General features: G+C 30.9%; 3 protein-coding genes across 4 annotated transcripts in view; all 3 read right to left on the bottom strand.

Annotated features, from left to right (window-relative positions):
- Window positions 1–13,153, bottom strand: part of LOC126839861 (uncharacterized) — a 14,746-nt gene extending 1,593 nt beyond the window's left edge. Inside the window, exons 1-2 of the mRNA XM_050575281.1 lie at window positions 12,828–13,153; window positions 743–1,225 (exon numbers count right to left, since the gene is read on the bottom strand). Coding sequence (XP_050431238.1) covers window positions 743–1,225; window positions 12,828–12,857 — 513 coding nt within the window. The 5' untranslated portion in view covers window positions 12,858–13,153. The remainder of the gene's footprint in view (window positions 1–742; window positions 1,226–12,827) is intronic.
- Window positions 13,154–15,269: 2,116 nt separating this feature from the next.
- Window positions 15,270–19,685, bottom strand: LOC126839859 (uncharacterized). Of its 2 annotated transcripts, none has more exons than XM_050575277.1 (2): window positions 19,593–19,685; window positions 15,270–16,690 (listed from the first exon to the last, which is right to left on the bottom strand). In XM_050575277.1, the coding sequence occupies exon 2, from the start codon at window positions 16,687–16,689 to the stop codon at window positions 15,415–15,417; it is 1,275 nt and encodes a 424-aa protein (XP_050431234.1). In that variant the 5' UTR covers window position 16,690; window positions 19,593–19,685; the 3' UTR covers window positions 15,270–15,414. The 2 variants fall into 2 exon arrangements, with proteins under 2 accessions (XP_050431234.1, XP_050431235.1); XM_050575278.1 differs by lacking the exon at window positions 19,593–19,685 and adding an exon at window positions 18,191–18,283.
- Window positions 19,686–24,877: 5,192 nt separating this feature from the next.
- Window positions 24,878–55,137, bottom strand: LOC126839862 (uncharacterized). The gene is made up of 3 exons (XM_050575282.1): window positions 54,979–55,137; window positions 54,730–54,873; window positions 24,878–25,360 (listed from the first exon to the last, which is right to left on the bottom strand). Exons 2-3 carry the CDS (start codon window positions 54,868–54,870, stop codon window positions 25,181–25,183), a joined length of 321 nt encoding a protein of 106 aa, XP_050431239.1. The 5' UTR covers window positions 54,871–54,873; window positions 54,979–55,137; the 3' UTR covers window positions 24,878–25,180.
- Between the last annotated feature and the right edge of the window lie 16,952 nt (window positions 55,138–72,089).

Genomic DNA, 72,089 nt, shown 5'->3' on the forward strand with positions numbered 1-72,089 from the left:
CTCGGCTTGTAGACGACAAAAAAATGACCAACGAGAACGAAATTTTTATCGAACCCGAACTGTTTAACTTTATTATGTAAAAAAAAAAAAAGAAACGGTACAACTGGTTATAATACAACATCTACACGTTGATATCGCAGTAGCATAGCCTTAACTTATGTAGGGGGGGGGCTTTTTCTTCTTTATTATTAAGTTGATATTTATATATAAAATTTAGTTCAGGTATCTATTTGACTACAGTTTAAAAAACACGTAAGAATATTACAATTTATTATTTAATATTAATTAATTAATTTTACTACAATTTTGATGTTTTTTTTTTTTTTTGTCAAAAATATCGAATACTTATTAGTTATAAAGTGCCAAATGTCACGCGGTATCCCAAGTGTATTAAGTCGGAAAATTTGGATTAATTAAATTTATGACTCAGATAATTTAAAAAGATAATTTTTTAAAAAAACATTACCCGCTAATGGATAATACCACTTTAATTTTAATATTAATAATTTTTAAGTGTCGAGGGATTATATATTTTGATATCAAGGATACTGAAATTGTTGAACCAATTTGTATTCAAGACTTCGATCTTCGAATGTTCTTATTTTTAGTACCTGACAGTTATAATAAACTGTAAGTTATAGACCATAGATTCAAATATTTTTTCAGGTGGTCCAAGCCTCTATTTGCGTCACTAGAAACGGATACTTATTTCTTAGACATTATTATACATTTGTTATCATACCTGTGTCTTGTATCTGATGAAGTACACTTCGGGTTTGGATGGTTGCGTCGGTGCCGGCGTGGGAATGTGGATTTCTGGCGCTTCGTCGGGTTTCTTCACTAGAACGTAGATAAGCGTTTTCTGTTCGGCAGGTGGCGCGATGGCGGGTATTTCTGGCGCGGTCGGGGGTGGCGGCGTTGGCGCCTTTATGAACACTATCTTGTAGTGTTTTTGGGGCGGTGGTGGTGGTTGCACAGGCCTCTTGGGCGCGTAGTACGTGGGCTCTGGGGGCGGAACGTGCACGTACACGTGCTTGTGTATGACGGGCGCCTGCTGAGGCGGCCCGTACTGCGGTGGTGGGCCTCCGCTTGGGTAAGACCCGCCGCTACCGCCGCCGCTTATGGGCGCCGCATAGCTGTCCAGTTGCAGGCCTCCTCCGCCGCCGCCGAACCCGGTCACGGGTGGTTCGGGCCTGCCCAGGCCTCTTCCGACTGCCAGTAACACCTAGAAAATTAACCATAACCGCCGTTAGATAGTGCCATAATTAACAACGGGTTACACGATGGCCTAATTCAACAAATTTTCTAAGTTCAAAATTACCAACTTTCAATAACAATTTTTCAAATATCTAATTAATAAAAGAGGGAGTGTGATGTACCTTTTTATGTACCTAGTTTAGGGGCAGCTTATAACTATCCTTTTGGTAATAATTAAAGATATTGAATAAATATATCTTAAAGTTGAATTATAATTTTTTATTTACAGAAAGTCGAAAGTGGATTTCCAAAAAAAAAAAACAAGACATGTTTTACTTTTACATAAATTAATACACTTTGACAACCGACAAAATTGTATATTAATAATAATATTTGTTTATTTCTTGGTGTCTTGTTCAAATGGTTACCTATGTTAACCTAAAACCAATTTTATCATTTCGGGTAAAAATGCTGTAAGTACATGTTTCCATAATATTCATATTTAAAGTATTTGAAACATTTTCCCACTCTTATTGGTCTTAAAATTAAAATTCTTCGAAATATAACAATATTTGTGTAACGTTTTTAAAAATATTGTATGAATTTAACAAAATCAACTTTGGTTGAGTTATTATTTATTTTCAATTTTCAACTTGACTGGTCTACTATAATTAATTTCTCATTAACTTTTAACCGTTTGGTAACTCGGTAATACATGTTGGTTAACTTTATTTTTAACTTGCCCGGTCTTATTTACCACATATACATCTTTCCAATAAGTTCATACAGTTATCTCATTTTCGTTAAAACTTGCATGCAACACGTTTTAATTAAGTCATCGATATGAGACTTTTTAAGGTGTTAAAACAATCTACCGATAAGACGATATTTTAACGTGACCGACAACTGATGAACATCTCATGAAATCCGACAAAAAGGATGTAGCTCTATGGATAATGCAATCCGGAAAACAAATACTTAATTACGTTATGTAATCAAGTTTGAGAGCTAATTATTTTAAGATACATGCGTTACACACATGTCACAAGAACGCAGACAACGGCATTGGCTTAAACTATTCTATATCTATAGTGCGTTAACGCATGTTTGAAAATCAAGAAGATATATATATTTTAATATACGATGCCGATATCGTTTTTAATACGGATTCATATACAGCAGCTGTTAATCCGTCTATAGTGGATTATTCTTTTGAGCTGTCCCGACCGTTCTGCGGTTAGGATAGGCATGAAAATGTTCAAATTTTATACTGTCATTGTCGCTTATATATATATATATTTTTTTTTTTTGTTGTAAATTGTTAATTCTAGAGAATCGCCGCAAACAGATAACCATTGCGGTACAATAAAATTATTCATTGTTCACTTTCTAGAACGCACGCACAGCCGTTATACAACAATCACGATTATTACGTTATAATATATTATTGTTCACGAAAATTTATAGTGTGGAACTCCGCCACCGCTTATAAAATTGTTCCACGAATAATTACGTGCAATTATTAAACTGGCTTCTTTTTTTTTTTTTTAATTGACGTTTCTTTTCTAGTTTTTTTTTATTTTTTTTTTACACACTCTGTGAGGTCCGGCACATCAGACAATCCGTGTAACGGCAATTGTTGTTAGCGCATCGACATGAGTCAAATGCGCAATTTCCATGGTTTTTTTTTCAAACAATATCAGACTACACTTATTGGTAATCGCCGCAAAGCGAAAGTTGTAGGTGCTCACGCTGTCTTATGAATATCATTATTTCTACAACAGCATAGGAAGCCCCGGCTGTATATACAGGATCGTTGGCCGTATTTTCTAAGGTCGGCGCTCCTTACCAGGTTTCAACTGTTGCAATTATTATTATTACTACCATATTATAACATCACCATAAAATTCAGGTGTACTGTAAATTTGGACACGTTTTAAACTAGAACTAACAGTACAGGCGAAGGTGGCGAATGTCGCGTGCAATGTCCAAATATTTGCACGTAGTATGTTTGTAATTACATACTAAGTACAGAGGTGGGTTTATATATCGTCGCTAAACGGGTGTGGTGTTTTGTTCGGTTGTTTGTTAACAACTCTGTCGGTAGCTTTTTTCGTGTTTGTGTGTTTTTTAGTATAGAATTTCCGCCCACGCGTTTGATCAAAATAGTATACAAACAGTGGAAATTGAGAGTTCCCGTTGTTGGTGGGATATTCGTGCGATCCGACGGACCGATGCCGGCTAAAGCTGATTGCCAGCAACGACATATTGTTTTCCATACCTACACGCCAAATTCCATTTGAAAATCGTACGGTAAGGCCGGTGGATTGTCTCCTCATTCACGGTGCAAGGTTTTTCCGGTCCATTGCGCAATCCTTGTTTTTTTTTTTTTTTTATATATATGTATAATATGCAGCCACTCTATATACTAAACAATCCCGTGCAAATTCTACAGAGTGTATACCTACACCGAAACAATATATTATTGTGGCCACAGTTGTGCACAATAATAGCGACAATAGCGAATAATTCTTGGCTTTTGTCGTTGTAACGTCCGCATATCCATCAAGCCGCCGGTAGACCACTCGTTAAAAAGCCACACGCTATTTCATCATAACACGTATACAGTTTTATATTATAAATGAAGACACGGTAAAGAGAAAGAAAAACAAATACAGATAGCAAATTCTTTTCGGCGAGGAAACTCTTGAACAATTGTACACATAATTAATAACACTAGAACGTTGAACATTACAACTCATTACAGTGTCCTCCCTCGTAATCGCATCTATCATAAATTCATAAGTACCGTGTAACATGCGTGATGCGAGTAATGTAATGTACCTATTGTTGTGTTTAATTAGTTTGAAAACCGGTTTTCGTAAACTTATTGAAGTACACGGTGTAAATGAAAAACAATATTTTAGATAAAAACTACACTTTCTTCGACTTGCGCAGTAACTCGATGACAACCGGTCATTATATTTTAAATGTTCACAATTTTTTACTCAAATAAATAGATAACAATTATTTTCATTAAGCTTGTCATGCGTTTATCTAAGTTTCTCGGATTCGAATCGAAACTACACTATTCTACACAACAGTAGTGAAGGTGCAAGTAATAAAGTTTGTAGTTTTAGCATTTATCCGAATAGTTCAAACAACGCGTCGCTGCCTTGAATGTGCAATTTCGGTTAGGTTATGATTTTACAATGGCTCGTTTTTTATTGTTGGCGGTTTAGAAACAAATGCCATGTTGAAAACTAATGTTTTCAACGCCAAGAACGGTTAAAAAAATAGTGCGCTGTACAATAATGAACCCAATACATTAGAATAATATTATAATGACAGTATTTCTCTCGTAGATTGTGTGTAGTATAATTGAGTTTGAAAAGAGCAATGCAAGGGCGGTAGACAACGACTGTATAAATTTGAATGTATATGCACTTATACAATAGAAAATATCGAAAAAAAAAAATCATAATTATCTCGGTTGTAATTACACTTAACCGACCGCCGTAGTTTTGCGGCGCCGGAAAACTTCTCGTTTGTGTCGCCTCAGAAAAATATAGTGCAGTTTTCCAAAAATAAAAACTTAAAATAATAATCATAATAAATAAATATAAAGTCATCAAATGCGGTTAAAACGAATTCCCGGGCGAGCTAATAAAACCGTTTCAAATTATGTTAATACCGCGACACCGGTAAACAAAGGAGACGCATAATCAAATACAAGTCATAAAACAAATCTGTGAAAACAATTATTGATCATCCGACGAATACTATTTCGATCCGCTTTTGTATGTTGGTAGATTTGAATGTTTCTATTTTGGATGAAAAATATTGGTAAAATTCACAATGAATTTGGAAAACGCATAAATTGTTTTAAAACGTTTCAATTTTTAAAGAAAGGCGGATCCGGTCATTGTAGATATACTTATTTAATAAATGAAAACGAATTACTCCCATCGAAAATGTCAATATTATAATAATATGAGTTATGGCTAGTTAAAAACAATGTATTTTGCAATACTGATTAAGATTTAAATTAGTATACCGGTTGATTACATTGCCGAATGATTATTTTTTAACCGTTCTAGGTCTTTTTATTAACTACACAAAAAACGTATTATGTGGCAATATGGCGTTTATAAATAATGTAATCATCATTACTAACTGGGCAATTACTAACTGAAAAATTGAAATGTGTTTTTTCATATATATTTAAATTATTCATATTAGGTTATTTTATTTAAATACGTTTGACTTTAATATAATGTTTTGAACCATGTCAATGCGTTATAAAGTTGTATACTGATTATTGGTTATTTCTGCAACACATATGTTTACCAGTAAAAAACCCAGAAGCGGTGCTGTAAACATTTTTCATTAAATTAGTAATACAATAAAATAATTTATTTCTCAAATTTATTAGAGTTGTGAAGCACTACTGAGGGGCAACATCAAATTTGTATGAAGAAAATTTTCTCCCGTGTTGAATTTCGTCACTTTTATAGCGTAATATATGCTATGTAATAAATACTTGTGATGATAAAAGTAAAATGTTCAAAAATAAATCTCCAGTGTTCCATTTGTAAGGAATAAGCTTGCAAATCACCGTGTATCGCTTTGGGTGCGTTTGAAGAAAATGTGTATTGTTCTTCTTGCGTATGCATAAGGGTCTTTATTGCAGCACATATAAAAACGTTAAGATTCGACCCTTTTTCAGGCAAATATAGCGCGTCCGGTGCTTTATGGGCTACTATGAGGCAACAAGGACTCTCTTCTATCTTTTGCAGCATCCAATAAAAACCGAGACATCGGGACGCCTGTTCAATAATTGCCAGTGTCTATTCTGATACGGTATTAAGGCGGCCCGTGCGCTGACGGTCATTGTTGCTGTTGTGAGCGCCAGTTCTTCATTAAAAACAATTTATAACAATATACAATAATATATAAATCCCGGCGTATCCGTCGGAGGCTAAGCTATTAAAAAAAAAAAAAAAAAAGACAATTGAACGCGGTTCTGAGTAAGATCCTAATAAGATTTAAAATCTTATTATCATTTCCCGGACGGTTTTCTAATCTTAAACATTTTCATGTCCGACCTTCGGCTGACATTACTTAGGCGTTTCTGTTAACCGACTAAGAATTTTGTGGAAAATTACAACGCGTTCTAGAGCAAAGACATCCTTCCCCTAGAAACGTTAAATCTATTCCCCTGTAGCTGTAATAAAATTACAATAAACATATTCTTATTATGTATTTAAATAGATTGCTCGGGGATACTTTTTCATATTAATTTTCCAAACCGATAATAATTTGAAAATAGTTGGTTGATTAATTTTCATTTTTTTATTTTGATAAATTATAGGTTGAAATTGTATTACGGTGGTAATACATTGGATACTTTATAAATTATAATACATTTAACTTAATCTGGGTTTTAAAATGACCGACAAAAATCTAAAAACCATTCCACCATAATTAGCTATCTAGTCAGATAGAAAGGTCTCTGAAAACGTTAACCTCCCCTCAGGCTTTTTAAACATAAGCTCACACGATTTTGAGTGCCGTAAAATAAAAAGCGTACCACGATATAATATTCGCCCTATAACGTGTCTGTATAATGTTCAATTATGCTGTTGGCTATTTTGTTTCTAAAACGAAAATCCGTACACCTATACTGGCATATTAAAAAAACATATTCATTGACCCACTGTGTCAATACATGATACAGAGTAAAATATTTTACATAACCTTTAGTGTGTTTTATCATCACTGGTTTTTCTTTTAACGCTTGTTAAGCTCGCTAGTAGCAAATAATTAAGTATTATCATTTTTCCGGATGCCAAAGAATAAGTTACAGACAATATTAATAAATTCTTACAATTTATTACATAAACATATACATATTTAAAAATATGAAATTATTAGCAATTTTTAAAAAAGTAATAAAATAATTGTTAATAAATATTAACGAGTAAGAATTCAAATAAGTTTTATTACCAATTAGAAGAAACTTATAATTAACCATATGTAGACACATTTTGCAATTAATAAACTAATTATTTAATAAAATATTTTCTTTAGCATCGTGAAAATGTAAATTATCATATAATTTGTTTGTATTCAATTATTAAATTTATTAAAATTACCAAGGTATATTTAAAAAAAATCATTTTTTTTTTTAAAACAAAAGTAAAATTTACTCATAAAAGGTTCATGTTTGTAGAAGCGTATATTTTGTATGGATAAAAATTGTAGTCTTAACATTATAAAAAAGTTACGTTTCAAAAGGTTTCAGGAAAATCCGTTGGGTTTTGCCGGACGTTTAACAACGCATCAACGTTAATTTATGTATTCTGAGAATTTCGCTTGTTACACGTTTAACGTGGGCAGACGGCGACAACTATTGTTCGGAAATCCTTTCACGTGAAATTTTCTTTTAAAATAGAAAATTCTATAATCGTTTCGACAAGAAATTCGGGCACAATTCTGGCTACAAAGTAGTTGTTTTCCAGTTTGGCTTGTCTACATGAAGAGCGTTGGGCGCCGCTGCGTGTTCGATTGTTTTTTATGTGTTTGTTTTTTTGTTCCAATTATATATTATGCGTATAAAGTTCATACCGGGCGAGGCTACAGTCACGTGTACAAGAATATTACAACGGTGTCGTCGAGTGCTTCCGACGATATTTGTATGCAGCAACTTGTCCGTGGTTTCCGGACACTCGGGTGGCGACCATTTGACTCACTCAAGTCTCAACACGACGTTAACCTACTTAAACAAAATGTACAACATTGTACACACGAGGTCGTCTATCGGTCAGGTCGGGGCGTGACGACGATGTCCCCTGACGGAAATCGGATCGACCGGATTATGCAATTGAAAGCAAAAGTAAAGAAAAAAAAAAAAAATAACAAATCACCAAACCAAAAATTGCGGCCCATTAGACGTGTTTTTGTTTTCCATTTTCCATACTATTCTACGAATATTCTCCGGTCCGTGACCAATCCATTGGTTTCGGGATCACGAACAACAATCCGGCTTTTCCGGCGTGTGTAATTGACCCGTCATTTCTTTGGCGTGCACACAAATTAGACGAACGAACAAAGGCGGCGGCAGAGTGAAACAAAAGACAAAAAAAAAAAAAAAAACCAAGCACAAAGACAAAAAAAAAATAAACTGTTTGCGATTCTACCGTCCACGGACCCGACGACAGTCGTCCTACGTATTATTCCGTCCGCATCTCGCTTGGAAATTTCTTTTGTTTTGGAATGTGAACATAATATGTGTATTGTACCTACGTAGGAAATCGAATTAGAACTTAAAAAAAAAAAAACTACAATTAGAAACTAGACGACCGTCTGGCAAAGCGCGGTCAAATGTTGTTATATACATATTAACCTTTGAACCTGGACCGTGTTTGTAACGCCTTTGGAAAAAGCTAGATTGAAAAATATAAAGTCTGTCTGTCTGTATTTTTTTTTGTTAATTTTCCATCCCCCCCATACCTCATTAGTAGTCGTTGCCAAACAGTGGACAACGTATACATATGTACAGTATATTTGTATTATACGTCTAATTACAACGCGAACCGCTGTCGTTCGATATGGTTTTAGCCTTGTCAAAAAAAAAAACCCAAACAAAAATTAAATCGGTAATTGGCCTAACGGTTGTTTAAAGTGTTACACATGCCAATTTGGTTATTATTATTTTTTTTCTACTTTAATTTTTTATTAGTTTTTTTTTTTTTTTTGCGCGTCCGACTGATTGAACAAAGCTTAGTCACGCCTACGCGGTTTGTAAAATTGCCTTTTACGTTTTGACACGTCCGCCGTCGGTTTGATTGAAAATTCCAAAAATATCGCTAATAACGTTTCGGACGCCTGCAGTCCGTGAAAATTATAAAGAGATTAAAATGTCTGCGCCGGCAATCCTCTGGTAGTGGGACTGGTAGGCATTTTTTTTTCTTTTTCTACATAACATTATATTAAAGGGTACGGTCGAGTGCGATATATTTTAACGCGAGTGCATAATATAAGATTAGAACAAAAGAGTCCATAAGGAACCTTTAGCTTTTAACCGACGTGGGTGTTTGTTTGTAAACGCACAATGTAAATAAATGTAACGCCATTGCTCGGTTGGCCTCTTATAATCGAATTCCAATGCTTTTAGACCGACCGAAAACGGTTGTATTCAAATCGCTGTGTTATAGTGTTGTTTTTATTAGCTGTGACGTTACTTCAGCCCATTCCCCTTTTGGCAAACATCCAAATGTCTCTGGTGCGACAAGGTGCAGTTATTATTGTCGAGGTTCGACATGTGTTTTTATTCAAAAGTAATAGAATATGTTGAAATAAAAATAACGGCGTTGTTGATTTACGCACTAACGCTGTGTTTTCTTTGTGAAAGTTCCGTCTCGAAGTACCGATGAAAAACGATGAGCGTTTGTTGTTTAAAAAGCTTTTTGCCGAATCCGCTTTAGCAAATCGCCCGGACACATCCGACACTGTCGGTTCATAACTACCGCCTTAACCGTCGTTGCTCAAGTCCTGTACATTATTTATTCGCACATCTTTCCCCGCGGGGATTCGTTCCCTCCGTTGAGCTTGGGTTTTCTTTTTTTTTTTTTAAAGCCACCCCCGCAAGTCATTAGCACAGTGGTCTTAAAATAAAAAACCTATTGCCATAAATGTGTCCACAGTATATACACTCGTGTACCGAAAATAAAAAATGACGCTTTGCCGATTATTAGGAGACATTACACAACGCAACAAACTATTCCGAAAGCTTAACGCATAATATACTAATGTATTATAACATGTCGTTTCCTTTTTCTGTTTTTTTTTTTTTTATACATGTACATATCACATTTTTCTTCGCGGAATTATTTGTTGCTCTGCTGACTTTTCCCTTGTTGTTTCTTATGCCAAAACTGTCGCATTTGCTATTCGCGTTGTTTACTATTATACGAGTATATTATAAATTGTATATATTCTTTTGTGTGTTGCCGTTACATTTGTTCCACACGTATATGCATGATAAATAAGTGGAAAGTTCAAAGGGCGTAAGCAATATTCGCCAAACATATAATTGCTAACGGTGTAATGTCATGTTAAACGATCCCATTTCGTTTAAAGGCGAAGTGGGCGAAACATAATAAATAGCAAGTAAGTAGGTAAAGCTTCGACGAGTTCAAGTTAAAATAGTAGTTTAAAATTGTTAAACCTACTATTTACTTCAGCGAGTTACAGCGGGCTCGTTTTTTTTTTAAGATACGACGGCGTTTCGTGTAGGCAATTCTGGTACACCGGTGAAAGTTTTCAATACCGTTGTATGTTCCATACGAGTTATGAGGCCACCATACCAATTCCTTTTAATTATAGTTGAATAGTCCTGAAAACCTAATAATTGATTTGAGCAGCTTGTAAGTGACCGAAAGTAACGGTGGCTGTAGCAATATTTATAATATGGTGTTCCATATCATTCTTAGCAATCAATAAGGTAAACAATTTTTTATAGGAATCAACGTTCTTATGGCAACCACGAGACAAGTCAAGAAAACAAAATGCGAGTCTATATTTTATACCGCGAATTATTTAAAAATATGTACATAAATTAAGTGACGAGCTCTGCAAAATATGTAAGCCATGTAAAGACTATAAAATATAGAGAAAATAACAAAGAAACGATAATACATGTTGGTATTGTATTAATAATCAATTTAAGACTCGATTGACGTTTTTCGAAGGATATCAATATAATTTTATGATAGAGAATATATTAAACATTAGCCATTTATTCTTAGCGTACCAATGTATCTTTATCGAATGGTTTTGTAAATTGTATTAAGATTAAGAACTGAAGCCATCATCTCACAATGTTTACGCCCAAAAGCACATCTGACTTACTACCGCTGTTGGATTTCCATTAGTATACTATATTGAATTATAATGATAATAAAATGATAATACGAGTACACAATGAATGTGTCACATCGTGTACCCTCGTACTAAATTTATGCATTCTACTCGCTACGATGGTTTTGTAACAAAATGCAAAGATAAAATCGTATACTTAATAATATTTGATTTTATCTTCTATTCTTTTGGTTTGGCACAAATGCAAAGTATTTTTAATTAAAAACTAAGATAATGCGTATTATATATAAACCTCGAGTTCAATTTGTCGTGAAGAAATTGTGTGTAGATATTTTTAGTTTATACATTTTATATTGAAATCAGCGAGAGAAAACATTGTAGGTCAAACTTACCTATGTGTACACTAAAGTTTTTAATTCAGAACACTGCTCACGTATGAATGTATAAGCCAATTAAAAGTGTGAAACGAATTTAAAAAAGAAGAAAACAAGATTCTCCCATGAAAATTTGCATTTTAATTTCCATTTATATTCAATTTAAAAATGTTACTTCGAACTCAATTAAATTGTGTACATCTTGTTAGACAATAAAACTTTATATTCTAAAAAATATAAGTCGTATAAAATCTTTTTCTATTGTTGTAAACGCTATAAATGATAATTAAAAAAATTGTAATTATATTTATACCTAATTTATAGTTACTCCTTTCGAATTTTTGATTAATCATAAAATTTCAAATACAAATTATATTACATAGCTTTTTCAAAATTAAATTGAACAATTATTTAAATAAGAAATTTATAATTAGTTCATAGTTATAATAGATAATATTTATTTTATTTTAGGTTGTCAATTAAATGTTGATAAAAAATATATTTTGTATTATGTGTAACTGTAGATATGCCATAACAGAAATTTAAATAAAAATATTTTTTTAGAGATAAAAAAACTTTAATTTATATACTTTTAAAAACTATTGAAATAAAAACTATACATGCGTTTAATATCTTTTGCTTTCGTAGAATATTGTCAAAAAATGTTTTTTTTTTCTGTTACCAAGTTTGCCAATTATTCGAAAATAAAATGAACTCGTATTTTTGTATAAACGGAAATACGAAGAAAAAAAACAAACAACTACAATAATTTTATTTTGTATAATTAATTTTAATGTAAAATCGTTTGAAATAAGTAAAAAGTATATATGTACTATGTATATATATATATTTTTTTTTAACTTTAGTTTAAAAATAGTCTCTTTTAACTTTTAATCGTTGTGTTGTTGCGGTTTATCGTACGCAGTATAAAAACAAAAATGTTCTTAGATTTTTGGCATCAGTTTTCATGTAGGGGATTTAGTGAATTGATTTTTTTCTCATTGCGAAGGAAAAAATAATTATCCGTTGTATTATTTTTCACGAGTATGTTCCCCTACAAATACAGTATACTATATTATATTGCGAGAAAATATTTCTACTTAAAACTTCCGACCGTTTACTTAATGCCAAAAGTATTTTATATCTGAACACACTTACACAACAAAGGTCGCAGTGGAAATTCGATACTTGGTTACCCAATCTTTACACTTAAAACGCCTAAAACGGTATTGGGTGTCTTTCGGGGAAAATATAATTGTTTTTTTTTTTTTTGTGTTATTCCATACCGCCAAAACGGTTTACTCGGATTTTATATTAATATATAAATATAACATTATTGTTTTTTTTTTCGGGGGGTTTTCTTTTACTTACCATTACCGCGGAATACCACGTGGCCGCCATCGTCGAATGCCGGTTGGATACTTTTGTTTTATTATTGCCCAAAACGTTACGACACTATATTATGTATTAATGTGCACGAGTACGAAATCAAAACGGATGTTACAAAAAAAAAAAAATCAAAATCGTATTGACGGTACTTAGACTTAACAGTGCTTCGGCGGTAAATAGAAAAATTTAATAAATCTCTTTACCGGCGACGTAGGCAGAGGTAGGTGTGTTTCAACGAAAATCGCCAGAAACCGTAACGCGACACATAGCTCGGTGTGCAATTGAATATCAACTCGGTCCACGATCCGCTTTCACAGCACTTTTTATATAATTGCTCCTACTTTTTTTTTTACCTTTACCACCACCAACCGCTGATATTTCTTGTACGCCGCCACGAGATGGTTATAATATGATAATATTTTCTTGGCGATTTCGACGGCCGTCCAAGGACGTCGCTGACCCGGAAAGATGAACCCGTCCGATGTGTGCGGATTTTTTTTTTTTTTTAATTTGTTCGCTGTTGCTGTTCTAGTCGTAATTAGTAACGAAAACAAAATAAAATATCACACTGGCGAATGGTCAGTTTTCACTCTTATTTCCGTTGCCCGTCCGCGCATTTGTTTGGAAATTTTATCGGTCTATATCGCGTCGTTTCGATCCCGGCTACGTCTCATACTCGTCCGTGTACTTACTGTACACTTATACGTCGCACTTGAGCGGTTTAACTGTACCGTAACGATAATAATTATAATAACTGCAGTTACCAGATATAAATAATTATTATTAATGTATGCGGTTTACCCGAAATCGCTAAAAAAGAATTATGCATCTAAAAGGGTTATACATAATAGACTGGCGCCTGTAGGCTGTAATTATTAATCTTGGACAATCTTTATTCAACTATCTCGATTGATAGTGTGCAAACAATGATGCTTTTTGAAATTTATTTGAAGTTACTGTATAAATAAACAATAATACATTATTTCAAACGATTTATTGTTATTTCAATTCAAAGCATTTTTGTTGATACATTTTTATAATAATATATAATTAAATAAGTCGAATAAAATATGTCCAAAAAACGTTACATATTTTAATACGTTCTAGATGAATATACTTATAACTTACGTTTGATTTTATATTGATAATTAAACATTTATCTAAATAATTTGTTGACTTCAATTGTTATTTTAATTTTTGTTTAATGACAAAATTATTTGAGTTTAAAATGAAGTATGTGTTGAAAAATACATTAGTTCTATTTAAAATTATAATATTGTTTGTGTCTTTAAAACCTTCTCATGATAATAGCGTTGGGCCTCAAAGCATCCTAAGCTAAGTAATAATGATGATAATTTTAATCTTTAGCCAAATATAAGTATTATATTTTAATATAATACCTATTATTTAAATATAAGTATTTATTATACAGTTTTTTATTCAAATAAGTTTTTAAAAAATTATTATTTTTATAAGTATGTACATCTGAAGATCAAGACACGTTAACTTTGATAACGCAATGGGTTACATAAGAATATTTTCAATTTGAAACACATTCACTTAGTGTTGTTTAAATTTATTTTATTGTAATCTTAATTAAAACTTCAACAATTACGTTTTAGTTAAGTCGGTTAATAAATGAAACAATTAACGTATGCAACAAAAAACAATCTTGTGAATTTTTTAATCATAATAAACATAATTTGTTATGGTTATCACTTCTTTAATAAACCTTTTACTAAGTTACTTGTAGAATATTTATAAATAATTAACAGAAAAAAGATTTCAACTAATTTATTGCTATACACAATCAAATTATATGATATTCTTTAAAATATGAAAGTGCTATAGTATATAGAAATTTATTTTATTCATAATTTATACATTTTTACATAGTTATTATCAAATGATTGTAGCATTTGTTTTATATCCTGTTACTACAGCACTGAAACGTATCATAAAGGTTTTTTCATTCACTAGATTATTATATAATAATGCGCTTATTATTTTCATTTGTAGGCATGTAATTAATTTAAGATAACTAAAGCTGAATGTGAACGTGATAATTGAATTACATTTTATAAAATTTCCATTTGAAGCACGCTTTTATTAAGGTTTGCAAAATACCCTTTTGTATATACATTATTGCTTTAGTAGTGTTACTCTAGTAGTTATATCAAACAAACTATGTCTCTCTGTGCATCGAACACTGTGTAATATAATACGATAAGAGTTTAAGTTCTACTATACAACTTTTATTTTTACAAGATGACAAAATAAAACAATTAAGCACGCATTACAGTTTAAAAGATAATATCGCTAAATTAGTCTATATTATTATGTACATAAATGATTATTGACATGACACTATTTACCGGAATACACTGTCCGTCAGTATCACATGATTATTGTTGTTGACTTGTACTTAACCCGTTAATTCGGCATACGTTATGGTAGTAATTACGAAATTATTTTTATAAGTTATAATTATTCTAACATTGTTATGGCTTTGAGACAAAATCGTCAATACCTAAAAAATACACAAGTGATTTTAAGTGTATTTCTAATGTTATTTCGATGAGTTGGCGTTGGCTTCGGCGGTTGTGATTTCTACAATTTCGGCTACCGGTATTGCGTTGTCTGCGGGCCTCTTTTGCAGCGGTGTCCTTATGTCGACGTTGAAATCGGTCTCCTCTTGACTGGGTTGATTTCCTAACCAACTAAACGGGTTCAAGTCAGTACGTTTGTTCAGTCTGTCTTCTTCTTGGTTTGATATTTCCGCGCTCTCTCCTTGCAGCGACGACGCTTTCTTGAGGTCCTCGCTAGCGTACAAACCCAAAGGTCGGGATACGTCGTTCTTAGATCCCGAAGCGGATTCTTCCAAAGGTATGTCACCCCTGAACGGCTTACTCGAATCGCTTTCCCCTTTGTATTGAGTCCACACGTCATCCAGCTCAGGGTTCGGCGGGACAGGGGCTTTTGTGTCTTGGCCATAAGGGTACGCCTCGAGACCCTTCAAAGGTGCGGCGTTGGCGTCACACGGCACCTTAACCGGAAGTGGAGACCTTTCACCGGCGGACAGCAGAGAGTTTAAATAGAGATTCGGTCGGATTTCCGAGTTAACGCCGGTCTGGTAGCGGATATTAGGATACCATCTGGTGTGTACGGCCGGACCGTAGTTAGGCCACGGCTGTTGTTGCGGTACCGGATAGTAGTACATGTTTTGGAACGGTACTACTCGCGCTGGAATTTGGTATTGAACGAATGCTTGGTCTTGGATTCCCGGGTAAGACTTGGGTTTTGCTATTTGGCCGTCGGCACTTTTAATTTGTTCCCAGATCGGCGTAGGCCCCAAAGACAAGTACTCCGTCTCCGTGTCCGGTACAGTGACGCCAGGCGACTTGGAGAACATGGACGCTATGGCGCTGATTTTGTTTGAAATTTCTGCTTTGGTCGAGGCGACGACATTCTTGACGCCATCGATTACTGATTGTTTTTTGCCGGTCAAGTCGTCGGTTACAGTCGATGCCGTGTAGACATTGTTCAACTGTCCTGTGTTTTCGAATAAATCTTCGGTCAACTTTGCATTTTCTCCGACCAAAGGTTTCTCGTCGATCGTGATTGCCATTTGATCAACCGGTTTCCACTCGGGTAATGGGTATTCGATTTTCACAGGAGTCTTGTCGTAGATCTGTCCTTCCAATATCGCTGGTTCTGTACTGATCTGTTCGTTTTTTAACCCGAAAAAGGTTTTAAACAGTTTCCCGGGTTTTATAAAACCAAACGAACATTGTGTTTGGAACAACACAAGCAATAGAAATACGAGCGACCGTCGTAATTTCATTCTACAAAAACAACAAAAAACACAAAATAAGTTTTAAAATTAATTAATAATTGTAATGGGACTGATATCTAGATTTCTGAAGTATCCAGATTCTAATTAGATTATTAAAACCGTATTTGGCGGATTATCCAGATTATTTGGATTTTTATATTAAACTACTATTGCAACATGTACATATTTATTAATTATTATGTATCTACGTTTATTATATTATAAAAATTATAAATTTAAGTATATAAAAACTAAATACAAATTTTAAAAAGAATGCATTAAAAATATATTGGTAAAATATAACCAATAAAAAACGGTAAAATTCAACGTTTCCTGAAATAAAACTCTAGTAAGAAATGTAGTAAATAATATTAAGTTCTTCCTAGACCCCTCCCCAAAAATTTCGTCCAGCTACGGCCTTGCCATACAGCAAGCTTGGCCGAAATATTCTATGACCACTCCACTAATGCGAGTATACAGTGTATTATTATAGAATACAGCATGTTATTGCAGTTTGTAAAAAAGAAACAAAAAGCCAGCATAATGTTGTTGGGGGCGAGGTGGAGGCATAGATATGGAGCATATAGGGGTTGGGGAGGACATAAGTAAGCAATTATTATTCGCACATAGCAACTTGAAAATTTAATACTCCACTGTGTTAGTTTTTCCTTAATAATAAAAAAAGTTTGATAATAGATTTTTAAGAAATGTGTATGTGTTATAGCCTCACTCTAGTCCATACTTCAGTCTTATTTTATGACCATAAGTCACAAAACTACGTCCAAAAATGTGAATTACAAAAATAGTTGCCACCCTTCTGGGGGAAAGGGTTTTTCATATTTTTTAACGTTTCTCGATAGTACTTTATCTACAAAATATTCCATACAATATTTGAAGTAGATACATTTTTAAAAAGTGATAGCACGCCATAACTTTAATTGGAAAAATATACAAATTGTTTGTGTTTATCTCAATACTGAAGAGTAAGGAGTGACATATCTCAACTTTTGGCCCAACGAAGTGCTTTTTAAGTACAACATATTATCTAAGACTTGCTACATAACAAATCGGTTCAGTGGTTAAGAAGAATCGTAGGTCTCGACACGAAATTGAAAAAAAAAATAGATAAATAAGCGATATGTTGAATATTGAGGTTTGTGTGGATCGAGAAAAAATTAACATAATTTGTATAGTAATAATGATAAAGTAATAATTCACCATGACTAATACAATAAAGTAATAATTAAAGACACTGTTAGCTTACATGAAAATAATGTGAAAAATGAGTAACCAAGACACCCTCCGATACCCTTTTATATAACACATTATTGTTAAAAAACAATACTTTCCCAACTTCGATGCTAAAAAAATAAACATGATATCCGAAAAAAATTAACTGGTCTGCGCTAACGTATGAGATAATTAACAAGGTTTAAAATACAACAATAAAGCATATAACATTGTAATATCAGTAGACGGTTCATAAACCACAGTAATAAGCGTACTTTACCTCCCATAAAACTTCTACAAATTCGTATGTTTCTTGGCCCGTTTGGAAATTTTACAATTATTAGAAATCGAACGGGTTTCGCGTGGTGTTTCCGCCTTCCGGTGTATGGATAATTTTTTCCAAGGAAAACGTATAATGATGGTTATCGTTCAGTTATGCTAACAGCTATATAATGACTATATGGAGCGGTATAACTCGTAAAAAATATCATAAAAAACGGCGACGGGTTCAATTATTTAAAAATAACGTGAATACGTATTCGTTTTTAATTAATTTAAAATATATTTACTATAAATAATAATATGTAGATGCGTGCGTAGTGGCCATGTAACAACATTGTTTAGATAATAATATCACTTTTACGTTACAGTTTTTTTTTTTTAACGAAAAATTAGACTGAACAAAGTGAATTAAACGGCTAAAACATATTTACAAATGTGGTAGGTATAAAATGACGTATTTCCTCTTTTCCAAATGATTGCGGACATGCGATAATAAAACACACTTATTATGAACTACTACTTCCTTGAGAGTATTCGACTTAGAACGGGACGAAACTCTTCCCCGTTCATTATAATAACCTAATCAGTATTAACGTAACGTGCCCGTGGGATTTACACTGGGATTTTTTTTTATTTTAATGAATTCGTGGGTATATATGGTAGTATATTTTTTCCGAAACATAAAAACAGTCATAACAACTGCATAAACATTGAATATCCAAAAAAAACCCTCTCTACTACTCAGTGCTATTTTTAAAAAAAAAGCTATAATTAAATAACATTAATTTTTAATAATAATTTCTATAGTAGTAAGAGAACGTTTAAAATAATACATCTTATCATAACGTCTTGTAAAATAGAATTGTATCTATAGTTCTAGAAATTAACTCAAGCATACTATAACAGTCGGTAATAAGCTTGCCAATTTTGTAAACTTGTTTTTATCTATATTTTACATGTGTAACACACACCGTAGGCAATGTGCAAATAAAGTCCAGCCGAAATAAAATAATAGTATATTATCGCATGTGGTTTTTATAATTCAAAAGTATCGTAAATGGATTATTGGGGCAACGAACAAAGGCTAATTAGTAGACAGACGATTAACCCGAATCGTGTCCATCCTAATTCTAAAAAACAGTTCATAATTGCATTTAAAATGATTTTTATCAATATTTTATGTTTTTACAATCTACAGATTCGCACCGAAACGTTTTATTTGAAAGTGAATTCATTGGCATAATAATTCCTACAGTTCTGTGAATACACCGACCTCGGTGTACTGCGGCTTTTTATTTCAAAACACCGAAGCCGAGAGCAATATTATTAAAAACGCCCAAATCCCAAAAATAATAAAGACACTTATAACTTTGAGTAAAATAAAATATTGCAAAACTTACTTGGATCGCGTAACGCTTGATATTGATTTGAAGAACTCCGAAAAAAAATTGCAGAACTAGCCGTTTGACTTATGCGTAGCTAATGACATGATATCCTGGCATCGGTTAGGTCATTTACTTTGTATTTATACGGATTCACGTAGGTAGGCATTTGTCCCCCGGGAAATTAGACCTGTAGGCATTATGAAAACGACCTAATGGCGGTCGCCATACGGGCAATTAAATTGACATTTAATTCATTTGATTTCGACTCAGTAGCACCCAACGGAAATTCCTCGGTTGAATTGTAAAAATCGGCATAATTTATACAATAACCCATCCCAATCAATAATCTATAGCAATTTTAAGGGTATAAAAAACAAAAACGGAGAAAAATTGTGTAAATTTGTATACATATGTATGTATATTATGTAAAAGCAGAGTTTAGCGAAATATGATTACAAACGAATAAAAACTAGGAGCATATCGAATAAACGTATGAATAAAATTAATAGATAGATAATATTATATTATTCGATTATTTTACAAATTACGTTATTCGGGTTAATTACAAATTACATGTTTCGAATAAATTTCAAATAATGTTATTCGACTGATAACGAATTTTGATTCAAATTTAAAAAATAATTATTGGTATAACATTTTAGTTCAAATAAATTACGTTTTAAAATATTACTCCAATGTATTTTTATAAGAATAAAAATACTATCTTATATATACTTAATTATTTAAATAATTAAGCGTTAGGAATAGCGTGGCGATTCGAATTTGGTTTAATTTAAATATTCATTAAAATATATTTTTTTTTAATAATCAAATTACTTATAATTGTAAAATATGTACTTACATATGACAACAAGTGAATTAACCATTTTTACACCAGTTATACGATCCTAATATGAATAATTTTAAGAACATTTTTCCTAAAACATTATTATTGTACAATATTTTTGTTTCTATACGGATAAGTGACTTTTATCATGGTGCCTTATATGATTAAGGTGTCCTCATTTTTTAATATCATTGGTTTTGGTTTAACATTTAAATTTAATTTGGCGTTTTAAAGATAAACTGATGCGAACAGGTGTTTTTTGTAATTAAAACGGTATACATATTGGATTCATATTCTAAGTTCTCTTTATTTGTTCAACATAGAGTTGTCAATTACACATTTAATAGCACAATATTTATTGACTGGTCTTTAGGCGCGTCGACCCTTGAGGGTCTTTGTAAAATCTCATTTTCCTAAGAGTCTCTCTAGTTGACAGTTGTTCTAATGTTATTTATATATATATATATACAGAGTGATCCTTTTTTTATAAGTCACTTAATACCTCACTGGATTTAATTAATAATTAAGTTGTTTTTCTTCATAGTGATTTTATATAATTTGATCTCAATTTTATATGGTAAACGTATATATTTTACAAACTTTTAAGAGAATATTTTACTAAAAAAGTTGACTGGTTGATAATCAGTTTTGAACAACTATTTTTAAAGTTATAAGAGTTTAAAAGTTAGGACAGGAGGGGAAGTGCGGGTGAAAAGTGCGCGCAGATAAAAATAATACTACACTCCGCCTTTCCTCCTGCCCTGAACTTGAAAATGTAATAACTTCAAAAATGGTAATTCAAAACTGAATATCGACCAGTCAAAATGTTTAGTACATTATTCTCAATTTAAAAAGTTAGTGAAATGTATAATTTACCATTTAAGTTTCAAAAGCTAATATAAAAATAATTAATTTGGGAGAGGGATAAGAACATAAAAGTTTGTGTAAAACTGAGATCACATTAAATGATAACATTATGAAAAAAAACATTCAATCGTTAATTAAACCCAGTGAGATATTGAGTGGACCATGACAAAAAAAATCACTCTGTATATTGAAGTAAAAGTATTACTACTTTTGAGGAAATCACATATTTATGTTGACTTGTTCATACATTACAATTTACAACATACCTAATTCGACTGTTTAATATTGTCAACAAATTTGGATTATGTTATTTTTTTTACGAAATTATGAATTTTTATTTGTACATCGATTAATTAATATTAAAAATTGTACACACTTTAGTTTCAGTTCTTAACTAAACTCAACTTATAAAACTTATAATTTGTATTATAATCTGACCCGAAATTGTATTCAATTATATAACACTATAATAGTATAATGAAATTTTCTGAATCATGTAACTGAGCTGCCCGGCTATCTTTTCTTAAAATAACAATAACGTTTCGTAACATATTAGAATCTAAAATTTGTGATTTCTACTCCTTTAGTTATTAATTAGTTAAATTAAAGTAAATTTTAAATTATGTTCATGTAATAGAACCATTTTCATATGTGTAGAGAAATCGTGAGAATATAATATATTTTTATTATTATAAATTATATTATTTTGCATTCTAATTGTTTTTTTCGACATTATATAATAATACATTTTAAAAATGTTTTTGACATTATTACTATTATCATGGAGTTAAATTATTTGTCTACTCTTTGCCGTTCTTTTAACATCACAATGAACGAATCAAAAAAATTATTTTGGAAATACATTCTAAAATTGTCTTTTCATCGTGCATTATGATTTATGATGATGAAAAATCAACGGCTATAATATTATACTTGTATTGTCCGACTATCTATACACTTAATAATATAACGTTATATTTCTGCATATGACTCACAGTTGTAAATATTCTATTTTCTCTTTGTTACTGAAAACTGTTGAAATTTAAGTCATATTTTCTTTCCCATTCGTGACCGTGACATGGATTTTTTTTCATTCTTCTTACATGTACTTGTATGTACTAAATACTTATTATAAAACAATTAAATTAGCTTCGTTTACGCTTTGAAATGGTGCCATACTCACGTTTCTCAATCAAACACTATCTTCACTTGTCTATTTGTCGTGTATACGGTAGTACACACGTTTAGAAATTATTATTATATAATTTTTTTTTGTTATAATCAAACGGTTATGTCTTATAAAATTATCCATACTTTAACATTTAAATTTATACGAAACTTATTTTACATAATTATTAGTTATTCTGAGCGCGTTAAAAAAAAATTGCTAATAATTATTATTACTTTAAGTACTAATTATAAATTCCTACAGTATAAATGTAGTAAGGTACTTGTCTATATAGGTCAATGCAACGTTTATAGTCGGATAGAAAGAGTATTCGCAGCTAAAGTCTATGCTTTTGATTTATTAAAATCGATTAAAACTAAAACCGTTTTTAACCTGTAAATGTCAAAAATATTTCAACAGAATCTAAACATCCTGACTATGTTTATTTCACTTGCCGATATGTGCCCGCTTATATGAAATAATCGTAGTATGTATCGAAGTATGTTTACATATTTTAGCTCTATAGAAGGCCAAAATTAAGATTTCCCAATCACTTAACATTCCGTGCAACCGCCAACCTATTGTTTGAACTTTTACCAAGAAGTTACCAGAAGAAAAAAGAGTATACATAATCGAAAAAAATTGTTCAATATGCCGCGTAGATTGAATGACGCAATAATGAAACAAAAACCCAAAGACTATGCCACCAGAATAATAAGCATTTGCCATAAATTCAGTTCATGCTCTTTTGATAAGTGCTCGAATAAATTATTATTGTCATTATTATTACAATTTATAACAGATTTTGTTGTCATGATAGTATTTAGCAAAAGAACTTATTATTAATATTTGTATTTTGTTGTTCATTTTGGTGTACTTTGTTCTACTTTTACAAAAAAAGTCATGCATAAAAACTATTTTTGATTGACACGGGTTCGATATTTTGTTTTACACATATAAAAGCCATAATATAGGTGTATCACTGTTAAAAAAATGGCCGAAAATGTCATATATTTTTGCATTCACCTACGCTCGTTATAGCTTTGCTGTATAGTTAAATATTAATTATTAGCTATACAATGTACATATTTTTGTAGTCATCATTTTTGTATTAATTTACATATTAAACGTTTGATTCAAAATTGTATTCTGTGTTTAACAACAAAATAAGTAAATCAGAACTGTAATATTGTATAAGTGTAATGTGTGTAAAATTTACACATTTTGTTGCGAAAATGTGAAAGGAAAAAAGTACTGGAGCAAAAAGTTTATAAATACAATTAGTTTTAAATTAAATCAATTTTGTTAGAATTTCATTAAATAATTTTTTATATTTTATACTACGTACGCTTTATACGCACATATAAATGAATATATATTATTTATAAACAAGTATCTACCTTAGACCCAGTTGGGTACAATTGCATTCTGGTTAAAATCAAATAACCAGATAAATGAAAACATTGTGGATTAAAATAAGTAAGAGAAAATATTAATAACCGTGCAATATGTATATTAAATTTTTGTGTTGAAAAAAAGTCACTCTTAACTACAAGATATACCTGATATAATATTAAATTACTCAAATGCATTATTAAATCATACTGAAATTGTATGAAACGGGAAATCGTTATTTTTTAAATATAATATTACGACTGATGTAACTTGTTGATATCTATAAAGGCGTTATTCTGGAACATTATATGTATAGCTCCGTTAGTCATGTTCATGTACCTAAACACTCCAAGAAATATTACTAACATGTGTTGTATTTTGTTAGACTAATGAATGTTTTTTGTTTGCAACACTAATTCTTTATTTAAGTAACGCCGAATGAGACTAGTATGGATTATAAACTATGAGGAAAGTATGTTTATTGTTTAAAACTGGCTATTATATGTTTAGATAGGTACACTTTAACTTTATTTATTTATGATTTTTTTTGTAAAATCGTTGTTGTATATTAAAGTCAAAAGCTATAGATAAATTTCTCTATGGCTACGGTACTGTAATATTAATGTTACTTACAAATTATTGACTTATTTTCAAAATATTTAATGAGTCAATGTTGATACTATGTTGTATTTCTATGATATAATTAATGCCGGTGACGCTGAATGGAAATTTATGTAGTCAGCGCGAGATTATGAAAAATTGTACCAAATCAGATAAAAAAAATATCTAAGTAACAAATTATAACACTGTTATAAAATTTAAAGGACTACATAATATATAAAATATAAAATGAGGGTTATAGTTATTATCTTTTTATGTTTTATAACAGGGGAAAACCGTGTGACGATTTTCGTGGTAGGCTTTATCAGTACCTATAATGTTGAATAAGTAATAATAAGACATTTATACTTTAGCAAACTTATTTATTTTCCATTAAACTCTTTAACAATATGAAACATCAGTTAAAAGGTATTATAATTTATGGTTAACGGGTTATTACATAAAATACGAGTAAGAGAAAAAGTAACATGTTTAGATAATCGGATATGCGAATCTATTGACTAAGTTTCATTTTTTGTAATAAAATCGGTAAAATATATTGTTCCAAGGAAAAGCTATCATAGTTATAGTAACTCGCATCAAACACAACCGAGCTTAAAGGACAGTTTATATTATATGTGTAATTTATAAGTTTATATAAATTTATGTATAATAGATTATTATATATAATAAAAATGTTTCAAGATTCAAATATCTTCCGCAATTTTAAGACCTTGGCCGTTGATGATGTGGTACCGCTGGGTTGAACAGTTCCATCAGAGTCTTTTCGGGCACGTTATACTCTCTGGGCACGCTCAGCCTACTATAGTCGCCAATCGGATCCCCGTGGTCGACATAAGACCTTTCCAGCTCGTAATTGGGTTGCTGCACATCGGTGTTCAAAAGCTGAAAAACGAATTTAAATAGAATTTACTTAAGTACCTATGTAGTCGTTAAATTATTTCAGCACACAAACATTTATAAATCAACAAGATTGGATAACAATTATGTGTGGACATAAATACACCGTCAATTACTGTTCTTAATCTTTACATGTACTTGCATTTCAAAAAAACATTTAGTATACTTTTTTATCAAACAGAGTGAGGAAATATTACAGTAAAATATTATTTGATTGAAAACATAATTGATTAATTAGGTATAATCAAATAAATTAGTATATTTTTATTTCGATTGATTCGATTTTTGTTTTTATTCGTCGTTAAATTCAATTTTGCTGAACACATTGCCTTGTCCTTTTCAAACTATTATAATCATGTCATTGGGTGAAAATATCATGTATTGCGATTTTTGCGAGAAAGAATGAAAGTTAATCTATGGTTCTATATCTCATGCGCGAAATTGTATACCCGCTGACTGGTTGGTTATCCCAAAACTATTGTTATCTCGTTTGTTTATTTTGGGTAGTACCGACAAAAAAAACATTAAGAATAACACTTAAGTGTCCATATATTTTTACATAGGATTCAATGTACGCGAACCAAACGTGAACGTAAATTACATTGTGGCTTTGAAGAAATTCTATACACGATAAAGGAATACATTGAAAGGCATATTATCGCTTTGTTATTTCCCAAACCATTATTGTAACACAATACTCACAGACGGATAACTCCCTAATTCGGAAAAACGTTCATCTTTTGGCAATGGCGTCATTAAAGTAATGAAGACAACAAGACAAAAGCCGGGACTGACTAATCACGAGTATTATATGGATTTATGGGAAAAACATATGGTAGAAACCCTATTCATTGTGGATTAAGTACACCGTGTCCTCCTATATTATAATTTATACCATTGTTTTTTACAAATGCATAAGAATTATGGAAGCAAGCGGTAATCATGTAGAGCTAGACATTTTTCGGTTGAAAAAATTATTAATTATTCGAATAACCGTTTGTTCAATTGATTTTTTTGTGATTTATCCGAATACAAATCTGTACCTTCGTTCTAATAAATCACCAATTGCACTTTATGTAAATTTTGGAAAATGGTCTTTATTAAAGTTTTTACAGATGTATTGTGCGAAAACAAATATTATCTTTTTATTTTATTTAATACGTTATTCGAATTGTTTTAATTTTTATTAATTGTTTATTGAATTTTCGCCCAACTCAGGTTACATTCCATTCCTAATCCGCTACTTGTTGAGTGATTTTTTTTTGACAGTTTAAAAAAAAACCGTTTAAATTAAACCATATAATGCTCCCTAATCTGTTATAAGCACTCGCGGCCAGGTTAGGCGTGTGGTTAGACTCGCGTCGCCTTTGTAATTTGTATAGTGATTGTATTGTATAGTTTAGGGTATTGAATTCAATTTCGTTTTAAGTAAAGTGCATTATTTTTTCGGATCGTTAACACGACTAATCCAAACGGTTCTCGCTTTCCAACCGTCCCACGCCGGACGACCAATCAATAAAAAAAAAAATGATATAGGTAACGCACGTTTTAAATGACACATGCGGACACTTGAGATTTCTCTTTCGGTCAGTAAAATTGTTATCTCCTGAAAACGTCCGGATGGTAGCCGCATCATAGAAATGCACAAACACCGGATAAGACGACGTTAACAGCAATAATGTTCACAATAATTGTTTGCGGATGATGCGATTTTTCACGCGTCGTTTCGATGACAAGATAATGGTCACCGGGATAATCCGGCCTAGCACCGGCTCCTTGTGTATTGTATATATTATTATTATTACTATCAGTATTACTATTATCCGCCGTCGCTTCGCTGCAGGCACACACACCACACACATAAGGTACACACCGCATTCACGTAACTGACAAATTTCGTCGCCAATAGCACACCCGGAACACGGATAATATGATATAGGAAATGTATTATTATTATAATAATAAACACTACGAGCGGCTATAAGGCAACCGGATATTTCCTTCTTTGCGTTATGGACGTACGTGAATAAAAATAATATGTATTCGGCCTGTAAACAATTTGATTCGGTTGGAAAATACGTTTTAAGACTTCAAGAGGTCGTTATATCCCGCAGGATGCGTTTTACTCGGCCAATAATGAAAATGAAAGGGAACAACATTTTACAGACAACGACATGTCATTTTTTTCAAAAATATTTCTTAGAAGAAAAGTTCCCGTTTCAAAAAAGTAAAAAATACATTTTTTACCAAAGATATTAGATTATCAAAGATTTTACCAAGTACTAAAGATTTAAACATATTAAATCTTTATTATTTGTGTAGTACTATAACATACAGCTGTGTACAGAGTTAGGTTAAGTTTTTGGGTACACGGAACTTCTAAAATACAAATGTAGCTGTATTTTGTAACTGATATTTTTTTAAATATATAAATCAAATACAATATTGTGAATCCAGCACATATTTCTTTATTGGCAAAAATAATTTATAAGGACATTTTAGCTAATGTGTTTATAAATATAGATTTTGGGTAAAAACGACTAACCCGGTACATCGCTATGGTTTCCGGTCGTCGAAATATGTGAGTAATGGCGGCCATTTAATTTGAAATTACCAAAAGCGCCACCCTATCGAACCGCAAGTATATTTTTTACACGCAACATTACACAGAAATAGGTTATGTGTTTGTGAACTGGTATATATAAATAATATATCTACTTGGCTGTTGAAAACATTTCGAGAACTTTCTTATATGTAAGCCAAAAACAGTTTTTATTTGTACTGTGTACAGTTTTAATATCATAGAAATTGAAAACGGAAAATAAGTGATGTTACATAATAAGTTATTTACCAAAGATATTATATCGACTTCCATATTGAAAAATATGGTTTTCTATATTATAGTATCTTGAAATAAGATAATAAATGGTTATATCATAATATTATTATCCTTTGGATATATGAAAAAAATGACATTAAATTAACAGAGTATTATAATGGATTTACAAAAATCTATGGTAGAATAAACGCTAATATGACAATTCTATGAAAATAATACAAGAAAATTTAATAAATTGCATTATCGCAATTTCGTCGTATGGTCTCGGAGTCGCCAAGTCTACACATAAATGGGTACACTCGAGTGGTGATGTGCGAAAAGATATAACATATAATCGATTGACTTAAAACCAAACCGGAGTAAGACGGGACTCTCTCGTTTTTCGGCGAATTGTTTTCAATGGGATTTATCAGCTTGTAATTTGGACTCGGAGGTTGCATTGACAGGTGGATTGATACTAATAACAATTGTATTTGCTGTATAATAATAAGTGGAGTGCGTTTCAATGTCCGGCAAAAACGTTTAGCGGTGGGTCGCCAGACACTATAAACAACCGAAAGAATCAATCATCTCGCACTGAGAGTTGGCTAGAGAATTCCATTACAACAGATATGGACGGACGGTGACCGTCTTCATTGTTCGTTTTGTATTTTTGTAACGTCTCGGTTGTTTTGGCGGGAACAGCTCAATGGTTTCAAACGCGAGATGCCGTATAAAACGAGTAAATAAACGACATCGATAAAACTGCGATTAACCGTGTGAACATGTATTGACAAAAAGAGAAAACTCCACGGCATTACATAAGAAAAATGGTCGGAAGCGCCGAGAACCGTTGGACGTTCAGTTTTTGTGGGCTGCCAAAAAAAAAAAAAAACCACTGTCAGTCAAATAAATCCAAACTCCGTCTGCAAAGCTACACGTCCGTAAATCACAAGGAACACCTTAGTTTGTATATAAATATTTATTTTAGCTTCAATGCTAAGACCAGGACCTGATTTAGACATCTTGAACCACGAGGGAAAATGTTTTTGGTGGCCCCCATATCATAAATTAAATAAATGCCTTTTCCAAAATTGTTTTATGTTGACTATTATATTACTACTACTAGGAACCACTTGGTCGAGTAATAATACCGATTTTTTAAAAGGGCATTAAAGTACTTCCCATATTTCAAATTTCAACGTCAATTTTTTCAAAAACTTAGAATTTTCACATTTATTTTCTACTTAGTCTAATTTATATAGCTGTTCTTATAATTATAACTCTAGAAATCGTCCGCCATTCCATCACTATACGTATTATAGGAAAGTCTATAGTTATTTTACCCTCATGCATAGGGCATTAGCTTCGTGTAATAATACCAATTTTTGTTGTATTATCATACAATTAGAAAAAACTGCAACTAAAATATTTTGAACAATACTGTGTTGGAATAGGTAAAAACTGCATTAGTTATACGACCTAATACAATGTATACTATATTACTATATACCTACTATTTGTTGGTTCTAGTTTGAGTTTTGTGTATTGTTTATATATCAAGGAAAACCTATTGGCTATATGATATAATGAGTGTGTACCTAATAGAAGTGAGGTCCCTTTAACTTGGCTCGTGCCTATCTTGCCTAATGGGAAATATGTCCAGATGCAAACCCGAGACTGTAAAGAAAAGGATGTTTAAAAAAATTATGTGTTTTTTATTATATGTATCAAATCATAGATCGAAAACGTTACCAAGCCAAAAATGTACATTATTTGTTATAGCTAATACTGGCTGTATAAAAATTAATAATAGTATGATACTCTAATGGCTTTGAATTAGTAAAAAAAAGAAAAGTTATATACCTTTGGAACGTCATTAACGTTTCGTATCAGGAACAATTTAAACTCGGTTAAGCCGTCAGAGTTATATTTGTTATTTATTTTTAATTGATGAAGGCGGATAATCGACAAAAGTCGTTGCCGTTAATATAGCAATCTAATATTCTCGGCTTAATTGTATAGTGGTCTTAACCGTTAGTGTTCTGCGCACGGTTAAAAATCCCCATTGGAATTTCGCATAACCTTTGCTGGCGAATTTATCTTCATAACCACCGCATCAGCGCCAATGCGTTGCATAAGTACATATTCAAAATAATATTATAATCATTGTCAGCATCGTTGCTATTAAAAAAAAAAAACCTCGCAAGCGCGTTATTATTCAACAATAATATCACGAGTAATTCACACTTCTGTTAACATATAGTTCATAATACTATCTGGCTCATGTAACACACGGTCGGAGTTAAGTAACAAAATGTGTGAGTATGAATGCGATTTGTATTTGCTTATTATTATTACTATTATATTTTTTCTGGTTTTATAATTCGGTATGTATAATTCGATTTAGCTGCGATAGGACAGTGAAAATAAAAAAATTAGGGCATTGTATCATTAACGCACTGTGACGAGTATAGGAAGTGTGGAGTGGCATGAGTACCGTGTGCCTAATGTACGGTGATTATGGACACAATTACTACTACTGTATTAAATTCTAATCATATCCAATCACGTGGTCTATAACAATTTTATAAACATGTTATTACGGTCTATGTGAGGTGAAGATACGGATTTGTTTGCGAATTGTGCTAGTTGGTGTGCACAAAAAAAGCTTTATTTTCGTTTTTGTGTGGTATATACAGATGCTTATAAATAATACTTGTATATAAATGTAGAAGTTTGAAAACCTTATGCCGCCCGCAGCTGTTTCCAGCGTACAGGGTATGGTGCGAGAAAAATAATGAGTATACAAGTTTACATCTGTAAGAATAACATTATTACAAAACTATAATAAATTAATTTCGCAAGATTTGAAAATATCCGTACAGAAAAACGTGTTAGTGAGTTAAATTAAAGCATGTAAAAAGATTCACTAAAAAAAAATAAAAAAATATTAGTCGTGTGATTTTAAATAGAATTGATTAAATAAAAACAAGTAATCTAGAAATTATTAACGAAGAGGATAATTTGTTATTCGGCCAAGGCTATAGAGAAATTGATTTTTCTGCCTGTAAAACTGGTATAATTTTCATAGGTACTCTTTTCTTTTAAATATAATGATGAAAAAAAATCATGTTAATATTGTTTTCCAATGTAGATAGGCATTCTAGGAAATGTATTCTTTTTTATTCGAGCACACATAAAAAAAAAAAAAACAATAGTGACAATCGGCCAAGTGAGTATAGCCTTTTAAATACTGCTCATTGCTATCATTTTACTAGTATATTTGTATTACTTTAAATGTATTTCACTTTTGTTTTTCAAACAACTTCACGGTGGGTTATCTGTACTATGTTTTTATACGCAGTATATAAGAATGGGGGTTAAACGCATTATGTATTTTTAATTTTTTTTTTGTTATAGGTATGACACGTTACATTATTGGAATCGCAGACATTTCCCATTTTCTTTGCTCTCTCGTCCAGACAAGGTGCGTCGGACATCACTAAAATCGCCGAGAAAGCGCAACTCACCCAACCTTACACTTGAACGCACACACACACACACATACGCATTTACACATATTTTATTCACATACCAAAAAAAAAGAAGCAATAATAATTATATGCAAATTGCATTTCTACGGTCTCGTGGATTTTTAATGTTCCAGAAATGTATATGTTTAAGGTATTATAATAATGGTATTCTTATGTTACGGCGGGATTACATAAACCTCCAGTTGTTCTACACGTTTCTAGAATATAATAATAATATAACGACAAGGAACGTTCCATTGTTAGTATTTAAAATGTGGCTCCTCCATGCGCCATTTATAGGTATTCTGTCACCAAAGTGTTAAATTTTACAGTTAAACAATGACGGCTCGTTAGACCGGTATTATAAACTTGCACAGAATTGTTATATTATATAACGACGATGTTGGCTATTAAAAAATAAATATAAATTATAGTTGATTGCAAATAACGTCTCGACAACCCGCAAAATATTGTTAACAAATTGATTTTCGCCATGTAAGTATAAATAATAAAATATACTTCACATAAATTACATCCTATACAAATCAAACGGGTTTTAAAGGGATTGGTTTAATTAACCGTTACTTTGTCCAACATAATATACATAACAGTCATATTATGAAATACCTGTGTAAACACTAATTATAATTTCACGACCAAAACTGTTTATATTATATTATTTTTAGCATTTTTGTAACAATTTATTTTATGTAATCCATGACAACGGGTAGTGTTTATTATTATTATTCGAATGATTAATAATTACTCAAATTGAATAATTAATGATCATAAAAACAAAACTACACACATTTTTATTTGCTTAATCGGGGGAGGATGGTTTAATATTAAAGGCGTTTTCTACAGTACAACTAGTCTTTATTTTTTGTTCAATTGTAAATAGGTATATATATAACCATGAGATATTTTTTTTTGTTACATTCCCATTATACAGATTTCAAGAATTCATTATCAAACAACTCATAAAAATTTTAACGAGTAGGCTTTTATACAACTAGGCACAAGGCTGTGTCTGTTTACATAAAGTATTATTGTTGTAGTTGTGTTTTGTGTTATATATTACATCAGGGGTAGACTGAATTAGAGCGCTATAGTGGGCCGGCCTGATGTAGTGCATCATATTGGTGGGCCAGTTCTTCAATTAATAAAATAGTGATTTATTTTTTATTTTCGCAGCTGCCTTTGTATTATTTGCCTAATTCCCATTGTATAGTCAATATAAACAAACCCGTACAAAAACAAAATCAACTACATACAATCAGGCAAATGAGATAAATAAATAATATATATATATACCAAGTAGGACATTTTTTTCCAAGTTCAGGCGCGTAGGTGAGTTATAATTCGCGTTGAACATTATTCGATAAAAAAAAATTGATAATTTTATAAACATGTAAAAATTAAATAAACAACAAATTGTATCATTAGAATAAAACCATTTTCGGATAATTTTGTTGTCTGTTTATTTAAACAAAATTACTTGTGATTTATATTATTTATATTCTCTACAAGAATTTGGTCATAACCTAATATACACTTACAAATCATTTTTTATTCAATAAGTGTTAAGTGATAACATAAAATATAATTAAAATAGGTGTAATGATTTATTTATTTTTAATACATTATTTATTATTTATCGATTACCGCCTTATTTGAAAAATGTTATTTCAAAATTATTGGAACAAAATTATTACTTCAATTTATTCGATTTTTTTTAGTTTTTAATCATTGGTTAATTACATTTTGCGCAACACTGTGTACGATATGCTTATCAAATAAGATTTTCAAATGCGATACTCAGTTCTGGACAGATAACTGTCATTTTTTTCCCTTAAATAATTTCCTTTCACTAGTATCTATAAAAAAAAACACCATATCGTTTCATTGTTCATCACATATTTAGTTACACACAAGGCGAGAAATTGCACGGAGATGTTACATGGCCACGGCCAAATGAAAATAGTAATATTTTCATTTGTCACATCGTTTGTTTACTTTATTTTATTATTGTAAATACCATATAGTTCTCGAAACAGAAAACCAACGTTCATCACTCATCATTTTTCTTCTTTTTTTTTTTTTATGTAACATTGGTCATTTTACAGTGGTAATAGTTTTCCGGAAACGTCATGCTTTTCGTTTTACAATGGGATGCCTATAATATCGCATTATTGTTCTCTTGTTGCTAGTATATCGTATACATCTGTTGTTTAACCCACCCCTAAGCTGTTGCTCTCCTCGAGTATTTTTTTTCTCAATATCTCCTCAAATGTTTTACTTGATCTTAAGACGGTGATTGTAGCAAAAATGGTTTTAATCAACACCAAATCGCTGTCTAACATAAGATATGTAAAACGGAAAAAAAAAATTTAAAACTACACATGTGGGTTTTAAAGACTACTACTATGGGCTTAACAACTTGAAATTCAGTATACGACCGTTTCGAACAGAGCTGAAGATTTAATAAATAAATTATGTGCTATCCCGAGTTCGATCTTACTTGTGCAAGTAGGATATTAAGTTAAAAAAATAAGGGTTCTGTGTGATATTGTTTGTAAGTGTAGATGGCGTGAAAATGTCTAACGGCGTAACACATAATGTGTGAATCTCGTTGAATTTCCCACGCGTCAAACGGTTTGATCGGGAAATAAGTAGATTCATCTCGGTGTTTTATTGTCAATTTTCACAGTCGTTCATAATATTGTGTATCTATTATGCATGACATTGTTTTAGGTGAAAATTAAAAAACCTGGTCAAAAACTTGACGTTCATTTATCGGTTAGAGTACAATTTCCAAAACAACCGGACCGTCATGGTCTTATTTCTTAGTGGTTTATTTTTGAATGTTAAATATACATTTTCACCAGGAAAAACAAGCAATTCGAGTCCGTCGTGTTTTGTTTTTCTCTCGTCGCGTTTAAGCGTGCTTAAGTAATTTAATATAAATACAAATCGTATTATAATATGTTAATCCTACAAAACATGTTTCGGCTTTCGTCTAGACTTAGCGAAGTCACTCGTGTTACCATATCGTAGGCGCAAAGCTAAAGCGGATTACCGCTCGGTGTATAATTGTTTCTAACGTGTACGGTGTACAACATGACGTTATTCGTGTGTTGTATAATATTGTATTAGATTCGTGTCTGAACTATAGCTATCACATAAACGAAATTATGCGTGACACGAGGTACCATCTTATTTGAAACGCTAACGTATCATAATCTTAGTGTACTAATTTATTTATAATAACGTTATACTTGCCAAAAAAAAAAAAATAACACAAGCCCTGATATCAAGTTGTTTGTTACCAATATTACAATATGTCTAATATTTAGACATTAACCGTATTAAATGTTGTACGTACATCCAAAAATCTTTTGGCCGACAGTGTAATAGATATCTCTTTCGCAGTTGGACACGTTCTATATTATTTTTGTTCGTCTATAATACATATCTATTAAACACCTTATGATATCTATATACTTATCTGTACCTATTAGCCAAGTGCCAAGTGTATGCAAATCGGAATTCTTTGTTTTTCCAACTACGCGGTTAATAAGGTGGACTATAATATATTATACTGTATTTTTGTGGTTCGTTATTACTATACTGTTATTATATTATCTTAGTGTGGCAATAATGTCATTTGCGTTAGTTGGGTTTGCACTAAATTAAATTTTCGCTATTGCGACGGCCGTTGCGAAAAATTATAATAGAGAAATAAAGCACATTAAATAACTAGAGTATGTGTGTGTGTATATCGCAAGAGAAATGTTTGCATGTGCCGAATTAACGTTACCGTATCGTAGATGTAAAATATGACAAGCGAGGAAATAAACAAACAAATGATATCCGTATTATATGATTACCAGTTTTTGATAAGGCGCGAATTAAGAACCAACACAAGCTTGTATATTATTATATTTTGTTATTATTTTTTTTTTTTTACCTTTGTCTATATTCATGTAAGTATGTTTGTTGTAAAAAAAAAAAAATCTATACATACACAATATATCAATAGCATGAACGAAACGAGTGAAAACATCCATCGTTCTTGTGATCGATAATAGTATATCACGCGCGTGACGTTATAATGTAAAATAATATAGTACCTATATTATAACGGCAAAGACTTCTGCAAATAGTATTAACTAGACAATGGTATGGACGTCGCCGTGATTAGGACTTCGTTAACAATACATATTTTCGGATTAATTGTTATTATCACTTAAACGGTCGGTCCCAGCCTCGGGTGTGTATCATAACTTATATAGGACGTACTGTTGTATGTCCGCTGTAATATGTAGGGTTACGCAGTAGAACGAATTCATTCGCACAAACTCTATACGGTATGTCCTACAATTATAGGACTGTTGCTCAAAACGATTAATTCGATAACAATGTTTTGGGATTTTCAATACATTTTAAAACAACCATTTTTTGTATTAGATAATTATTTTTTTATCTTAAATGTACAAAAAAAAAAATTGGCCAAGTAAATATGAATTGAATGTCGATTTAAAAACTCGAATGCGTCCTGATATAATCAGTTAGCGACATCCTGTATATAATTTCCTATTATGCATATTGAACGTAGTTATACTACATAATACATAATATGATTACACTTGAGAAATGAGTTTTAAGATCAATTGGTTTTTCAGAGTCCCTGGGCGTTTTATTTAGTCTTTGTACGCGTCTCGACGACCATAGTATCATAATTGCCTCTGTCTAGAACGATTTTTTAAACAAATATAGTAAATTAACAAATCACTAAATTTCCTACAATACTTTATAACGCGAATGTTAAGTATGCATAAGTAAATTTTGAGCTCACAAAAATCAATTGAAAATAAAGTGATAAAAACTACACTTGACGATTTTAATAAGATAAAAACTAAGTTTATGTAAATAAATGTTTTAACGTCTATGACGGTAAAATTACATTACTTGATTAAACAAGTATATGGTTTTAGTAGTTATGAAAATAACTCCGATAATAATTATTGAAAGCAATTGTTAATAAAATTACTAATAATTTGCCAAAATATTTTGTTATCTAAATGTTATATAAAATCATCCGTAGGTATTTTGTTTTCTTATGTTAAACATTAACTCACACTCAACATCTTATATCAACACATATCGACGCTCTTTAAGAAAACTTACACTGATTCCGCACAATCTAATCATCTAATCGCTAACACATTTGCTTATTAAAAATTGTTTTGCTAAAACTAAAACGTTTTACTAAGTATATAAACGTATTTAAAAATTAAAAGTGTAGTTTTCAATCAAAGTGTTAAAGAAATCGTTAGTTTTCGTCAGAAACAAAAAAAACGCAAAATGATAAGATTTTGTAAGGAACTTTTAAACGTGTTCCGTAGGAAACGTCAATACACAATTTTATAACATTTAATGTAGTTTTAAAGACAAGACCGATCTAACCTAAATCTAAAAAATGTCGTCGTCTGTAGATAGATCACGCGTAATTACTTTTGAATAATAAAAACTAAACCGATTTTTTCAAGTCCAACACGTTTGCTGGTAAGTTGTACAATATGCGCACCTAATAATTGTATGTTAACGACTACCGCCGTCGGTCTACCGTGCTTGTATTATGTGTGTTCTCTCTTTTTTTTTTTTTTTTATCGTTGACACTTGGCGTGTGTCTAACACGAGTTGCAGCTGTCTCTTCGGTACACTCGCCTGTACAGTCGATGCACTTTGATGTATAAAAAATATTACAGGCCAAGCTGTTCGAACACCGCGAGGACCGGCAAACGGTTAGATAACTTTGGCCGGTCACAAACTAACGTCGGTTGAAACTTTTGGAACAACTCGTGACATAACGGCGGCTATCGTCGCCAAGATCAAACCCGGAGACCATTTTAAGGTGGTTTTTTTATTTTCAGTACAAATTGTTGCTCGACATATTATTATTTGCATTCCGTCGTTGTCTTAACTAGAAAACTTGGTACACGGTGTGTAGTGCACCACGACCGAGTTGAAAGTTAATGGGCCGCGGATCTAGTATAATAATATTATTATTATTATTATACCTGGGCTTCCATTGTGTTTGACCGGCGGACCAAAAACCGCGGGGCGCCCTAATGCCGCCTCCGTATCGGTCGTTTGTCCTACACAATTTTCGTCGACACGACAGTAATTATTCTCGAATCAACAGTAGGTATATAATATCATAATGTGCGAATTTTTCGCCTCAAATTATGATGGATTGCCGAAAAAAAAAATGTATAAAATAATATTAACCGCGCAACAATATCGTTACAACCCTTTTTCTTTTTAATATTAATTAAATCTCGCTTAGGAAACACGAGGCGCGAGAAGAGATTACGACGATGACCATAACAATAATGATAATAATTTAGAGTAGGTAACCGCCGGTTTCGTAACGTCTAACCTAACGATGGGCGGCGACCTAAATAATAATCATATTCGGTGTAATAATTGTAATAATACTACAACGCATCCGCGGTCTGTGAGGATTATGGCCAAAAACAAAACGTATATCGGCCGAGACTAACCGAACGTGCCAAAAAAACATCTCATTAACAACACTATTGCGTTTCCAAACAATCAAAACCGCGGGGTCAGCATATCCCCCGACGCGACGTCTAAGTCAAAGCATTGATTATACATACTAGTGTGTATAATCCCAACTAGGGTAAAAAAAATACTAACATTACCTACATTGTAAACATTAAACGCCTCGACGACCTTTGTACGAAAAAAATTAAATGATAGTTTGTCGAGGATAAATATATATACCTATTACTGCGTATGCTCCCGACCTCGGCTGTTGATTCAGACTTGTCAAGTATGTTTGCTCGAGCGACAACTTGAACCCGTACGAGTGTGGGTAAAGGGGAAATGCTATGAGAAATGTTTTGATAGAAACTGAACTAAAAAAAAATCCGCATGCAACAACCACGCCAAAACGGTTACTTAGTAAAAGAATAACAACGGACGGCGTTGGTCAAAAACTAATAGTACTTCTTCCCCTCTTAGTCGACCGCAAAACACAAATGTTGGCGTTTTAATTGCTTGTGTTCAAAAAGCACGCTCTACAAACATTTCCACCAAAGCACTACGAATGAACGAGATTTCCAGTTTGTTATGGATAATTTAGTTGGCAAACAATTACTTCTAGGTTTTAGATATAACTTATAGTTGGTTACTTGTTCTATCGAAACTTGATTTTTTTTTTTAACGTGATCCAATTGGTTTAGGTCGTACAAAGTTATAAAAATACAGTTAACAGAATAGGTAGTACAGAAATGGCCGCTCGATTGTCATAAAACATAAGAATCTTAACCCGAGTGGAAAAAACGAAAATTGTATTCTGATTATTTTCAATGATACCTAACTTATTTTTGTAACACAAACCAAAATTGAGAAACATTAATACTTCCTAAACGAATTTTGAGGTTTGATGGGAAAAGTTATAAATACGATTTTTGTACATAAAGTTTTGAAAATAATTAATGCGTATAATTTATAAATTATAATATTTAGGAAATATTATTGAAATATTTATGTATTGTTACAATATTTGACTTTCTGATCAAATATGATCTAAAAACATTTTGACCTCATCGATAAATATTATAAGTAAGACAATTAGTATAAAGGTAATCAATAAAATAAATGTATTTTGTTTGCTCAATTTTCGGCGTTAAAAGACAGTATGAAGTTTACAAAAATGTAATAACATTGTGTATAGTTGGTATTAAAATAATCTTAACTCAATTATGACAATTATGATGGACAGGTACAACATTTTATTTTAGAGGTAAAATAGTTTTTTCGATGAAATCCAACCCATCAAATCGGAATGTTAACGGCCACCACTTAAGGTATACCGGATACTAGTATAACTAACAGTCTTTGTTGACTTCGCATCGACCGTTAGATGCATAAGTTAGAACAATTAATAATTAATGTGACATTTTAATATAATGGTCGTGTTGTGTGAATGATATTGGCGACATAATCAAATCAACATTACTTTTATTGCACTGTTCACGGTACAGTACCTACGCACGGTATTAAATAAATAGCGGTCAACGGGTATAGGTATATATATACTTGGTCAGGTTAGACCATTCATTTTAGGTATAATAAAAATATTCTAACAAAACGTATACGGCAGACGTATTATGTCATTTGACGGTGTACTTTGTCATCGACGATTTACAAACGTACCGATCATTTAATTTGCGTCTAACGGTTATAATTGTGTCTAATTACTGTCCGGAATTTCGATACGGAACAAAATGTATTATGTGTGTATTCGAGACTTGGGTCTTTCATGATTTTCAACGCAATGAGCAATTACGCTCCACTGGCTTTACTGGCGTTGAACGGATTGAATACTTTTGTGGATATCGATAGACACGTCTGGGTAACGTGTTATGTATTATTACTATTATACCTACATACATATATATATATATATATGTATTGTGTTAAACGCGACACAATGTATAACGTTTCTCGTCCGAAAACGCCGTGCGGATGTCGTTGGCCCGGTTAAATCATACCGGAGTGTTTAAAAACATCAAATCAAGAGTTTTCTGTCTGTGTGTATTATGCATGTATACATACAAAAACACTTTCCTTGACATTGTTGCAGCCCACAGACGGTAGTCGTGTCACGTCCGCAGACGGTACACGGATATTATAGTCTCTCTATACTATAATATAACAAAAAAAACCGAGGGCTTCCTCGTCCTATGTTGAGTGGCGTGTGCGGTGACATGGTGTGTCGCCCTGACCTTATCAGTCGTACCCAAACCCGTAACGACGATCATTACAATACCGCCAACGGCCCCTGATTTGATTTCGGTTAGGTTCTTAATCCCCATTGCCCGTTAGTCCCGTGCCCAGCGTGTCATACTATTTCATACATACCTCAGTGTTGGGAGCCAGTTGTAATCTAAATTCTAAATTATTATTGTAATCGGTTATACGGTCTCATCAGATGTTGAGTTCTAAGCGCGTTCAATAGATTATCGATGCAATTAACGACAATAGAAACCAAAATTGAATGGGTGTAAGAAAAAAAAGCATACTTTTAAGCGTATTTCCTGTAAAATTTTAAAATTCTAACATAATATTATGTCCTTTTTGTAGATACCCTTTCAGCTTAATTTTTACAAGTTCACATATAATAATAATTATTCGAATAACATGGTGATTCTAGGTATCCGCCAGCATTTCTATTTAAACTGATTGCTAAACGTACAATATTACTCAAATGACATTGAAAATTCAATTCGATGATAATGAACTATGAAGCAATTTGCATTGCGTTCTCCGTGATCCCTCGGCATTCAATTTATTATAATGTGTATCAAATAGTTTCAGCTTTTGTTAAATCAACCTAGTTTGAAACATTAATATAATAACCAAATGTTAAAATATGCATAAAGTATAACATTTTATAGTATGCATTATATCTTAAAAGAGATGAAGATAATATTGAATTTCAAAAAGAAAAATACAAATAATATTTTATTTGACTTAAATTTCAAACATTTAATTTTGCTATAAAAAGCATAATCTGCCTTTTCCATGACATATCATTCCATATTCCATACCACAATCGATATTTTAAGTCATAATATACTATTTATTTTTGAATAAAACGTTTTGAGCAATATTCTTTTTTATTAATTTAAGCTTAAATAATTAACGTTAGTTTAATATAACAGGTTCAATAATTGTTTGTTTGCGTTGACTTTTAAAGGGAGTTTGACTTATAAAAACTTTAAGTGATATCATAATAAGTAAAAACAAATTAATAACTTATGATTTCAATCTAGAAATCATCACGTTATGTTGAAAGTTTTAATACTACTTAGCGTGTTAACACTTTGTTGGTGTCTCTTCAGCTGTTGTTCCGTTTGTTTGTTCTAAAATTGTTGTAATTCCGAGTTTTACTTTCGGCGTTAAAATATCATATATCGTCAATGGTAGTTTTAGAGAAACGGATTAAAATGATCGTTTTAATGTCTTGCGAAACATTTATTGTAACATTCTTATTTAAATGGACACTCGTATAGTTTCTGGTTATCTGATTTTTTTTCTTTTAATATAAATAATTACAAACTAAAAACAGGGCAATCAACACTATTGCATATTGTCAATAAATATACATTCGATGCAGTATAATTAACAAACTGAAGATAAATAGACAGTAGTTATTAGTTGCGAGGTACAGAAAATATGATATAGTACCTAATCTACAAAGCATCAGTCTTCAACAGATAATGAGCATTAAATTATAATAAAATATGCGAAAATTACTTTTTACATTATCCTTTTTGTATATTTTCCCATCAGATTTCTATAACATGTAAAATAACGTAATATTTACCATAACAATATACATAATCGATCAGCGAATGATATATTGATGCTACTGATTGATTCATCAGTTGACTATGCCATTTTTTATATTGTTTAGAATAACGAAGTTATGATCTTATTTTTTTATTTATATTAAACCCAAAAGGCAGCCTGTTTATCATTCGTGTTAAAAAAAAAAAAATACCAAACAAACACAAATACAATTACAGTCAGATTTTAAAAGTTCAACTGTAATTTAGCTTACTTATCTGTATTTTCATATAAAACGTATAACTTGATAATAAATATTCTATAACGTTATCAAAATAATTTTTTACTTTGACGTTTTGTTAGAGTTATATTTGTTTTTATCCCGCGCAATCAAAGATACATAGTTTATACTACTGGATTCCAGAAAACCTTTTTTATACAAAAGAATGTTACCCATACAATGTATTATACATACCTACATGTTGGGAACATAATATACGTGTGTAACTTTTACACATCTACGTTCTTGTAAATAAACAGAATGATAATTCAAATTTCATGAAATGCGTTCACAGTGAAAGTACAAACGTGCTTAGAATATAATTTTACAGGTTTCTTAGTTTTGAGGTAGCCAAAAACCAACGATTAGAAATATCTGTCAACATAACGAATAACAATAATATTCAATAATATACTATGCACCTAGAACTAGTTAACTAAAAACAAATATGTAACAAATACCGAAAAAAAACATTTTTCAAAATTTTTTTTTTGTATAAGAGCACTTGAAGCTAAAAAAAAAAATAATAAAATACATACAAACAACAATAGAGAACACATTATTTGGCCTATTGCATGATTCCCGTTGTGTATTTATGTATTTAAAAGTAAAAACTGAGACTTGGAACTGTGCAAAGCAAAAGAATAATTAATACAATGTTATTTTATACAATCTACCTATTTTATTATTTATTTATTTTTGTAACGATTAATATTTTTAATGCAATCATGATGTAGTATTATCAAAGTTTTCCCCTTTGTGAAAATTAATTAATTTTTTTAGGAAAAATATTATAATCTTTTGCTGTTGTATAACACAGTGTCGAGATTTATTTGCACAACTTTTTGACTATACTCTAGTTAGGCACAGTTAACAGTTATAATGTTTACAAAATATAATGGTATCTCATAAAGAATCCACAATTTAAATTTTTTAACCGCTGGCCTATTGACACGGGTCAGGTGGTATTACATATAATTGGGTGTGCTCTTGTACTTTTGTTGCGTTATAAAACGATTGCATGCGAACCAACATACGACACGAGTAGTTTCATAACCCAAAAGTAGTTATACCACCTATTTGTACTGTATAGGCAATTTTTCTGAAATGTTAATTTAAAACAGTTAGATGGTAAAGTCACGGTATTGGTAATTAATTCTTTTTTAGATTACCACAGCGCTCCCGGCAACGCTTTTAAATATTTTTTACTCGGTCTACAATAAATACCTATTATCAAATTGAAAGGTGATGACATTTTTAAAACATATAATATTTAATATTTAGCTTAAGAGGGCGTGGCAACGCCCATTTTTAAGGAGTTAAGTATAGGCAATTTTTTACAAAATCTTAATTTAAAAGTTAAACTGTGAAGTGTAATTATTTGTTCAATAACTAGGACTCTATTTTGGTAGTTAATTTATTTTTTGGACTATCACAGCATCCTCGAAAGCGATTTAAAAATGTTTTTTCATCTCCAAATGTTTAAGCAGACTGAAAATAACTCGCTTGATTTTGGTTTTAGAGTAATAGCAAAATTAAAAGAGAACAATATTCCGGAGGCCAAGACGGTGCGTTTTTTCACAATTCCAAGTATAACGCTCAATACATAGTTTAGAAATAACGACTATTTAAACATTTTTAAATGACTGTAACTTTTCAAAAAATGAATTTTTTAAAAAAAAAACACCGTCTTGCCCTCCGGAATATTGTTTTCTTTTAATTTTATAATGGGTGCTTTTACTCTAAAACCAAAATTAAGCGAGTTATTTTCAGCTGGCGTAAACATGTTTTTACCACTGAAAATTACCGGTGCGACGCCCTCGTAATGCTTGATGTTAAAAGTTGACAATTTTTTAAGTCCTAAGACAGTGACATACTTATTTTCTAGAAATTTCTTTGGTCAAATTTGTCTACAAAATGTTGATTTCATTACAGCTATTTTTGCGCTAAAGTCAACATGGTCTGAGGAAAACACATTCTGAGTGTCAGGTTTTTACCCTAGAAAATGGAAGGTATAACGTCCATGTAACATAATATTGTACATATAAATATGTAAATTATTGTTTTATCTTATTTTTAGTATGACATGCACGAGACTCACAGCCCGATAACACTATATTAATTTTACAAGTTTTCATTAGTTGAACTATTCCCTAGTTAGAGATGAGTAGATATTATCTTTTATGTCAAATAATAAATATCAAATTAAAAAAGAGTTACCTACGTGTTTATAAACAAAAAATAACGTTATTCTGAATGTGACACAAAACGGTGTACTAAATTAATACTATTAATACTTGTATTTAAACTGAAAAAGACCCGACCCGGCTAAATTGTATTTAATTAATAAAATTGATTTGTTACTGCTACGTCATATTTTATGAAATTGTTTTCAAATCTAAGCATTTGATGATAGTTATTAAAATTATTATATCAAATTATCTAATTATTGACATCAATTTATTACAAAAGCAAATCATCATAATATACTAATGTAATATTTATATTAAACCCATTTTTAGAACGTTGTGTGTTGACACAAATTATTTTAAAATACAACTTTTTTTTTTTTATCAAAGAACGGTCAAACCTAAAACTCTTTTTTCATCATTCCGAATAATCGAACGTTGAAGTCATATTTTAATGTTTTGACATTTACTGTACGCCCAACAGACCATAACAGCGAATTGCGGGTTGAGTGGCTTAGGCTGTTTGAAACTCTTTCAATTCACGCCAAAAATTTTAGCTACCAAGTCATTATTCACAGTCGAATTTCCCAAAATTATGCGATAATGGCAACATGTGATTTACGGTGATCGTGTCAAGTTTCGATTTGGAAAACATAACAATATAATAAAATAGGCTGTCATGGAGCAGCTGCCGGGAACGCCATTGCCCATACCCGAAGAGAACAAACAGGAGGAAATGCTATGATATACTGCTGCTGTAGCTTAATAGTTGATATAGAATTATCCGATTTGGTCGGATTATTCGGTGGCAGAATTGTGATTTTATTAACGCGGATTTCGGGCACCGTATCAATTATTGCGATCACGTTCTAATTACACCGTCTTTGTTGGCAACAAATGAAAATCCGCGTACCTATCACTTTCTTTGAGCGGACCGACGAAATGGCGTCGCATTACTTTTTCATCATGTGCTCCGGCAAGTGTTATGGGTGTAGTATCATAATAATAACAATAATAATTTAACTTTAACAAAATATATATTATATTATATACATTATGTGTACACTGGCGGTATTAACGAGCGGACCAGCCTATTGTGCCCGACGATTCGGTTGCGGGCCGTTCGCGCTGTTAACACGATATTATAGTAGTTGTTCTCCTTTATTGCGTACAACCGCGTACTTAGGTGCATACGTTGCATTTATTACATATATATAATATATATGCATATATATACTATATATGTACACTATATAGGTATATACCTGTATACTGTCCGATCGAAAATCAACAGCATAAAGCACGACGAGACTTAACAACAACACAGTGTGATAGTTATAACAATTATTGTTTATTTGTAACTATTTACATAATAATGTATTTGTATATTATTTATAATAATTGTAGTATTCACAGCCGAGTACGATCTAGCCCAGTGTTGGGCAAATTGTAATCTCATTAACGGTTACGATTTGCTCAACACTATAATGGTATGAAGATATTAATTATGATTACTTGCCATAATTCTTCCTATTATTGTTTTAAAATATATTACTGTTCTCTTAAATAAATTAGTTACATCTCAAATATTAAGATGTTCAACTTGTTATTTTACTATAAGCAATACCGTCCTTTTAATAAAAAAAATATGTTCTTATGTTAATCCTAATTTAACATGCCGCAATTGTTGCACTTTTTTTAACAGATTAGTTGAAACTCGTGCGACAACTAGATCGTTTAAAATAATACGAATATCTTCCAGAAAAGAGTTCCCGTGTAAATATGTACATTTAACAGTTGGACAGATTATACAAATATACCATGTTATGGTCCTGGCGGTGGAAAGATAAAAAAATAATGTAGGCATATCTTTTACTATTTCAAATAGCTTTAATTAAAAATATTTTCTATTTATCCCGTATCTTGTTTGCATTACTAGGTACCGAGCTCGATATAAATGCTAATCGTATTTAATAGATTATTTGATGGAAACAAAACACATTTTGTGATACAGCCCGATGGCAGTTGGATAAATATTGGGTTTCCGTAACTCTGTCTCTTTTAAAAAAGAAAAAGAAAATCGTTAACATTTTTTTTTATATATGTATTAATTGATTCTTTAAAATGGCATGGGCTCCACTTAAATCTTAATTCCCCTTTTTACCAGTCCACGAATTCTTTAAATTACTGATTTGAATAATATAATCAATTTGGATGATTCAAAACACGTTTGTTGTATAATATTTTGCGTAACTTAAAGTAGGAAACATATACTAAACATTAAAATATAAAATTTAATGATGAGTTATATAGAATTTAATTTTTAAAGGTTTCGTTTGAAACTAATCAGGAAATATGGTTATTTTATTACTATTGAGTACATATTTTATTTTGTAAACATGCAATGAAATTGTATTAACCAGTATATAAATTTATTTATATTACATTTATACTTATTAAAATTTACTAATAAACTTATAAACGGGGAACTTGTTAACTTGTTTTCACAAAACATCAACAAGACGTATATTATACAAAGGCTATTAGATAAGCAATTTCTCGATAGACTAAACCAAGCATGATTTATAAAATGTAACCTGACCTAACCTCTCTTCCCGTATAAATAATATTTATCAACTTTTATATAATATCAAGCAGGTAATTGAGTAGTTGATACATTGTTTGATAAATGGCTAATGGGCATTTTAGGTAAGCTTCTTTCAGGCTTTTTTTTCAGAATACCAGGACGTACGTTTATCTTGTTACATATTATATTCTTATGTGAACAACATTCGAACATATTAAATTGAATACTTAGCGATCACTACATACAGGGCCCGACAATAGCGCGTTTTTAGTTTTAACAAAAAAAATGTAAAATAAAAATGTCTAGTAAGTAGTCATGAATCTTGAAAACATGAGTAACTCGAGAGACGGATTATCTGGAAATGAACCATTAGATTTAGTGGACCTACTTAATAACCATCGTTTTAATGTTTTTGTATGTTTTATAATTTAAGCCGTTAGGCTTTACGTAGACTGTAACTTTTTTTTTTTTATAGCAATAAAAATGTATTGATTACATGAGTATACACCCGTTAAAATCCTACCACATCGTGATAAAAGATACACCCTGCTAAATTCATGTATTTTTGTTTTATAAATGGACGTTTAAAGCACTTCAGCTTTGATTTAATAATATGAATAAATCATTTTTAGTTTGAATCTAATGAGATGACGCTACGTTGTAACAGTATACATTTTTTTTTTTGCAGTTTAGTATAATTCGTATTGTAATCTTAATTTAAAATGAAAATTATTACATTTCTAGATTAACGTGACAAGTATTATTTATTAAGTGTGCATCAGCAATTAATATTTTTGGCTGACTCTTGAATAGTTTAAAATGTTATTAGGTTTTTGCTGAACAACCGTTTCCTCAAAATGTATAAATCATTTTCAAAAAATATGTATATATATATATACATTTTTTTTTTTGTTAAACAATAATTGGTTTTGTGTACTCGAAAGTAATTTAATTTATACTGCCGCGTCCAATCGATGTCAATACCTGCCGCCGTTTAATTTGTCTGTGGTTTGATAATTGGAAATATCATTAATTGATAAAGAAAAAAAGATCGTGTATTCAGCGAATTGCCTACGTTTTATATTAATATATCAAAATTAAAAGGATAAAGTAGTGACAAATTGTTCAAATAGCGAAGGAAAAACCTATAGTTGGGACTAGGTAAAGGGTTTTTATAAATAAACTTTTTTTTTTTATCAGAACCATGCTTCTGTGATAACGCAGACTACCCATGTAAGTACAAAAGAGTTTAAAGTGAAATTAATTCATACTTCGCTCATTATAGCTGGTATGATTTTTAACTAAAAATACATAAAATAATAATAATCAATTGGAAAAACTTACAAGTCACGAGCTGTATGCGTCAACAGAATCAAAACTCATTACAGTACTTACTATGTCGCTAAGGAAGCAACGACATTGGAAACCGGCGATGGCATGATATTATGCAGTTGACATTATTCGTAACGGTTTGACCGTTCAATTCCAGTTTAGGATCAATGTATATGTATATATAATGTATGTATCTGTAATAAACCTTATACCTAAGTATAATATTATATGCGTATCTCGTACAATATTTATATGAATTGGCAAATGTAATAAATGTTCAGCTCGTTTTCACTGTCAAAACTTGTTGTTTACGATTTTAAACAAATGGCCGATTCGATGGTGTAAAAGCGAAACCATTTTGGAATTAAAGTGTCGGAGAACGTCATAATTTTTGACAACCGAACATGTATACCTTTATATATATATATATATATGTATATGTTACTGGTGATACTGTGGTACACTTTCGTTGATGGGTTTATTTAACTTTGCAAGTTGGGATTTTGAAGTTATTACTATCGAACGCAACACGTTTCCCGCCTTAAATTTAATTAACCCGAGCACTCGGTTGATCGAATCAGAATCCTCCACGATAACACATCATAATCGTTTATATATCCTTAGTTTGAGTTAAACACACACACTTTGACGAAATAGACGTTTTAGACTGTTAAATTAAACTGTTATCATGTTTTAAACAGATTCCGAGCAACCGTAATAGTCATAATATATATTAACGCAAAGTATAACAATAATAAAACGAAACAGTTATCATTGTGTATAAGTCTTCTATTAATTTGATTATATCATACCTTATGGTACTTATATAATATATAGAGTTAAACAATAAAGATCAACGATTCATTTTTGTATATTACATTTGTTATATTTTTATAGAGTTAACTGGCAAATCAAAATCGCAATGCTGTAACCGGAATAGGATAAAAATTATGCTCAATAAGACTCAATCTGTTAATACTTATTGTCGTTGTAAATTTAATTAATAATGATATCAATATGTACATAAAGTCCATACGCCGTTATAATCTATGAATTAGAGAAATTATTTTTCTGCGCTTAAGTCTCCGTTGTTGTGCATTTGATGGGCCACCGTTTATTGTGTATTAATTTTACTGTTTAAAAATTAACAAATTTAAGCTTATTTTTTTTTTGTCGATTATGTCGAAATGGATTGTAAAAAAAAAATTAATTACAAGCAAAACTATTATGACCTACTCTAACTCGTTGTTATAATAATATATTAATGTGTGCAAAGAAATGATTATGAAATTGTTCATTAATTGTACCTACTCGCTATGAATTAGGAAGACTCATTTTTAATAATTAAATGAAACGGAGGAACAAAATATAGAAAATGAACAAGAATAAATTTAACGGTTGCTCATTTATTTTGTTATTTCCCGGTCGTTTAGTTTTACTTTTAAATCAACTGTACGGGTATAATTATGATTTTTTGGCCCGTGTAATTTTTGGTGAATTCATCGTTCACATAAACTTACGTTCTTGCAATTATTGAAGTTTTACCGGTAGACTTACTCCGTTATGGCTGATGATAATAAATCACCTATCTAATACTTTCTCATAAACGAAATCTACAATTACACCGAAATTTATTTTACTGGAATTCAACTAATTGTACTGTTATTTTTCCGAAGCTTTGATGCAATTCACTTTCAAGTTCATGCTAATTTACATTAATTCGGCCTATTATAATATACATTAGTGCGTCGATATTAACCCGTCACGTTTATATGTTTAGATCTACACCGAGTAGACAACTATAACAGTTTTAATCGTTAAAATATATTAGTTGTATAATGTTCAGTAAAAAAAAGGCGGCACTTTACCTACACAAGTAGGTATAATAGTCAATAGTTTGAATCAGGTTGTGGTTATACAACAATATTTTCGTAGGTAAATGTTAAAAATGACTGAGTTTTCTATCTGGTGTCACAATCACTTGTTTATCTCTACAACATAATCAAACGAATCTATACTATTTATTCACACATTATTATGTAAATTATTTATTACATATTATTATTATAACAGCTTTTTAGCTATTTGCAGTCACCATAACGACGTACCTGTAATAATTATTATCTATTATTGTTATGACCGCTTGTTACAATGTGTGTGTGTGTGTGTGATGTTATTATATCCTAGAGTACGTCATAGTAATATTATAATGCACACAAACTATAATAATAATAATAAATAACATATTAGCCACGAGGATTTTATTGTTATAGTTATTGTACAAGAATATGCGATCATTAATTTTATTATCCGCAATGTGCTCGCGTTACTATATCGAATGTGAAAGCAATAAAATGATATTTTTTTTTAGTTAGAATGACCGGTGAAAATATTTTGCGCAATTTTATCGTCTGCATTACTTTTATTTACTGTACAATAATTATTCTATATTTGCCAAAAAAAGAACCCGTGCACCGTGTTATTTATTGCTAACGCAGTAGTAGGGAGTTATAAAACTTGAGACTTTAACATCGCCGTGCTGGTACAATAATAATGTAGAAACGTTATGCCAATAACAACAAGAATAAAATAATACCCAACAGAGCTTCTGAAGATTCGGTATAAATAAATAGAATAAAGGTCGTGCAAACTCTTAAATATCGCACACTTTAAATTCAATTGTTAATCTTTCAGAATACATGTTATTTACTTTTTACAGCTACACTTGTTATTCCAAAAACAGTTATTATCGATGCCGTAATAATAATAATGGTAATAATAGTAAAAAAGGTACTCATAAATGCACTTTTTTTTATCCTCTTGAATATATTAACGCTTTAAACAAACACTTACTCAGCTCGCGTCGCCGATAAACTTACTTTTTAATATTTACATATATTTATTTTTTATGTAAACGTTTTTGTATATTGTAACTATTATTTATTTTACAAAATAACTAAATCAATTGTTTAGTGTAATAAATTATGTACATATCAAAATATCAAACAAGTGGGAGTGATTTTAGATAACTTATTTAATCGAAAATAAATATTTTTTTAGAAAAATTGATTCGGGCAAGTAGGTAGATGAAATTTTAGCTTTAGTAACTGAAAAATCCGATTATTTTATATTAATTAATGAAATATTAAGTGTTTATTCAATTAAATTCCCAAAGTAGAGAAATTAATTTCTATTATTTGCTATAATAATAATTTCAGATTTGTATCTTCATAAACAAAAATAGAAGATGACTGATCATTAAGTAGAAAACACGCTAAAAGATAGTTTGCAATTTAGTTTGAGCTATATAAATAAATTAAATCTATACATTTTTAAAAAAAATTGTATTACCTTTTAGTTTTATCAAAAACTAAATTTATTACAAAAAGAAATAATATAAAAATTGAAATTAGTTTTAAAAAGTCCATCACGACCACAAGTCAATCAAAGTCACTTCAAAGCCCAAGCCTGAGTTTTTTTAGTGCAATTATAAAATGATGTGTAACATAAAACGTTTTATTTCAAAAATACATTGTTTGTCTTACTTAAACTCAGCTCGAGCAATTTATTGTATGACAAAAATAATTAACAACTTACCAAGTAAACGTAATACTACCGGTACCTAATTTTTTATTTAATTGCTAAAATGTTGAAATAAACCAAAAGCATAACCTAGGAATTGACAATTCATACATTTTAAATTGAGAATATATTTAAAACGTGGGTTTTATTCATATTAAAATAGTTAATGTATACTCGTGAAAATGATGTGTAAAATCAGACATGAATGATACAACGCTTGACGTGATGCAACATATTATACACAACTGTGCTGTAGTAATGGATTCATTATTTCCAGGCGCAATTAAGAATACGAATAATAAGTAATTATTATTCCAAAGGATCTCAATTAAGATTACCAAATATATTCAAAAGCCGCAGTGACATATTTTAATGTAGTTCAAAAGTGATTTGTGCTTTCCACGAGATGATTTTCATTATTCAAACAGTATTAATTAAACGTAACAAACGGCCAAGTTAAGTGAGCGCCATATTTCTTTAAGTTATTAGCAAATATTATAATAATTAACAACGACAATAAGCAAATGAGACGACGAATATATAATCAAGCTCATCAGTCAACAAAAATTAATTTCATTGTGACTATGATATATCAAGTGTTCTTCTTTTGGTCGAGTTGCTGAATTAATTTTTAGATTAACGAATTGAGCTATAATTTTGAGCCTGTAAATGGAAACAAAGGCGAGGAAAATGCAAACGTGTACAACAACAACAAATTTGGAACTATTGTACAGATTTTTTTTTTTTATATGCATATAGAATAACCGAAAACATGTAATACACTCTGGCATTCATCTATTGTAACAAAACGCCCAACAGTAAAGTATTGGTTTTCGCAAAAGCCGACACAAGACACTTGCTGGCGCAATGCCATTATAACTTTTTTTTTTTCTTTTTGTAAAATGTTTCATGTTACAATAGTCTGGACGAAGCGTCGATAAACGTATTCGAATAGAGACAATGATAAAGTACGAACTACCTTGTTATGTTAACTTTAACAGAAAACCCATACATAAATTACTCATAACTTCAACGTTGACAGTTGAATTAATCCGATTGTTGAATGTGCAACCGTTTGAAATACATTTTTGATCAATAGATTATAATAATTTATTAATCAATTGAAAACAAATCCGTATAACGAAAATATGTGACGTATGATTTATGCGCGATTTTATTCTACTACAACAGCTGATATAATAAAAAATATTAATTAAAAGTGAAATACTACGCCACCCATCGTGTAATATCGCTTACATTACTTTTGTTTAATTAAACCGTATACAAATAAACGTAACGTGGAAATTATTTGACTTTCCTAATCGTTTAAAAAAATCCGAATTTATGGTTGGAGTAATGTAAACTGAAACCTACTTGGATTTTATCATTTTTTGATCATAATATCGCTGCCGCGGCGTAGCGTATATGTGTACATTATAATATGTAAATCGTTTTGAGAAGTTGAGCTACATTTAGAAATTTAGATAGTGACATTCCAGTTGGTTACATTTTTATTGCTAGTGGAAATATTTTCAAGTTAATCAAATATATTTTAAAGGATATCAAGAATTAATTTTTCATATATAGCAAACATTTTATTTTATATACTTAAAACAATTTTTATTAGAAAATGTCCAAGTTGAAAACTTTATATGATACTTTGTTGGTAGAAGGTTATGTTTGTTTGTTTTTAACATTTTTTTTTTTAAATATATAACTTTTAGAGTAAATAATAGTGTAATGTTGAAACATTTAATACGTTAATAAATTTAAACGTTTAATAAAAACGTAATTGTCCACATTCACACTCAAGTAAATGTTATAGCTCGTAAACTCTAGCTAGTAAATTGCCAATTTCTTTTTTCAAAACTATATTTAGTGTTTAACTATGTATCTTTTGATCATTTAAATTTAGAAAAATTGTTTTCAAATCAGTTATGAAATATAAAATATGTCTATGTATCACTAAAAAGTCAGAATGTAACTAAAACGTCTAATTAAATAAAATGTCATTCTAACCTAGTATAGCGATAAAATATCTTATTCTAACAACTGTAAAAGTATAACTTATCAAATTAAAAGTACAACAAAATGAGTTCTACCACACAATAACCATGTTATCCAATCTTGTAATTATCTGTTCCATATATTTCTCAATAAAAAGTAAGTGTATTTTCTTATGTAAATTAAACAATTATAAATAACAATTTTAACTGATAGGATAATATAAAAAAGTGTTGCAGGTGGGATCATTCCATTTTGTAGACTAAAAAAAAGGTTATTCACGGGATTTTTTTCACTCCTAATCTTTTCTTTTGAAATAATATTTATCGAACCATTTTAATTGAAGATAATTCGATTTCAAACATATTGTAATATAGTCTGGTCAGTAAGTTTAGGAAACATAAGGCCTGCTCTTTGTGCAAAAAAAATGGAACGAAAACATAATAAGGCCTATAATATAGTATTTTTTTTATTCTAAAGCCGCGTTGACAAACGTGTACAACGCATCACTACTTCCCTTTTAGCGATCGCCATGATCGTTTACACAAATTTGTTTACCGTTCGTGTGGATCTCGACGGATCCAAACAAATATCGATTTGATAATAAAAATTTTGAAAAAAAATTGTAAAAACTCACGTCCGTCAGTAGTTCCTTCAATCTGGTCAGCCGGTCGTCCGTTCCTCTGGTGGGAAGATACCGCGCCTCGACCGACGGGCTGACGATAGACATAGCAGCCAACGTGCCGAGAATCAACAACAAGGAAAGTTTACCGGTCATCGTCTACAAAATTAAAATACAAAATGTTATCGTCGAAGTTGTATCCATATATTAATCTTTTCTCTCTAATAATCAGTCTGGTCGACCAGTGCATCGCGGTATACCCACCACAATACGTTTTCTCAGTATGCAATGCGGGCACTCCGTTCTAGTACAACAGTCACACGAGCGTCGGCTGACTAGTGCGAGATCGGAAAAGGTCGGCCCTAGCTTTGGGTGCAGATTTTTATAGCGGTCGCCGGCGGACTTGACAGGGTGCGCGTGGGTGTACCGCAGTCTAGTGAATGAAGTCGCTGTACACTGATGATGTCACGTGCTTAAACGACCAATGCGGCGAGCCGTGAGTCATCCCTCCCCCCCAAAAGGGCCACACCCTTTCGTCCCCCCTTGGACGGTACCCGCCGCGTGCGTCAGGAACTCTTGTGGTCCGACCGTGAAACGTTTTTCGCCCGAATACTTAAGTACGGGTACTTGGATGGTTGAATTTTGCACAAAAAAAAAAATTAATAACAGCTGATAAAAATAAGAAAGCCCTAAAATTTCAGATCCCCAGCTTAACTCTAACGAGTCCCAATATCTCTGACACAACTTGGATGGTTCATATTACCTGACAAATAACAATCTCGTTGATTTTTTCTGATTTAACAATGTTTTTTTCAACGTTTTAAATATTTTTCTTAATTTTCTATAATTTAACTATTGTATATTACAAATTAATTTGATTTCTTTTTGTATAAAATTCTGTTTTATTGTTATGAGAGGATGAATGTTTGATATACTAAATCAACTACACTCATATAATATAATATTTTTATTAACATTTTCTTTAAAAAAAAATAATTACGTTTTTATGAATATTTTAATTATTATTTTCTTAAATAACTCGTCTTCTCTTGGAAGAAATTTGTTTTATATAAACTGCTAATTGCGGGGCTGGACTAGCAAATAGTTGCAAACTGAGACGGATCGACTAGCACCTGTCCGGAATCGATCGGAGCAAGTTACCGGGTTACATGAAGTTGGCTCACCTTTCATAAAATTGGTTAAATCTTGTATAATATTTACTTAAAAACTTTGAAAAACGACTTGCAAACTTTTGATAGAATTTTCGACATGATCAAACAATGTGGGTTGGACAAGTACAGGTACGTCATCGTCAAGCTGTTATTTTATTTAAAAATATGCATGGTTATTGACCTTTAATGATACTTAATAATAATTTATAAATTACCATGTATGCTATACATATATATATATTAAGCGCAACCTCCAAATAGCATGTTAAAAGGTAGTTTCTAAAAACATCAACATAAATTAGAAATAATCCATTTTTTTTTTTTTATAGATTGAGTAGTCCAAAAAACAGGATTTTGCTGAAAAACAAAATTGCGCCAAGTATGCTGAAGGGGGCAAAACTTCATATTTTTAAATTGGGTCTGCTAATCTTGTTTATATTTTAGTTCCAAATAGAATCTGAGAGGAAATGTAGGATTATTTTAGAGAATTGTAAGCAAAAGATTAAAGTACAAATATTGGTTGAAAAATAACAGAAAATATTTATAATTTGTGAACATAACAACTTATTACACGATTCATTAAGCAATATTATAAAAAATAATATAAATTTAACACTCGAGTGTACATTTGATTAATAAAAAATATAATGTATATAATTATATTTTGTGATTAATAATTATTGACTATTTGTAGACCGTAAAAAATTGAATTTACATATTAAAACCCATTCGTTTAAAAATTACCCTACTAGACTTTAAAATCTTTTTTGTTTCAAATAAAAAAGTATCCATATATTAAGTTAATTTATTGTTAAGCTTATAATGGATGCATCGAAGAATATTATTGTTCCTATGTTTTACTGATATTTATGTTTAATATTGTAGTAAAGAATCGTCCATTGGAGATTAGATATCAAGTTCTATTTTGCATTGTATATTATAATATATGTCATGTTATATGTAATATATGTCAATTGTTTTTTTGTTATTATTACTATTTATGTAAAATACTTGGCCTAAAGGTAGTATTACAATTGAATTATTCAATATACCCATTATGCATATTTCAACAGTATTAATAACGTAAATATGTTTACCAAACTCATAAAGTATTTTATCATTTTCACTAGAAAATTGTGTGTCAGATAAATTATAAGTAATATAATATATTTTATCGATCGTAATTAATAATTGGTTGCATAATCTCAACATTGATTTTAGCCAGTCAAATAACATTTCTGTTGGGTAGTAAAACTACAATGACAAGTGACACTATGGAACGTGAACTGTTTGATATCAATGTTATATAACTTAATAATAACGTCATAACAGTTCTATATAGCTATTCAATACATTCCAATCAATGTAGGTACATCACATCAACCGTCAACCTAGTTCAATTTATACGATACACTGTGGTCCGTATTTATAATCAACTAAAAGCAGTGTCTGTATGAACTATAATTATATGCAAAATGTTTATAATTACAGTTGTATTAACATTGCAAAGAGCATAATAAGAATTGGGGAAAATGGCAAACTAAAGCGAGATTAAATCAGGAACTCAATGACTATCAGCTTTATGAAAAGGACATATTGTTATTATTAAAAAAATGTATATTAGTTCGTTCGTGGGTTATATAGCAACAGCTATACCTACATACTTAAACATTTACCTACCTACAAAACTATTATAATCAATGATTTTTAATATGGTTAAGTAGTAAGTACTTAGTAACATAGTAGTAACCAATCTAAATTGAGAACTCAAAAATATAAAAACTAATTTTTTACAGTTAAATGTTATTAGTTATATTATTTATATATAGTTGAAATTAATGAAAATGTCATTGTTAATATTTTGACGTTGGTTGTTAATTATTGGTTAATTCATGACTGAAAGCTATTGAAAAAAGTATAAAGTTAAATTTGTTAAATAAATATAATTCTAAAATTCCAAAGTCTTTTTTGGAAAAAAAAAATTTTATTATTGATTTTTGTATTAATAATATAATTTTTTTTTTTTTTAATAAAACAAAATAGTTTTTAGCAAATAAAACGAAGAAATCTTTGACATAGAATTAACAAGTTTTTAACATTTTCTTAAAAAAAAAAGAAACCAAATGCTTTTAAATAACAACCCTGACTAAAATGGACTATTATTAACAAGGCACTTTATAGTCGGAGTGGTTGGAAAATAAATGGATATAATTTAAGGCGTTTACAAGATAAACGTATAGTAGTAGTTCAATCGACACTTCAAGCGGCTTCTTTCTAGTATTAAAATACATACCGTCTGCAATAAAACCTTAACGAGGCATCTCACGTACATCGCATTACCGTGCTTAATACTGTTAAGAATAAATTTTAACTTTTAGCTGTACTTTGGGTTTAAAATTTACATAATTTTTTTTCCATAAGCAAACGTAAACGCCGAGCACAAACATTTAATAAAGGCAAATTGTATAGCTTTAAAGCCTTATATTTTTAGTAGTATACACCCGAAACCAGTTCAAAGACAGTGCTCTCACAGTTGGTTCAGAAATCATTTTACTTTTACATTAAGATTTATTTACAAGACGTGACACAACGCTAAAATGTATATAGTCATTTGCTAACATAGCAAATGATATCTGTTTTTCACAAAAACATGTCATGGATAAGACGAGGGTTGTCGGGGAAAAGTTTTCTTGATATACCATAATAATATTGTTATTAAGAATTACAAGCTTGATGATATTGAATTTTGCAATTTTCAAAGATTTTACATGCGAGTGTACGTACTGGTAAGCTTGAATTTTAATTTTTAATTTTGTTCATGGGCAAAACTACTCAACTTGCTAGCAACGTACGTCTTTTGGGACATTTTGACTCATATTATTATTACTGCATGTTATATATGGGGAACAATAACTCACAATAACATACTTGTGATTTTTCTACCCACTCACTTAAAATAAATCGAAGACAAATATCCTCAGGCTCTACATTTCCCGGTTTTATTTTCATAATATGTCCGGTTAAAAAATGTATTAAAACATATAGACAATTCTTTCTCATGACAGATTTTAGTTATGTTCATTCGGTTAAGGGTATGTAAATATTGATTTGCTTGTATTACTATTTTTAAGTCTTTTTTTTTTATTATTATCTGTAATAATTGTTTAATAAAAAATACATTTAAAAGGAAAATAGTTTTAATATTCTTTTTTTATGTATGGTATTAAAAATATATGGAGGGTTTTTACTATGAATTAAGAATTTTTCATAATTGTATAACTATTCAAAATTAAAAAAAAAATAACTAAAATATTTTATTTTATAAACAGGTATCTTACAGCTAGCTAAAAATTGAATTTAGTATTTGGAACCCGTTACAAAATGCATCTTATTTACTATGGGAAAACTTAATTTAAAAGTATTTTAAATTGAAGCTATGGCCAAAAAGGGCGCACACTAGTTGCCTCCCATCCTCAGGTAGTCATCAGATTTATATACTAGTTGCCTCCCAAGAATATTGGAATTCCCTCCGGTGACCTTTATTACTATCTTATATAATATACTTAATATTTTGGGTCATAAACTACTAGTTGTCTCCCGTGCCAGGTATTCAATATTTTTCATCCGAATTGCCTCCCAGGTTATCCGAATTCCCTCCCAACGATCCCTTTTAAACCAGGTAGGTACCCAGTACAACGAAACTGTACTTATTTTTTATAATTTCACAAAAATACTTGCATACTACCAAATTGTGGACTGTTTTAGAATAATCAATTATAGTGTGTATTTTACTTTACATGTGCAATAAGTAACCGATAGTAGTAATTCTGTATGTATTAGTTTTTTGTGGAAACTAAATTTAAAAACATTTAAAATGTTTAGGGTTTTGCCTTTTTCGCTTGTCATTTCTTTAGTTACTTCCATTTTACACAAATTAAATTAAAATTAAACGCCACGCAATTACCGCTTTTTAGACACTACAGACTACTTTAATCTACAATAACATTGATATCGGGATACCCACACATAACAACTATATAGATAGCCATCAAACGTTGACGATTAAAAAATGATTACAGCATAAAATACTATTATTGTATAAAAACAAATTATTGATAAAATTTTTTTTTTTAAATCAGATATTTTTGGGAGGAAATTCGGATAAAAAAATATTAAGTACCTGACACGGGAGGCAATTGGTCGTTTTTGGGAGGCAACTGTTGTGCGCCCGACCAAAAACATCTCTTAAAATTTGCCGTGTATTGTCTTAACATTTAATAAGAATTGTTTTAAATATCATATTTAATAACTCGTTGACAGAAAATAAATGTAAAATTCACTGTATACTAACAACATATATTTTAATATATACAAAAAAAAAATCTAAATTAAATTATATTTAAAAAAACATGCAATTACATAAATATTAGGGTCATTCATATCAACTTTATTTTTTGTAGTTTTACCCCTTTCATAATTACTATTTAAAAAAAGGGACAAGGGTATGCCAAGTTTAAAACGAATCGACCGTATAGACAACGTGCCATAATGCGTTCTATTACACAGAGTGATTAATTAAGAATAAGACACTTACACCGTCTTAATATAATTACAAATTTGTGTATTTTTTTTTGAAAAATTTTGTTTATACTGTTTCAATACAATAAAATGACCAAATTGTTACCTTTTTTTGTTATTTTCCAGAGCTCTACCAACTAAGAAAAATAAAAAAGATAAACATTTCAAAAAATTGTCTAATATTGTAAATTAACATTAACTAAAGTGTCTTCAAAAGTAAAAACTACAAAATTGTGTCTTATGTCAAATTGATCACGAGTTTGTCAAATTCACACACAAATTATTTTGCTATAACTTTACTTTTATTGGTAGTAGTAGTAGTTAGCTTTTATTAAACAACCATACAATATAAATATTAAATTTGAAAACAGTAGAAAAAGATTTAAGAAATAAAAATATGTAATAGACTCCACAGAGTACTCGACTTAATTTGAAGATTTTTTTTTAATTACTTAACTAATTTTGAACTGTGAAAAAAAAATTATGATGAAAGGTCATTTTTTTATTAATAACTTAACATTTTTCTTTAAAACTCAACAAGTTAGGGAAAATATAATTTTTTTTCTATTTTATTTCAGTTCCAATGAAGTAATATCCGACCAACTTTTGGTTGAAATAAAACATTTTTTTATTTTAGGGAATAAAGCAATATGATAGGAGTTTCAGAAAAATTCATAATGATGAACTCCAAATACTTTTTCAGAAGCCGAATATAGTTAGAGAGATTACCAAACGAAGACTAAGCTGGGCAGGCCATGCTTGGCGCAAACAGGGAACGTTAGTTGAACGGGTGATTGAAGAAGACCCTATGGGAAAAAGACCGTTAGGTATACTTAAGCTAAGATGGGAAGATAGTGTGAAGAGAGAAGTTAAAAAGATAGAACCAAATGGAGTGAAGCAGCGGAAGACAGGGGTAGGTGGCGATTATATTTTTTTAAAGCCAATTAACCATTTGAAAAGATTAATAGGATTCGCGTTCGGTAGCTTCGGCGAAGTCCACCACAAGGGATCGATTTTTATTAATCATTTTAAATCTAAAATAATATTAAGGAATACTACAATTTACTGATTATGTAAATATTTAACAAAAAGTCTCTGAAAACAATAATTAAACGTTTAAAATGTATAAACCGCATATTAGGTATGACACGTAAACGTTGAGAAAATGTTGAGTTGTATTTTGTATTTTTTTGTCCAAATAATTTGATGGTTTTAGAAAACGGCGCTCATTTTTTTTTTTTACTTTCGGTATACAGACATGCCTGTCTTATAGGTTGTCAGACCAAACCGCCGTCACTCGGCCAATGTAACAGGAAAAACGTTAATTTGTTTTACCCTTGGATTTTGTTGTGACTCGTGCGCAATGAAACAACTAAAACGTTATCATGTGGCAGCTACGAGAAAACTGATTCAATTATTTTTCTCGTGGTACTATTTTAACAGGGGAAACGTTTTGTTTTTCTATCCATACACGTCATGATTCGGATATCCGAGCAGACGCAACACAAATATATTTATATATATATTAGTTATTTCGCGTTTTTTTTTTCATTCAGCCGTTTAGAAATCCGCTTATAGATATTTATTTTTGTGGACATCACGTCTTATTAAATTAACATTGTGTTATTTTCAATCACACAGTACACCGCGTTTAACGTATCAGGACCATTGAGAAAATTAGTAAAACACCATTGAGTTACTCAATGATAATACTAAGGAGTAGTCTACACAAGATGAAAATAAACCTATATGTAATTTATGTAGTATAGCCACAGCGCCGTATCAATACTCGGTCGTAAATTCCAATAGATTTTTCAAAAATATATTTGTCGATGTTTCTCACAATTATTATCTAGAAAATGGACTTCAAACTTTTTAAAACATTCTCCTCAATGGTCGAGTTATACCTACTGGAAATTATTTAATTTTATTTTCTAGTAGATTAATAGATTAGTAGATTATTCAACGGTTAGGTACTTTTTAGAGTATGACTATTTAGAGTACTTTTAAAATATATTTAATTCGCGACTAACCTCCAGTTAATTGACCGAGACATCTACTTTCGATTGATAAACAGCGTACTATTTAACCGGCGGATATAAGTAACTGGCGATTAGCTAACTGGCAGTTAATATTTCAATTGAAAACCCGGGCCTAAACCAGCGTTTCTAAGCTGACGTATTCGAATGATTTATGTAATTTTTATTTCATACAACTTCATTTAATTGAATGATTTGAACTGTTAGAACAGTTTCATAAACTAAAATAATAATAAAAAAATTACGTGTGTAATTTACATTTCCAAAATATAATTATTTTATTTTCCGGAGAGAATATTACTCGGTCAAAAAAAATTGTTTTTTATTTGTTTTGAACGTGTGAAACGAGTGTCCGAATTCATAATTCGCATTTTATTCATTAATTAACTCATGCGCAAAATATTCAAGCACTATTTTTTAATAGTCTTACGTACGCGTGAAAGCGGGATTGAATCAATATTATGTGAAAAATAAACAAAATTTAAATACAGTAAAAAAACTTCTATGGATTGTGCTATAAGAATAAGATTAAGTCTCACACCATTTGAGAAAGTGTGATTTCAAGGTGCGATAACCTATATTACTTATCACTTATATTAGTATTTAAATGCCTGGAATGATAAATTTATTGTTAATCGAATTTCAACTAGAGTTTGTATGGTGCATCGACAAATGTTGATATTGGTGTCAACGACAGTTTCCCAATTACCCTTTTGTCGATAATTTGAATTATGAATATACTCTAATGACACTAAGTACCTACAGTACCTATGGCTATATCTTATAACAAATAATTCGACACTGCTAAGACACATTCCAAGTCGATTGCACTGGACAAGGTGCAAGATATGTGTTTACAATATTACATAGGTGATATTATAACCTTTGTTGACAATGGCAATGATACCGGCTTTGGACATTTTAATAGGACTTTTATCGTGTCCGTAGTAATATATTATGGGCAATTATGCCGTGTACGCTTCCACAGCAGCTGAGACGGATGACATGTGATATAGATTGTATGTATGTAATCTATAGGTGGTGGGTATATTTATATGGCCTACGGTGTTCACCATTGCGGAAATGGATGTTAAATGTACATCGGATTTAGTACTTCTTTGCAAGCTATCCACAGGTCGTCAACATAACACTTATGGTAAATGATGCAACTGTCTCCCACGTGAGCTTGGACGAACGCACGTGGCTTGGAAGTTAAAAAACCCGATCATAATTAACATACCTAAATATACCACATAATATATGCTATAACGGTAGTATGCACTCTAAAACAAATACAACGTGTGCATTCATTTTGCAATAATAATAATTATCGATTACGACCGAGCTTTTATTTCGTTGCCATCAAACTAGCACCTACTATTTATATAATAACACAAATAGTTATTATTATATATAAAAAAAAAAAAAACACCAAGAATATTTTTCTCGATTCCCAAAATGAAGGATTACGGAATAGAATTTTTTTTTTTTTTTTAATTCTATATAATATTATCAGTCTCTGTCCTGGGGCACACTATACCTACGCCCCCGACACGCTTTTTTTATTATTTTTTTTTTTTAATAACTCGTACAAATTAGGCGTCCCGGCTTGTCTGTGATGTAATCCGGCTGTCGTTGGGAAAATAAAAGTAAAAAAATAACCACGAAGATGATGAGCACACTCGAAACGGCCCTCCGGACATTATTCGGACCTAAGCAATATGTATATAATATGTGTAATATTACATATAGCGTGTTACTTTCTATTAGCATGCGAGTTTTTATTACTTACACGTTATTTTTACTAACATTTTTTTATGTTTTCCACTCGTTTGGCAATAAAACAATATTGTTGCATCGCCGTCGGATTCGATTAGATAAGGAGATGCGCCAATTAACGGAACGCCACCGTTTAACGCGGTTATCGCAATAAATAATTAAATAATGAGAATTAGGTGGACATTTGATTCGGTTCGATTACTTAACATTTATAACTCAAAAGACATATTTTGTTTTTAAATCAAGTGTTATTTTTATTCTTCATAGTTTTTATACATAATAGACTATGTTGTTGTAGGGGATACAACTTTTATAGTGACTGTGTCTACACTGAGACGTTCTCGTTTGGTTGATGTACAAATCTCGATTTTAATGGTCTCCTCACTCAATTCTATTAAACAAATTCCATAAACTATAATCTCGGTTAGCTGCAACGAGGAGAAGTTTTCCAGCGAGCTAATGTCAATGCACATTTTGAACCGTACAAATATATTCTGTATTTAATTGAAAAATATTAATTGGGTGTAGCAAAACATATTTGTCCCATTTGCTTACAATAATATGACTCCATCCGACATCATAATTTAAAATCATAGCCAAATTATCAGCAAACACAGTTTTCAACTAATTTAGGTTGAAAATTGTTTAGCCATAGTAAACTAAAAAAAAAAAACACAAAACACAGCGTGATCTAGTTAATTTGAAAGGGCAATTATTTTTGAGAAGCGACTTTAAGTTTAACAAATGTCTTTTGAGTATGATAAATAACATACAATTGCATTTTTTCTTGATATTATCTAGATATTTTATTTGTATTCATTTCACGTATACGCCATTTCTGTATTTTTTTAATGAGGCTAAAAAGAAAAAAAATCCCTTAGTTTTTAATAATCTTATTTCCGTTTTTACTGAGCATGTATTTTTTATAAGACTTGGCAAACCGACTCAACTCGGAAGGAAGATGCATAATTTAAATATGATGTGGAACTTAAATCGCTAGGTTATATACTATTTAAGCCAAAATGGTGTCAATAGTCAGTGTAAATTTAAAAAAAAAACAATTATAAGTACCTATTATAATCTCAGTAAAAAATGATATCAAAAAAATTAAAAAGCAAATTAGCAAATATAGACTTGTAAGACTCAAATGCGTGACACTATTTGGCAAATTACATTATTTAGAAATACTTGCCGTGGGCAAAAATAGAGAATTTATGTACTCAACACAAATGGTATTATCCAAATAATTCGGTAAATTGCGGTCAATGCGTGCATCATCAATGACATCCATAGACATAATGAACCAACTTTAATGTAATGCTAGGATGAAACTCCTAGTGCTGACCCAGTGAACCTGTCGACGCCGCAACACATACATGTAAGTACACATGTACGAATGTTATATAATGAACACCAAGCCAGAGAGAAATGCTCACGACATCTATAATTTATTTCTTGGATAATACGGAAAATTATGATAAATAATATTATTTTTACTTACAAAAAATGACAATATACACTACACGAAGTTACATGAAAAATTGTGTAACGATATCGCGTTTAACTTTAAAGTTGCTTACGATAATCATAATAGAGTCATTAATCAACTGCTAGCTAAAATATTATAAGACTATTAACTACTGTTGTCCATATAAATTATATTATATAATACATTAACGAACAGTGAAATATCATGTTAGTTAGAAGTTATAATTAAATGTATTTCATAAAGTTTTACGTCAAAAACGGAAAGTCTCAAATTCGGTCTAATAGTTTTCCTAAACGTATACCTTTAATGTTAAGTATACATGTCTCATACAACAACATTATAATGTGAATGAAAACGATTACAACAATTTTGAATAGTACATAATAATACACAATTGATTTTTTTTTTTTTTTTTTCATTGAACGGTATACGATATACTCCAGTGGCGCTAAAGTACAAAACAACATGACTTGTTATAAATTTAAAAAAAGTAACTCTAACATTTGGCCATAAAAATATGATATCGTAGAATATGAAAATGTTAAACCCACACGGCATTATTCGATTTACTTATTTTGTTTGAAAAATAAATCCTCTGGCACACAAATAAAACTATTATTCTTCTTTTACTCTCTCTCTCTCTCTCTCTCTCTCTTTATGGCAACAATATAATAATTTTTACAGACTCCGTGCGACTCTACCCGAGCATTGTGCCCCTACGCTTCATGCGATAATGTGTAAAGAAAACTGTGGCCCGATTTGTACTTGGTGCAAGAGGTGGGAGGGTCCGAACAGACAATCCGGCGGCGCCACAAACGACCAACACAGCGACTTTTCTTGTTCACTGTACTTTGCTCCGGCTACTGTTACACTGCCGCAGTGGCCGGTGACATCATCACAAAGATTACACGCTTGTACACAACCTTTTTTGTTTTTCTGCTCCACAGTCTATTTATCTGCGCCGTCTATGTACATTATAATAATGGCCATGTTCGCGTGGATATCTCAAATCCCAATAACAATAATAAATTGAACAAATAAAACAAAAATGGACGGTACATTACAATAATTTTTCCAAACGAAAACCGAACACAAAGTTATAATTGATCTGGAGAAAAAAAGAACAACAACTTACGTCATGTATTCTACAAAAGCCATTACAAAATTATAATATAATACCACACAAGTCGAGTACACACCGCCGTTAAGACCCCATTTAGAAAGCACCAAACAAGATTTATAAATTGCCGTTTGATAAACGTTAAAGACCCAACATTTATAGGTAATTAAGTTTTTTTTTTAAATATACAATTTTAGTAGTTTGTTTTTTGTTAATCGCTGTAAAAAAGGCGTTAACATTATATTACAAGAATGTGTATTTCTACAGACATTCAAGTGCCATTTACAGTGTACTAAATGAATCTATAGCGGTGTTGGGCAAATTATAATCCGAATAATGATTAATAACTGTGGTCAGTAACCATAATGTTAGATTGCTGATTACATAATATATCAATACATCACATATGGTATGCTTTTACGATACAATTTATTAGTAATCATGATTACGTTTATGATTAAAAATTAAATTTTTTTTAACTGTAGCTACAATTGTTTTAAAATATCTAACTATTCTTAAATAGATTAGTTATGTTTAAAATATTAAGAAGTTCAACTTACAATACATAATCACATGAATAGATCGAATAGAATACATTTGATCTTTTTGCGACGGTTACAATTCGATAATTATTAAACAATTTAATCAATATTGATTTTTTGCAATCTGATATTGCATTAATTTAATCATAAAATAATCAATGAAAAAATAACTAACAATCAAGTGCGTGCAACTACGAGTATATTTGGCATACATATTGTGTTCTTACGATATTTTTCACAATAAGACGCATAATTAACTTAGCTACATACATTTTTAAGCGATATTCAAATGCTTGGGTCTTAAATATTTTTTAACGCTGATTATTATCTAAATAACCGCTTTATGAAACAAAACTAAAGGCACGGGGAATGTTTTTTTCACGGCAAAATTTTTATAGTACAAAAATGATTATAATATATTGTAAAAACGAATAGCTACCAGACCGCTTTATTGAAGCAAAACAAAATTCACATGTTTTCACGTTGCCGTATGAAACGCATTATTGTTAGAGGTGCGGTATCGACGATGCTATTTATCGTATCGTATTTCCATTTCTATATAATATTTCCAATGTAATTATTGTTATTCAAATAAGGCGCGACAAACTATTTCACTGGAAGCCTTCATAAATCACCATTTTCCCCTTTTGCATTTTGCCCGTCCAGCCCGGGTCGATCCTTTCTTGAGTCTCTCGCGCCGTTCTTCTTATGTCTGACGCTTCTTTACCAGTGCTAGTTGTAGGCTGAAATAACTTTCTCCTCGTCCGGCATTAGGCCATGGACGTTAAAAACATTATTTACAAAATTCATGGCTCATGAACACAGCGGCGTCCAAAAATAGCAACAAAAAAAAAAAAAAAAACGAAATGTTTTATTTATTTTAAACTGTCTAAAATGTTCTAGTTTTTTTTTTTATTTTTTAATCGAATCTAACGAACGGCAATATAATAATTGGCCGTTATTAGTGAAAAATGCGTTTGTTGTTTTTCCAATTTCCGCGCGTGCTCTCTCGACCAACAAGTGTGTGGTATATTATTATAATAATATAAATCGTATCAATATAAGAACATGAGGATTTGTGCACGCCTACGGTCGAACGTGAATCACAGCACACTATAATATAATAAATTCTATATTGTCTATGTATAGCTAGTGTTCTAGCCGTAGCTGTTGTGCAGAAGAAGTACGTAGAATAAGAAATACAATCGGTGGCCATAATGAAGGTAACGCCGCCGGTCTCGTGACGTTGATTTATTATAATATTATCAATACCTATAGCGTACCGACACTACTACTTCTCGGCGTTTATCATTTTTTTCTGCTTTAGAAACACTACTAAAAGATTATTATTATTATTACTATTATTGCCTATTGTGGTAACGGTGTACGACCTCTTCGCACAACGACCACGGCTGTATTATAATGCAATATACTTGCGCTTTGCCAACTATAACAGTACTGTCGAAAGTCCTTTCTGTGCGATCATGATGAATTTATACGGCAAACACGTACCACCGGTGGCCGGTCAGGTCCTAGGACTCTCTAACAATTAATTTATCATCACTTATGATGATGGTACCTTGTGTACAGGGGTTGGTTATGCAACGCGTTAATAGTCGTTTTTTTAACGATTCGCAACTAGGCAATTCGTATTCCCTCGCGTGTTCGGTTCTGCATAGTACTAGACGTACGCCGAGGCCAAATGCTGATTTAGTTAAAAAAAAAAACATAAATAAATGTGCATGTATTATGTTTTATTCCAAACATAAAGCGAAATTTTGCTGTACAAACTTTTTCTATAACAATTAAATAATAACATTTTTTTTGAAATAAAACCTTAAAAATTATGAACTTCTTAAAATGATTTTGCTGAGTGCGAATCTGGTCTCGGAAGTACTCTAGGACTTTGTTTATTTAATCGCCTACAAAATTGCTGAAAACTTAAAAAAGGAAAATCACAATTTATTTTAAAGACCAGTACTGAATTCAGCAAAACAAATATAATGAAAAACTATTTAAATAAACACACAAAACACGCTAAAAATACCATAAAGGGGGGGTGTTTTTTTTTATTAACAATTTTAATTGTTGTTTTTAAAAAAATAAAACTTGACTTGCTTTAGAAAATCTTAGGTCAGTGTTCACGCTCAACGATAACATCCAAAAGTAGTACTCATTTTAGTTTTTGTAACTAAAAAAAAAAAAAATAGGTAAAATTTTGTTGCAAGTACAGTGATTTATTATTGTTAGGTATAGAAAACAATTATAGTGGTGCTTTTTTTTTCAGATACGTGCGCCAAGTGTACACAATATGCATAAATCACGACGACTAGTCTGTATATAATATAATATATTATGTCTGTATATACCTCCAGGCCAACAGTAAGTAAGTGAGCAACGGGTGGCCGTTGGTTTTTTTTTTTTTAATACGGTTCACCCACTATGCTATTATTATGACCGACAAATAAGGAAGCCCAACGAGAATGACAATTTTCCCCAGACGGGTGAATGTCTCAAATATTGAAGGTTTTAGAAATCATTTTTACATATCTATAGTGATGTATTATTATACGGTTGCATTTGCCAAATGATGCGTTATATCGCTATGAATGCGGAATACAAATGTAATATAAATTGTAACTGGAGACAGGCTTATAATAAGTATAATGTACGCTATCTATACAGCATAGGCAAGTGTTTTTTTTTTTTTTTTTTAACTGCTTAATCGACGGTATCGACTTGGGCACAATGTAAGAAGTCCAACGAGTGTCCTGATAACTGATCTAAACGAGTTCCGTTGCGTTGTATTACTTTTGTTTTTATTTTCACATTAATACTTTGTGCTTTTTACATTTTAACACTGCATTACAACATAATGAACGACATAACGTTATCGTTGTAGGTTCTACCGATTATTGGTCGACCCCTTTTCACCGTTAACGAGAGACGCAGAGGGGTCGGGCAATATATAGTAGGGAGAGATGGTCACGGGAGTCTTCAGAAATTATTCAAACTGAAAATAATAAAATCACTGTAAAACGTAATCGATGGAACGTTGTCGACTTATTTATATTGGATAGGATTTTATTCGCAGGGAAAACTGGAAACAAGCACAGGAAGTAAAACGGGTTTACCGAGGATTAAGTACCGATCAAGTCGATTAAAAAATCTACCGAAATACAATAATAAGGTGTTGTGTAAAAACAAATATAACATGGCAAACGGAAGTAGGTATAACAGAATGCATCAGTGAAAACTAGTAACACGTTCAGATCGTGGGAACTTAAAGTGCAGCACAATGCGCTAAAACGAAACAATAATTACATACATCATGCTACTAGTGCGATCAATGGAAATGCTTTTAGATAAAAATATATAATACCGTTGGTATATCATAACTTAAATAACTGTTTTGTATCTTTGTGGTGGACTGATAATTCGCACCTCTAGAAAATATGAGCGCCAGAACTCAAAATGTATAGTTTTAAGAAAAAGCCATTTGAAGTTTAAACCTAAGATATTACAAAAGGTTTACAATACGACATTTTCAAATAATAGAAATACTCTATTAAATCAGACCTATGTGGTGTTTTACAATTTTTTAAGTGACTGTTATTTATGTTGAGATGTGGCTGCATTGCATACAAAAATTGTACAGCTAAAAAATTAATGAATTTCGAGTGTGGTCGTCTTGTTCCAGAGGTGTGCACGCCCCGTTATATTGAGCAATACCTGTAACTTAAAAATAAATTTGATTTTATTCAATGTACAATGTTACATTGTTACAATAAGTAATGAATATTTGTTGGTACTATGCTTTACAAAAACGCCCACGAACGATGATCTAACTGGTCAATACAGTTACTAACATTACAAGTAATCAAATTATTGGAGTATACGATTTAATAGTTATATTTTTGCTTTCTCGTCTAGTAAATTTGATTTACGAGTATATACATAATTAACTATATATTATCTTGATTAAGTCTACGGACAGTATAGGCATTACTATGCCGACAGTGGTAAGATAAAAAAAAAATAGATAGAACGTGCGTCACGATAGCACTTCTTGGTGGCCATTCGTGTATAATAATTAATAGGTAGTAGTACCGTGTCTCAATTTCTTGTACATAAGTTATATCACTTAACGTCCGAAAAGTGGTTGTAAACATAATTTTGAATAATACATAATGTATAAATATATCATTATTTTTGAAATTATAATTAGTCCATCAGTTATTATATAGATAAAATAGTGCCCGACTTATAATAAAATGTTAACGTTATGTAATTTGACATTTTCACCTCCCGGGTAACGACATAATTACATAGATAAAAAAAAAACCGTTAAGCGGTTAAATTAGGTTACCTAGACCAACAGCCACAAAAGCACAGATCATTTTTTAATGCAATCAATATTGTTGTAAATTCTATACCCGTCAACAAACGTTACAAAGGCTCATGTCCAATGAAAACGAATCTTACAGGATTGCACATAAACCCACCGGGAACAAAAAATAGCGATTTACATCTGAACTCTACGATTTAGGAATTTCATTATTATAACATTTGGGTTTTGATGATTTGACAAATCGAACGCAATATACTAATATCAAAAAACAAAGTGCTTCATCCATCTAAGTACTCGTGTGTCAG

Source organism: Adelges cooleyi, unplaced genomic scaffold (genome assembly GCF_023614345.1).
Source record: "Adelges cooleyi isolate 19-005CV unplaced genomic scaffold, UGA_ACOO_1.1 ACOO_flye_CR_arks_rails_tigmint_CR_PRNA_31, whole genome shotgun sequence".
NCBI lineage: Eukaryota > Metazoa > Arthropoda > Insecta > Hemiptera > Adelgidae > Adelges > Adelges cooleyi.

Bases quoted from the DNA above. Each gene is read 5' to 3' on its own strand.
- LOC126839859 (XM_050575277.1), bottom strand. From the start codon at position 16,689: ATGAAATTACGACGGTCGCTCGTATTTCTATTGCTTGTGTTGTTCCAA.
- LOC126839862 (XM_050575282.1), bottom strand. From the start codon at position 54,870: ATGACCGGTAAACTTTCCTTGTTGTTGATTCTCGGCACGTTGGCTGCT. The intron at 25,361-54,729 runs GTGAGTTTTTAC...TTCGTTTTTCAG, and splicing joins TGAAGGAACTACTGACGGAC to CTTTTGAACACCGATGTGCA.